This window comes from Cherax quadricarinatus, chromosome 29 (assembly GCF_038502225.1).
Source record: "Cherax quadricarinatus isolate ZL_2023a chromosome 29, ASM3850222v1, whole genome shotgun sequence".
Taxonomy (NCBI): domain Eukaryota; kingdom Metazoa; phylum Arthropoda; class Malacostraca; order Decapoda; family Parastacidae; genus Cherax; species Cherax quadricarinatus.
This window is the reverse complement of record NC_091320.1, coordinates 23,490,405-23,562,493: the sequence shown is the minus strand read 5'-3', so window position 1 is coordinate 23,562,493 and position 72,089 is coordinate 23,490,405. Positions and strand designations below refer to the sequence as shown.

The window sequence follows — 72,089 nt, the reverse complement described above, 5'->3', positions numbered from 1 at the left end:
CGGTCCCGCCTCTAGTGACGGCGGTCCCGCCTCTGGTGACGGTGGTCCCGCCTCTAGTGGCGGTCCCGCCTCTAGTGACGGCGGTCCCGCCTCTAGTGACGGTGGTCCCGCCTCTAGTGACGGCGGTCCCGCCTCTAGTGACGGTGGTCCCGCCTCTAGTGACGGTGGTCCCGCCTCTAGTGACGGTGGTTCCGCCTCTAGTGACGGTGGTTCCGCCTCTAGTGACGGCGGTCCCGCCTCTAGTGACGGTGGTCCCGCCTCTAGTGACGGCGGTCCTGTAGACAGCGAGGCGCGTCCACGAAACCAGCGAAAGACATAGTAACCCTGTCGGAGTCGCTGTATTCCGTCCCTGTCCGCAATGCATTCGCCGCCCTGGGCAGTGATACGCTTGCCGACAGTGAGGAAACAGAGTGTCTTGACGTTGTTGCTGAGACTCGTACCGTACCTTCCAGGTCGAGCCTCGTCAACAAGCGTCGAGCCTCAAGCAGCTGTGACTCCGGGGATTCCGTCGGCCTGTCATGCCTTCATGTTCGGTATGACAACCCATGTGGACCGCTCATCGAGTCCACTGTCCACCATAAGCCTGTTCAGCTTTTCCTAGATACAGGTTCGGTGGTTAACATTGTCCGCTCCACCTTTTTCCGAGACATTGGCCTTCACGCGGCCATGTTGACAGAGCCGTCTGCCATTCAGACCTTGAGAGGAGTCTCAGGTAATCCGCTGACGGTTCGCGGTCGCACAACGCTAGAATTTGCGGTCCAGGGTCACAAGCTGTCCACAAAATTCTTAGTCGTAGATGGTATTGTTTTCCATGGTGACCTGCTCATAGGGTTCAAAACCATGGCAGATCTTAGGATCCGCTTAGATCCAGCTGAGTGGAAAGCGGAATTCAACGGAGTGGATGTGCCCTTCTGGGGTGTGCGCTTAGGATCCACTACGTGCTACTCTGTCTCAGAGTATGCACAGTGCCTGGAATCGTTGGAAACCGGTGGTTTCCATAGCACATTCTCCCCGGGGTCGGTCTCTTGTCCTGATCGTCCTCGTAGTAGAGCTCGTTGCCCGTCACCTCCTGGCCATCAGCGCTTAGTTACCAGTGAAACCCAGTCTGGGGACGCCCAGTCTAACCTTCACTCTAACTCTGACGCTGTTGTAGAGGACAGCAGTTGTCAAGCCGCAGTATCCCTGTCGGCAGGCGACTGTCTGACTCGTGTCATGGCATCAGCGAGCAGAGTTACTGCTTGTACAAAGTATGACGTCACTTTGTCAGCTAACTCGCTCACTCCTGTTACGGTGTACATGAACAGAGTTTTTGAAGGAGACCATGTGCTGGTTGACAACGACACGTGCCGAGTCAAGGGCCTCTCCCTTGAACCATCCTTGCACACAGTGCAACGTGGTAAGTTGCAAGTCCTTGTTGTCAACATGCACAGTCGAGAATTTCCCCTGCGGAAGAATACCTCGCTTGTCGACCTTGTCAGATTCCCTCTCCCGGTGAGAGTGGAGGGTGAAGCCCCAGCTGACTTCCTCGTGAGTGCAGTTCTCCCAGGCGAGTCTGCTGCTGACTCTTCCAACACCCGGCCAGTGCAGGAAGATGATCTAGCTTTGACAGACTATCCTGAAGAGGTCCCAAAACTTCTCCAGGTTCTCAATCGTGCACGTTCTGCAGTTGCACTAGATGGTGAGTCGATGGGTTTGACCCCACTGATCTCTCACCGTATTCCACTTGACAAAGGTACTAAACCCATTTATGTACCTGCCACATGCGCAAAGAGTCTTCGCCGAAGAACTCATTACACGGATGCTCCGTGATGGAGTTATTGAGGAGTCCACTTCCCCGTGGAATGCTCCCCTTATTCTGGTTCCCAAGAAAGACGGAACCTGGCGCCCTGTTATCGATTACAGGAAACTGAATGCATGTACCATCCCAGACCGCTTCCCGTTGCCAGTTCTGAACGACCTGTTGCAGAACATCAGTGATAATAAGGTCTTTTCAACTCTTGATCTTCTTCAAGGGTTCTGGCAGATCCCCCTCGATGACGAGAGCAAAGAGTTGAAGCTTTCTCTACGCCAACTGGTCATTACCAGTTCAGGAGGATGCCTTTCGGCTTGTGCGGAAGCCCAATCACATTTAGTCGTTTGATGACGACAATTTTCCGTACCCTCCAAGGTGGCACGCTCATGGTCTACCTAGATGATCTCATAGTCATGTCGCAAGATGTCCCGACACATCTCGAGAAACTTGACAGGGTATTGGACAGGTTAGCTCAGGCAAACCTTAAGGTAAAGCTCGCCAAATGTCATTTCCTCCGGAAGGAAATAAAATTTCTGGGTCACGTAGTGACTCAGAATGGCATAAAGATGGACGAGTCTAAAATCTCGGCAGTGCAGAAATTCCCCAGACCCATGACGGCGGATGCAGTCCGGTCCTTCATAGGCCTGGCGGGTTTCTACCGCACCTTTATCGCAGGTTTCTCCACCATTGCTGCACCCCTGACACGCTTACTCAAGAAGGATGCCCCTTTTGAGTGGATGTGTGATCAGGAACGAGCTTTTGTCATTCTTAAGAACAAGTTAACATCAGCCCCAACCCTTAGATTCCCTGATTTCACCAAGGCATTTACCTTGACGACTGATGCCAGCAAAGTTGGCATCGGTGCAGTCTTGTCACAGGAATCTAATGGTAAGCAACAGCCTATTGCCTACGCTAGCCGTGTTCTTATTAAAGCGGAAGTCAATTATTCAGTGACAGAGCTAGAAGCTTTAGCCATTGTGTGGGCCTTGAGTCATTTCCGGGATATCAAGATTTACACAGATAATCTACCCTTATTGGCTCTTTTTGCGAATAAGAACCTCTCGGGAAAGCATGCTCGCTGGTCGCTAACGTTCAATGACTACAACCCTGAAATTCGCTATGTCCCAGGTAAGCAAAATGTTGTAGCTGATGCCCTGTCGAGGCATATAGCATTCGTGAATGTCGGCAATTCGTTCTCTGTTGAGGATCTCGAGAGAGCCCAACGACAGGACCCTGTGTGGTCTCCAGTCCTTCGTTTCCTGACCAAGGAGGACGTTGACTTACAGGTCAAGTCTCCCGTTCCACTGAAGGATTTGGTGGTCAACCAAGGAGTACTGTGCCGTGTTGCACAGCTGGTGGACCCCGGCAGAACCATATACCAACTGGTGATACCAGAGTCCATGATACCAGCTACTCTTAGGTTGATCCACGATGTCCCAGGTGTAGCGCACCCCGGAAAGGACCGCAGTATCAAACAGGCACGAATGAAATATTTCTGGCCTAAGATGGCAGCGGACATTGCCAAGCATGTGCACCAGTGTGTTGTTTGCCTACAGCACAAGGGTACCATTACAGGTCCTAACCCCATTCTAAAGTATCCCATTACAAAGGAGCCCTGGGAGAGAACTTCTGTCGACCTGTTGACGAACTTCTCGACCTCGGAGAAGGGAAATAAGCACCTGCTTGTAATGGTAGATAACTTGACGCGGTACAGTGAATTAGTACCCATTCCTGATAAAACCGCCAAAACGGTCGCTAGTGCTTTCCGTGAGCATGTTGTTCTTCGTCATACTTGCCCACGTGTCCTTCTGTCAGACAATGGGTCTGAGTTTATAAATGGCATAATGCAGGATCTTTGCTCCAGATTTAATATTCACCAAGCGCCAGTAGCTCCACGCCACCCTGCGAGTAATGGTTTGCTGAACGTACAAGTCGCAAAGTCCTGGAGGTGCTCAGGGTAACCGTTAACCCAAGTTGTACTACATGGGATGAGGCTATCCCAGATGTTCAGTGTACATTAAATTCCTCTCTCAACAGCTCGATCGATGAGACACCTCATTTTGCTTTGTATGGCTATTACTGATAACCCCAGTGTAGTAAAGATGCGGACAACACAGCTTGTCTTCCAGTGGGTATGAGAGAACCTTATGAAAGCTACTGATAGGTTCACGTCTGAGCGCAATGCCCGTGCCAAGGAAAGCAAAGTGGAACCAGGTTGCAAAGTTATGTTGCTCAACCCAGCGCAGACCCCAGGTATGCACAAACTTGTCCCAAAATTCGTGGGTCCTTACCGTGTCCTACGACAGCTCCGTGGCAATAAGTTCGAGGTGAGGGAGATTGCTACGGGAACCATTAAGGAAGCCCACCTTGATCACATGAAGTATGTGGACCATGTGCAGGCCGAAGCAGAGCTGGAGTCGCGTGCGTCGCAACGCCACAATCAGACCAATGCTAGGGACAACCCGTCTATCCCTTCTCCCACTACTACTGTTACGGAAGACGGCCCAGTAAGGCTCCATACCTATGGCCTGCGACCCAGGACAACAGTACATTTCTGTGACATTGACGTACCTACTGACTTGTCTGACTCCTACGCTAGTTATGCTAATTGTTTGCTTGCAGAAATGGGTATAAATGCACACACATTGTATAGCTAGACGATAATGGAGTCAGGGTGGACAACATCATGTAATTATGTAAATACTTTTAGAAGAGTACCCAGAGCGTAATGAATTCCATGGATATAGTATTATTGTAGTTATGTGCACCCAGTGTTTTTATACAAAAAAAAAAAAGCCGTATTACGGTCAGGGCAGTGCTGCCCTCTGAGTTACATGTCACACCTTAGGAAATGCTACTGTCAGTCATTGTTTGCAGATGTGAGGGTGCAACAACGTTAGTAGATGAGTGGTCAACTGATGTTCAGCCCTGCGGACAACCTGTATATAGAAGATTTTAGTTCCAGTGCAGACGTCTCCGGGCTCTCTACTCGATGAAACAGCGCGGGCAAACCAGTTTTCTCTTCCCCTGGATGGGAGAGTTTTTTTTTTGCCTGTTGCATTTTTATGTCCATTTTTGATTTACTAGTGAGCGAAAGCCAGTCCCTCTCTGGGGTAGCTAGTGTAATTCCTTTATACCTATGGGCCCACCAGTATTGTCGCGTCGGGACGACGCGAGGTGCGTGGCCGAGCAAATGTAGACAGCCTGTACTGTCAGAGAACACAGCCTAGCCGTCTGCTCTGACTAGTTCATATTTCGCGGCATTCAGGTGCTGCCCTCTGTAGGCTCACCTAGGTCAGTGGGAGGCACAGCCCACCCTCTCTCACTCCTAGGCCAACCGACTTGATAGACACAAGTGCCCCTCCACGGACTGGCTAACGGTCACTCCCTCACACTGCCCGTTGTGTACTCACTCCTATCCAATTAAAGCCAAACTAGTCCACGGCTGTATCATTGCTACCTACGCTACCTTCATCGGCACTAAACCGTTGTTCAGCAGTAAGAACAGTTATAACAGTCCCGCCTCTAGTGACGGCGGTCCCGCCTCTAGTGACGGTGGTCCTGCCTCTAGTGATGGTGGTCCCGCCTCTAGTGACGGTGGTCCCACCTCTAGTGACGGTGGTCCCGCCTCTAGTGGAGGCGGTCCCGCCTCTAGTGACGGCAGTCCCGCCTCTAGTGACGGTGGTCCCGCCTCTAGTGATGGTGGTCCCGCCTCAAGTGACGGCAGTCCCGCCTCTAGTGACGGCGGTCCCGCCTCTAGTGACGGTGGTCCAGCCTCTAGTGACGGCGGGGCGCCTGTAGTGACGGTGGTCCCGCCTCTAGTGACGGCGGTCCCGCCTCTAGTGACGGCGGTCCCGCCTCTAGTGACGGTGGTCCCGCCTCTAGCGGCGGTCCCGCCTCTAGTGACGGCGGTCCCGTCTCTAGTGACGGTGGTCCCGCCTCTAGTGACGGCGGTCCCGCCTCTAGTGACGGTGGTTCCGCCTCTAGTGACGGTGGTCCCGCCTCTAGTGACGGCGGTCCCGCCTCTAGTGACGGCGGTCCCGCCTCTAGTGACGGTGGTCCCGCCTCTAGTGGCGGTCCCGCCTCTAGTGACGGCGGTCCCGCCTCTATTGACGGTGGTCCCGCCTCTAGTGACGGCGGTCCCGCCTCTAGTGACGGTGGTCCCGCCTCTAGTGGAGGCGGTCCCGCCTCTAGTGACGGCAGTCCCGCCTCTAGTGACGGTGGTCCCGCCTCTAGTGATGGTGGTCCCGCCTCTAGTGACGGTGGTCCCGCCTCTAGTGACGGCGGGGCGCCTGTAGTGACGGTGGTCCCGCCTCTAGTGACGGCGGTCCCGCCTCTAGTGACGGCGGTCCCGCCTCTAGTGACGGTGGTCCCGCCTCTAGCGGCGGTCCCGCCTCTAGTGACGGCGGTCCCGCCTCTAGTGACGGCGGTCCCGCCTCTATTGACGGTGATCCCGCCTCTAGTGACGGCGGTCCCGCCTCTAGTGACGGTGGTTCCGCCTCTAGTGACGGTGGTCCCGCCTCTAGTGACGGCGGTCCCGCCTCTAGTGACGGCGGTCCCGACTCTAGTGACGGTGGTCCCGCCTCTAGTGGCGGTCCCGCCTCTAGTGACGGCGATCCCGCCTCTAGTGACGGTGGTCCCGCCTCTGGTGACGGTGGTCCCGCCTCTAGTGACAGTGGTCCCGCCTCTAGTGACGGCGGTCCCGCCTCTATTGACGGTGGTCCCGCCTCTAGTGACGGCGGTCCCGCCTCTAGTGACGGTGGTCCCGCCTCAAGTGACGGCGGTCCCGCCTCTAGTGACGGCGGTCCCGCCTCTAGTGACGGTGGTCCAGCCTCTAGTGACGGCGGTCCCGCCTGTAGTGACGGTGGTCCCGCCTCTAGTGACGGTGGTCCCGCCTCTAGTGACGGCGGTCCCGTCTCTAGTGACGGTGGTCCCGCCTCTAGTGACGGCGGTCCCGCCTCTAGCGGCGGTGCCGCCTCTAGTGACGGCGGTCCCGCCTCTAGTGACGTTGGTCCCGCCTCTAGTGACGGTGGTCCCGCCTCTAGTGACGGTGGTCCCGCCTCTAGTGACGGTGGTCCCACCTCTAGTGACGGTTGTCCCGTCTCTAGTGACGGTGGTCCCACCTCTAGTGACGATGGTCCCGCCTCTAGTGACAATGGTCCCACTTCTAGTGACGGTGGTCCCGCCTCTAGTGACGGTGGTCCCACCTCTACTGACGGTAGTCCCGCCTCTAGTGACGGTGGTCCCGCCTCTAGTGACAGTAGTTTTGCCTCTAGTGACGGTGGTCCCGCCTCTATTGACGGTGGTCCGGCCTTTAGTGACGGTGGTCCCGCCTCTAGTGACGGTGGTCCCGCCTCCAGTGACGGTGGTCCCACCTCTAGTGACGGTGGTCCCGCCTCTAGTGACAGTGATCCCGCCTCTAGTGACGGTGGTCCCGCCTCTAGTGACGGTGGTCCCGCCTCTAGTGACGGTGGTCCACCTCTAGTGACGGTTGTCCCGTCTCTAGTGACGGTGGTCCCGCCTCTAGTGACAGTGGTCCCACTTCTAGTGACGGTGGTCCCGCCTCTAGTGACGGTGGTCCCACCTCTAGTGACGGTGGTCCCGCCTCTAGTGACGGTGGTCCCGCCTCTAGTGACAGTAGTCTTGCCTCTAGTGACGGTGGTCCCGCCTGTAGTGACGGTGGTCCCGCCTCTAGTGACGGTGGTCCCACCTCTTGTGACGGTGGTCCCGCCTCTAGTGACGGTGGTCCCGCCTCCAGTGACGGTGGTCCCACCTCTAGTGACGGTGGTCCCGCCTCTAGTGACAGTGGTCCCGCCTCTAGTGACGGTGGTCCCGCCTCTAGTGACGGTGGTCTCGCCTCTAGTGACGGTGGTCCCGCCTCTAGTGACGGTTTTCCCGCCACTAGTGACGGTGGTCCTGCCTCTAGTGACGGTGGTCCCGCCTCTAGTGACGGTGGTCCCGCCTCTAGTGACGGTGGTCCCACCTCTAGTGACGGTGGTCCCACCTCTAGTGACGGTGGTCCCGCCTCTAGTGACGGCGGTCCCGCCTCTAGTGACGGTGGTCCCACCTCTAGTGACGGCGGTCCCGCCTCTAGTGACGGTGGTCCCATCTCTAGTGAGGGCAGCAGTAAGTTCATACTCGGTACATAGCTTATCACAGTCATCATAATATTTGTCTAACATAGCTTGGACAAGATTACAGCTGTCAGTGGCATTTTTTAAGTTTTCCCAGATATCAGGTAGCAACTTAGCTGGAGACTTCTAATTTGTTCATGGAGACAGCACGGGTGTGCAGCCTATCTACTCTTCCTTCCAGTTATTTTGTTAATACCCTCCCATGCCGTATGACCCTTACTGATTTAGCGCTTAGTTATGATTATAATAATAATAATATCCTCCCATGTCTTGTATATAACTCATGGTAATCCAGGAGAGTATGTAACTGTTGCTGAAGAATTGATAGTGCCTCTGGTGGACGGTACGTTTTTAAAATGCCACACCATAACCCGCATTGCCGTTATTTACATAGACATACCCAGCCTGGGTGATGGAATATGTCAGGGGAAACACATCTGTAATACTTCGTAAAAAGAAAAGAAAGGTCATATAAGAACAGGAATGTTACATAATGTGTTACATCTATCGTCAATGATAACGAAATGATACGAAACACTTAGAGCAATGGAACATTAGACTGCACTGACAACACAGATGACGACCATGAGAAATCATGTTGACAAAGAAAATACAAACACAGAGATGTTTACAAGTTGACCAACGACCAGCGTCAGGAAACACTTATTCTGTTTCCTAACAAACCTCTTTTAACCTAACTAACCTACACTTGTTCACCACCACTCAACAATATTTTAGTCCTTCAAATGAAGATTAAAGCAAACTCTCTCCTTATATTTGCTAAGAGAAATATATCTCTGAGTGTATATATCCCGTACACCAAGAGATGGACAGGAATGTACGTACACGGTATATATATGTATATACATTATATATATATATATATATATATATATATATATATATATATATATATATATATATATATATATATATATATATATATATATATATATATATATATATATATATATATATACCGTATACATGGTATGCTGAGAGTTTAATCCCTATTTAAAGAATTAAATTATTCTTGAGGGATGACCAGGTGACATGCAGCCTTAATGACCCTCATGTATTATTATTATTATTATTATTATTATTATTATTATTATTATTATTATTATTATTATTATTATTATTATTATTATTATTATTATTATTAGACTCACAAGAGGAGTGTATATCAGTAACGGCCATAAAGAGCCATGGGAATGGGAGGCAATCAGGTTTCATCAAAGGAAGAGGAGCAAGGTTTAATTTCTTGGATATAGAGCTCCTCAACAGCGTCAATAAATCTCTTACCAGGAAGATATAGACTAAATAAATATTAATAACAATCAACATAAGTAAGGAGAAGAAGAAAATGGAAGAAGAAATGTCCAGGCTTGAATGTGGAGTGTTGAGGTCGTGGTGTAAACCCTCACTTCCTCATGGATAAAATAAACATCACCTGGTTGTGATTGCTGGAGTCGAGTCTCAGCTCCTGGCCCTGCTTCTCACCAGCCCAGGAAGGTCATGCTAATGCCTGCTGAGCTGGGAATATACAGAGAACCTTCATTGCTGGAATAATATTAGTCAAGTACCTAAACTACTGGGAGCGCTTAAGTCACTAGAACTGTACTCCTTAGAACGTAGGCGAGAAAGATACATCATAATCTATACCTGGAAAATACTGGAGGGATTGGTCCCTAACCTGCACACGGAAATTATTACTTATGAACACAAGAGGCTTGGCAGATGGTGCAGGATACCTCCAATGAAAACAGAAGAGCGATGAGTATACTGAGAGAAAACTCGTTCAGGGACCACGACACTTTAACATCCTGCCTTCTAGATAAGGTGGGGGGGGGTTACCAACAAACCCTTAGCTGTCTTCAAGAGGGAACTAGACAGATTCCTCAGCCGGGTTGTGGTGAGCACGTTGGACAGCGGACGGCGTGAACTAACAACTTGATTTATCAGACCAACAACCAAGAGACCAGAACTAAGACCGGGCCCTGGGGGCGGTGACCTACTGAAGCGATTCCAGGTAATCTCCGGGTAAACTTTCGCGTCCCAGTCGCTCCACTTTCTAACTACACTGAGGGTAAAGAACTATTCCGTGACGTGACGTCACAGTAGTGCTGCTGTTTCATTTGGTGAAGTTTCTCCCTGGAGGTCGTTGCTCTGACCATCTGCACGAGCCCCGTGTCGAAACCTTAAGCTTCTCCCTGGAGGTCGTTGCTCTTACCATTTGCACGAGCCCCGTGTCGAAACCTTAAGCTTCTCCCTGGAGGTCGTTGTTCTTACCATTTGCACGAGCCCCGTGTCGAAACCTTAAGCTTCTCCCTGGAGGTCGTTGTTCTTACCATTTGCACGAGCCCCGTGTCGAAACCTTAAGTTTCTCCCTGGAGGTCGTTGTTCTTACCATTTGCACGAGTCACGTGTCGAAACCTTAAGTTTCTCCCTGGAGGTCGTTGCTCTGACCATCTGCACGAGTCCCGTGTCGAAACCTTAAGTTTCTCCCTGGAGGTCGTTGTTCTTACCATTTGCACGAGTCACGTGTCGAAACCTCAAGTTTTTCCCTGGAGGTCGTTGCTCTGACCATCAGCGCTGGTCCCGTGACGAAACCTCAAGAATCCCAAGCTCGTGGACGTGTTGGATCTACTTGAGACACCACGATGGTGTGTACACAAGGCACTGGCAATGGATACTTTTCCGTAGTGCAGTTTTTTTTTTTTTTAACAAAATTGTCGGATTACGAAAAGTGTTTTATATAACTGAGGAGGGGTTGTGCAGGTGGTTTTGACATTTAGAAAGAGAATGGATCACAGTAGGATGATTAGGAGGGTGTATAAGTCAGAGATGGAAGGAAGGAGGCAGAGGGATTGTGCAAGAGGAGACTAGAGAGGGTAAAGATTTTTAGTGCTAGAGGCTTTGACATCCAGCAATCTTGTAAGACTACATTAGACAAGAGGAGCAGCAAGTGTTTTTTATGACGTGAAGTGTTGTTGAAGTTTGAGCAAAATAACATTTATGAAGGGATTCGGGAAAATCGGGACTTGAGTCCAGGATATAGAAAGTATTATGTCTGCACACTGAAGAAAGAATGGGGAAGATGGAGATCAGAGGTTCATCTAAACTGTGTTGTCAGCACGCCTCTGGCAAGACAATGATGATTAAATGATTGTAAAAGTGTTTCTTGTTTTCGAGTCACCTTACCTCGGTGGGAGACTACTGGTGCTATATATATATATATATATATATATATATATATATATATATATATATATATATATATATATATATATATATATATATATATATATATATATATTTATATATATATATATATTTTGTGTGTGTAATAAAAACACAGTAAACAGGTGATATCACAATATGCAATGTGAGAAATCACTAAAGCGATTGGAATTTCCCTATTTTTTCACAGAGGTTATTCTGTACACACACACACACACACACACACACACACACACACACACACACACACATATATATATATATATATATATATATATATATATATATATATATATATATATATATATATATATATATATATATATATATATAAATATATATATATATATATATATATATATATATATATATATATATATATATATATTGTAACCACGAACAAGTGGTACTGATCAATAACAACACTGCACTAGCCAAGGACTCGAATTCAACCCATGTTGTACTGGCCCGCCTCATGGTGAGCTAGAACCACATGACGCCTTAATCAACAGGACCCCCAATCCTACAAAGATGATACAGCCAGCAGAGCTAGCTGTTTAACAGCCATCCGAAGCTCCCACGACACCCAAGGTCCTCGGATAGCGGTAAAACAGCTAGCTCTTCTGGCTGCGCTATCTTTGTAGGATTGGGTGGTCCTCTGGGTTAAAGCATCATGTGGTTCTAGCTCACCATGAGGCGGGCCAGTACAACATGGGTTCGAACCCTTGGCCAGTGCAGTGTTGATATATATATATATATATATATATATATATATATATATATATATATATATATATATATATATATATATATATATATATATGCAATAAGATCACAGTAAACAGGTAATTTCAGAATATGCAAAACACCCACTCTGAAAGAATAGAGAAATTCCAAGCGCTTTCGTGACTACTCACATTATCAAGGAACTATGTCCTTGATAACTATGTTCCTTGATATTGTGAGTAGTCACGAAAGCGCTTGGAATTTCTCTATTCTTTCAGAGTGGTTGTTTTGCATATTCTGAAATTACCTGTTTACTGTGATCTTATTGCATATATATATATATATATATATATATATATATATATATATATATATATATATATATATATATATATATATATATATATATTATTGTAACTATGAACGAGTGGTATTTAATCAGTAACACTGCGACTAGCTATGGGGTCGAACCTGTGTTGCTTTAGCCCGCCTCATGGTGAGCGAAAATTCACGACGCTCTAACCTACTGGACCATACAATCCTACAAGAATCACGCACCCAGCAGAGCTAGGTGTTGTACCGTGATCCGAGGACATACGATGGTGTGGGTGCCTCAGAGCTAATTTCATTTCATTAGAGCGTCGTGAATTTTCGCTTACCATGAGGCGGGCTAAAACAACACGGGTTCGACCCCCCGGTCGCAGTGTTGTTATTGATAGATTGACGGATCTCCCAATTATATTTTATTAAGAGTCCCTGTTTTCTTTTATTTAAAAAATGGGATAAGATTATACGATATATGCATATATACAAACATTATCTCTCAGTCCACAGCAGAATTCGAACCCACACACTCTGCATCGAAGTATGCGCAGTGCTTTGACGCAGTGTGCAGGTTCGAATCCTGCTGTGGGGTGAGAGATAATGTTTGTAAATAATTTCGCCCGTTTGCGAATTGTTAAGCACGTATATAAACACGTAAATTAATTTATTAGAGGGGTACAGTTCCCATACAACTGGGTGTTACTGGCCTGCTGCCTCCCACTGGCGAATGGCTGGACAATGAGGATATCCTCAAACTGCCCACGGTGGACGAGGTTTTTACCCAAGTCCAAGTATCCCATTACACAGGAGCACCAAATCACTGATAATTGGGTATTAGGTTACGTGATGTTGAAGCTCCTGTGCTCTTGCTCCTTTCACCAGGGATCACACTTACAATAGTCAGGGCTCGTCTGTTGCATCTACCAGTAATCTGCCACTGTCCTAAAACTGATTCTGTCAGTCACCGTGATTCACGGTCCAAGCGGAATTCTTGAAACTGTGTTCCGGGATCCGGGGAAACCTGATAGGGTGTGGTGGGGTAAGTGAGGAGAGACAGAAGTAGCAACAAGCGGTGTTTAATTACAGCCACAGCAGGAGCCCCTTCATTGTAAACATCGACTGGTCTGATTCATATAGGAAATTTCTGTCTTATAGGTTTAGTTTAAATACGTTTGTTGTTTTTACTGAAGTATTATTACTTTCAGATAATGAAATTATTATTAATATTAATTAAAACAGTAATAATAATTGTTGTTGTCGTTATATCAGACAGCAAGGTAGTCTTGGCTGTCTGTCTGTTCTGGGGCGTTGACCCCAGAAACCTTCTCCGGGTAAGTGGTGAACTTACAGCGACGACTGACAACGCTGAGAACAATAAAAGCGAAACATAGTCTAGCGTTGATGATTAAGACATGTACAACAGTTGGGTGTATTTACTGATGAAACTTTTCGCCTACACAGTAGACTTCTTCAGTCAGATACAGAGGCAGCAGGTGTAGTAGTGAAATGAAGATGATGTAATCAGTCCACCAATCTTGGAGAAATAGTATTTGAGGTGGTCAGTCCCTCAGCCTGGAGAAGAGTTCTGCTCCATTTAGTTGAATAAGTGTTAAATAAGTAAATTCCTACATGTTAAATATGTTAACACAGGTGTTAAATTAGTTAATACCTAGTTTTTCAATAAGTTTATCCCTAGGTGCTAAATAAGAAATACCTACGTGTTAATTAAGTTAACACATACTACATAAGTTAACACAGAGGTGTCTAAATAATTAAATACCTAATTGTTAAATAAACTATCACATAAACGTTAAAGAAGCTAACCCCTTGGTGTTAAATAAGTTAACACCTAGGTGCTACCACAAGTGTTAAAGTTAATACTTAGGTGTTAAATAAGTTTACACTTAGGTGTTAAATAAATTACCACCAGGGTGTTAAATGTTAATATTTTTATTTATTTATTATTATCACACCGGCCGACTCCCACCAAGGCAGGGTGGCCCGAAAAAGAAAAACTTTCACCATCATTCACTCCATCACTGTCTTGCCAGAAGGGTGCTTTACACTACAGTTTTTAAACTGCAACATTAACACCCCTCCTTCAGAGTGCAGGCACTGTACTTCCCATCTCCAGGACTCAAGTCCGGCCTGCCGGTTTCCCTGAATCCCTTCATAAATGTTACTTTGCTCACACTCCAACAGCACGTCAAGTATTAAAAACCATTTGTCTCCATTCACTCCTATCAAACACGCTCACGCATGCCTGCTGGAAGTCCAAGCCCCTCGCACACAAAACCTCCTTTACCCCCTCCCTCCAACCCTTCCTAGGCCGACCCCTACCCCGCCTTCCTTCCACTACAGACTGATACACTCTTGAAGTCATTCTGTTTCGCTCCATTCTCTCTACATGTCCGAACCACCTCAACAACCCTTCCTCAGCCCTCTGGACAACAGTTTTGGTAATCCCGCACCTCCTCCTAACTTCCAAACTACGAATTCTCTGCATTATATTCACACCACACATTGCCCTCAGACATGACATCTCCACTGCCTCCAGCCTTCTCCTCGCTGCAACATTCATCACCCACGCTTCACACCCATATAAGAGCGTTGGTAAAACTATACTCTCATACATTCCCCTCTTTGCCTCCAAGGACAAAGTTCTTTGTCTCCACAGACTCCTAAGTGCACCACTCACTCTTTTTCCCTCATCAATTCTATGATTCACCTCATCTTTCATAGACCCATCCGCTGACACGTCCACTCCTAAATATCTGAATACGTTCACCTCCTCCATACTCTCTCCCTCCAATCTGATATTCAATCTTTCATCACCTAATCTTTTTGTTATCCTCATAACCTTACTCTTTCCTGTATTCACCTTTAATTTTCTTCTTTTGCACACCCTACCAAATTCATCCACCAATCTCTGCAACTTCTCTTCAGAATCTCCCAAGAGCACAGTGTCATCAGCAAAGAGCAGCTGTGACAACTCCCACTTTGTGTGTGATTCTTTATCTTTTAACTCCACGCCTCTTGCCAAGACCCTCGCATTTACTTCTCTTACAACCCCATCTATAAATATATTAAACAACCACGGTGACATCACACATCCTTGTCTAAGGCCTACTTTTACTGGGAAAAAATTTCCTTCTTTCCTACATACTCTAACTTGAGCCTCACTATCCTCGTAAAAACTCTTCACTGCTTTCAGTAACCTACCTCCTACACCATACACTTGCAACATCTGCCACATTGCCCCCCTATCCACCCTGTCATACGCCTTTTCCAAATCCATAAATGCCACAAAGACCTCTTTAGCCTTATCTAAATACTGTTCACTTATATGTTTCACTGTAAACACCTGGTCCACACACCCCCTACCTTTCCTAAAGCCTCCTTGTTCATCTGCTATCCTATTCTCCGTCTTACTCTTAATTCTTTCAATTATAACTCTACCATACACTTTACCAGGTACACTCAACAGACTTATCCCCCTATAATTTTTGCACTCTCTTTTATCCCCTTTGCCTTTATACAAAGGAACTATGCATGCTCTCTGCCAATCCCTAGGTACCTTACCCTCTTCCATACATTTATTAAATAATTGCACCAACCACTCCAAAACTATATCCCCACCTGCTTTTAACATTTCTATCTTTATCCCATCAATCCCGGCTGCCTTACCCCCTTTCATTTTACCTACTGCCTCACGAACTTCCCCCACACTCACAACTGGCTCTTCCTCACTCCTACAAGATGTTATTCCTCCTTGCCCTATACACGAAATCACAGCTTCCCTATCTTCATCAACATTTAACAATTCCTCAAAATATTCCTTCCATCTTCCCAATACCTCTAACTCTCCATTTAATAACTCTCCTCTCCTATTTTTAACTGACAAATCCATTTGTTCTCTAGGCTTTCTTAACTTGTTAATCTCACTCCAAAACTTTTTCTTATTTTCAACGAAATTTGTTGATAACATCTCACCCACTCTCTCATTTGCTCTCTTTTTACATTGCTTCACCACTCTCTTAACTTCTCTCTTTTTCTCCATATACTCTTCCCTCCTTGCATCACTTCTACTTTGTAAAAACTTCTCATATGCTAACTTTTTCTCCCTTACTACTCTCTTTACATCATCATTCCACCAATCGCTCCTCTTCCCTCCTGCACCCACTTTCCTGTAACCACAAACTTCTGCTGAACACTCTAACACTACATTTTTAAACCTACCCCATACCTCTTCGACCCCATTGCCTATGCTCTCATTAGCCCATCTATCCTCCAATAGCTGTTTATATCTTACCCTAACTGCCTCCTCTTTTAGTTTATAAACCTTCACCTCTCTCTTCCCTGATGCTTCTATTCTCCTTGTATCCCATCTACCTTTTACTCTCAGTGTAGCTACAACTAGAAAGTGATCTGATATATCTGTGGCCCCTCTATAAACATGTACATCCTGAAGTCTACTCAACAGTCTTTTATCTACCAATACATAATCCAACAAACTACTGTCATTTCGCCCTACATCATATCGTGTATACTTATTTATCCTCTTTTTCTTAAAATATGTATTACCTATAACTAAACCCCTTTCTATACAAAGTTCAATCAAAGGGCTCCCATTATCATTTACACCTGGCACCCCAAACTTACCTACCACACCCTCTCTAAAAGTTTCTCCTACTTTAGCATTCAAGTCCCCTACCACAATTACTCTCTCACTTGGTTCAAAGGCTCCTATACATTCACTTAACATCTCCCAAAATCTCTCTCTCTCCTCTGCATTCCTCTCTTCTCCAGGTGCATACACGCTTATTATGACCCACTTCTCGCATCCAACCTTTACTTTAATCCACATAATTCTTGAATTTACACATTCATATTCTCTTTTCTCCTTCCATAACTGATCATTTAACATTACTGCTACCCCTTCCTTTGCTCTAACTCTCTCAGATACTCCAGATTTAATCCCATTTATTTCCCCCCACTGAAACTCTCCTACCCCCTTCAGCTTTGTTTCGCTTAGGGCCAGGACATCCAACTTCTTTTCATTCATAACATCAGCAATCATCTGTTTCTTGTCATCCGCACTACATCCACGCACATTTAAGCAACCCAGTTTTATAAAGTTTTTCTTCTTCTCTTTTTTAGTAATTGTATACAGGAGAAGGGGTTACTAGCCCATTGCTCCCGGCATTTTAGTCGCCTCATACGACACGCATGGCTTACGGAGGAAAGATTCTTTTCCACTTCCCCATGGACAATAGAAGAAATAAAAAAGAACAAGAGCTATTTAGAAAAAGGAGAAAAACCTAGATGTATGTATATATATATATGCATGTGCGTGTCTGTGAAGTGTGACCAAAGTGTAAGTAGGAGTAGCAAGATATCCCTGTTATCTTAGCGTGTTTATGAGACAGAAAAAGAAACCAGCAATCCTACCATCATGCAAAACAGTTACAGGTTTTTGTTTCACAGTCATCTGGCAGGACGGTAGTACTTCCCTGGGTGGTTGCTGTCTACCAACCTACTACCTAGAAATGTTAATATATAGGTGTCAAACTTGTTGGCACCTAGGTGATAAATAAGCTAGCCTCTAAGTGTCAAATAAGTTAACACCTAGGTGTTAAGTTAATATTTAGGATTTAAAATAAGTTAACACACATGTGATAAATAATTTAACACATATATATTAAATAATTTAACCTCAAGGATGAATGGTTTTGAAAACCGACAAGTTGAAGACTGAGACACTTATGCAACATATGGGAATCTTTATTTAGGAAACGTTTCGCCACACAGTAGCTTCATCAGTCCAATGCAAAGCAGAAAGGTATAAGGAGAGGAGGAGTTTGAGGTAGTCAATCCCTCAGCCTGGAGTCGATGTGTTCAGTCCATCAATCTTGTAGAATGTACAGCATACTGTAGTCAGTTGAGGCCAAGCAGGAGGCAGCGGGGTCGGTTTTCAAAACCATTCATCACATCTGTCAGACACTGCAACATCATGGGATCTTGTTACAAAGAATTCTTCAACCTCGTCCAACCTTTGGACGATGACCTACTTCGACTAGTGGATGGTACCACTATGACCCCGCCTCCTCCTGCTTCGCCTCACCTGACTACAGTATGTGCAAGAATGGTATGTAATACCGACAAGATGAAATTAAGACACATGTGCAACATCTGGGTATCTTTATTGTAGACTTTGCCTTCGTCTGCTACACCTGACGTTACTATATAAGCGCCAGGTTCCTCGCTTCTGCTTCAGAATCTCCACGACTATGGTGCTCTTCGCACCTACTCCAAGGTTGAGGGACTAATTACCTCATCTTCTGTACATAGTCCTACTGTCTTTAAGTTATGTCCTGGAATTTGTATTGATAAAGCCACTGGATGGCGAACCGTCTACAATAAAGATACCCAGATGTTGCACATGTGTCTTAATTTCATCTGACTACAGTATATAAGCCACGTCTACGGCCCTATGCTGTACATTCTACAAGATTGATGGACTGAACACATCGACTCCAGGCTGAGGGACTGATTACCTCAAACTCCTCCTCTTCTTACACCTTCTGCTTTGCATTGGACTGATGAAGCCACTATGTGGCGAAACGTTTCCTAAATAAAGATTCCCATATGTTGCATAAGTGTCTCAATCTTCAACCTCAAGGAGTTATGAGTTAATACGTCACTTGTTCTCTCTGGGCTGGAATATTGCTGTACATTAACATCTCCGTTCAAAGCAGGTGAAATCGCAGATCTAGAGAGTGTACAGAGAACCTTTACTGCACGTATAAGTTCCATCAAAAACCTTAACTACAGGAAACTCTTGAATGCACTTGACTTGTACTCACTGGAACGCAGACTAGAGAGATACTTCATAATCTACACTTGAAAAATCCTAGAAGGAATGGTCCCGAATCTGCACACAGAAATTACTCCCTACGAAAGTAAAAGACTGGGCAGGCGATGCAAAATCTCCCCAATGAAAAGTAGGGGCGCCATTGGTACACTAAGAGAAAACACCATACGTGTCCGGGGCCCAAGACTGTTCAAGAGCCTCCCACTAGGCATAAGGGAAATTACTAATAGGACCCTGGCTGCCTTCAAGAGGGAGCTGAACAGATACTTAAAGTCGGTGCCGGATCAGCCGGGCTGTGGTTCGTACACTGGACTACGTGCGGCCAGCAGTAACAGCCTGGTTGATCAGGCCCTGATCCACCGGGAGGCCTGGTCGTGGACCGGGCCGCGGGGGCGTTGATCCCCAGAATACCCTCCAAGTAGGTGTTAACTCCTAGGTGGTTAACACCTAGGTGAAGCACGTCAAGAAATTAGAGAAAGTTCAAAGGTTTGCAACAAGACTAGTCCTGGAACAAAGGGGTATGTTCAATGAGGAGAGGTTAAGGGAACTCAACCTGACGACATTGGAGGACAGGAGGGATAGGGGGGACATGATAATGGTGTAAAAATTACTAAGAAGAATTGACAAGGTGGATAGGGCCAGAATGTTTCAGAGATAGAACACAGCAACAAGGTTTCACAACTGGCAGTTGAAGACACAGATGAATCACAGGGATGTTAGAAAGCATTTCTTTAACTTTAGAGCTGTCAGGAAGTATAGCAATCTGGAGAGTAAAATAATGGAGGCAGTATCTGTACATAGCTTTAAGAAGAGGTATGATAAGGCTCTTGGAGCTGGAAGAGAGTGGACCTAGTAGCGACAAGCGAAGAGGCTGGGGCCAGGAGCTAAGACTCGACCCATACAACTACAAATAGGTGAGTACATACAGGTAAGTACACACACGACCCCTGCAACCACAATTAGGTGAATTACGTGAGTACACAGAATGACATAGCCTTGAAAACCAGATCTGACCTAAAGCTGTTGTACAGCCACATCAGGAAGAAAACAAAGGTCAAGGACCAGGTAATCAGGCTGAGGAAGGAAGAAGTGAGATCACAAGAAACGGCAAAGAAGTATGTGAAAGCTAAATAGGAGATTTAGTGGAGACAGACTAGACTACAGTAAACCGAAATGGTAGGGTGCACCAACAGGTGCTGGATACACTACATACAACTTAGAAAGAAGTAAAGAGGCGGCTAAGTGAGCTAGATACCTGGTGGGACCGGACAACATCTCTCTATGGGTCCTGAGAGAGAGAGCAGAAGTGCTGTGTGTACCATTAACAACAATGTTCAACACATCTATCGAAACAGGGCGACTACCTGAGGTATGGAAGACAGCAAATGCAGTCCTAATTTTTAAGAAAGGAGACAGGCAGGCAATATTAAACTACAGACCAGTGTTCCTGACATGTACAGTATGCAAAGTCATGGAGAAGATTAACAGGAAAAGAGTGGTGGATCACCTAGAAAGGAATGAGCTTATACACGATAACCTGCACGGTTTCAGAGAGGAGAAATCCTGTGTCACAAACCTACTGCAGTTTTACAAGGTGACATAAGGCAAGAGAGAGAGAGAGGGGTGGGTAGACTGTATTATTTTGGACTGTAAGAAGGCTTTCGATACAGTTCCTCACAAAAGATTAGTGCACAACGCTAGACGAGCAGGCAGGAATGACAGGAAAGGCACTGCAATGGATCAGAGAATATCTGTCAGGAAGGAAACGAGTGTGTTAGGTAAGACACATATGCAACAGTTAGGTATCTTTATTATGAAACGTTTCGCCTACACTGTTGCATATGTGTCTTACCTAACAACCTGTCGGTATTTTATACCATTTTAATGTTCAAGGAAACGAGTGATGGTACGTGACGAAGTGTCAGAGTGGGCACCTGTGACGAGCGGGGTTCCACAAAGGTCATCCTAGGGCCTGTGCTGTTTCTGGTATACGTGAATGACATGACGGAAGGGATAGAGGTATCCCTGTTTGGAGACGACGTGAAGCTAATGCGGAGAATTCAAGTGGATGAGGATCAGGTAGAACTACAAAGGGATTTGGACAGGCTGGAAGCTTGGTCCAACAACTGGCTCCTGGAGTTTAGCCCCACCAAGTACAAAGTCATGAAGATTGGGGAAGGTTAAAGAAGACCGCAGACAATACAGGCTAGGGGGCCAAAGACTGTAAACCTCCCTGAAGGAAAAGGATCTTAGGGTGAGTATAATACCAAGCACATCTCATGAGGCGCACATCAACCAAATAACTGCTGCAGCAGTTTCGACACCTTAGCAAGGAATTGTTCAAGACTCTGTATACTTTGTACGTCAGGCCCATATTATAATAATATCTTTATTTCTACAAGCACATGTACAAGATATACATGCCTAGCTGACATCAGTGATATACTACTATATAGAAAGCCGCTTGTTATGCAGAGCATTTCTAGCAAATGAGGTCAGTTTAGTCCCAGGATGCTACCCACACCAGTTGACTAACACCCAGGTACCCATTTTACTGATGGGGAACATAGACAACCGGTGTAAGGAAACACGCCCAATGTTTCTACACTCGCCGGGAATCTAACCCGTCCCCATCACCGTGTGATGCGAGGCTGTAGCCGCCAGGCCACGGGGCACCGTGGAGTATGTAGCACTAGTATGGAACCCACACCTAGTCAAGCACGTCAAGAAATTAGAGAAAATGCAAAGGTTTGCAATAAGGCTAGTCCTGGAGCTAAGGGGTATGACCTACGGGGAGAGGTTAAAGAAAATTGATCTGACGACACAGGAAAACGGGAGAGATAGGGGGGACATGATAACGACATATAAAATACTGAAAGGAACTGAGAAGATAGATAAGGACAGGATGTTTCAAAGATGGGGCACAACAACAAAGGGTCACAACTGTAAGCTAAAGACTCAGATGAGTCACAGGGAAATAAGGAAGTATTTCTTCAGCCAAAGAGTTGTCAGGAAGTGGAAAAATCTGGAGAGTGGTGTAGTGGAGGCAAGATCCATATATAGTTTTAAAAAGAGATACGATAAAGCTCATGGAGCAGGGAGTGGACCTCGTGGCGACTAGCGATGAGGCGGGGCCAGGAGCTATGAGTCGACCCCTGCAACCACAAATAGGTGAGTACACACACACACATGTACACAGTGACAAGCGCCTTGGACAAATGGTGACTAACAGCTCCAGGAAAATTCAGAGTGGAGGTGAACACTCAGCCAGATCATCAGTGTACAGCTGTACTGAAACACAGTCATCCTCGGCGAGGTGAGGGAGGAAGAGTTAAGGCAGGGAGGAAAAATATAGGGAGGAAAGGAGAGAGGAAGAGCTTGGGGAGGGAGAAAAAGAGGGGGGAAGGAGGAAAGTGAAGGGGAAAGAGGAGAGAGGAAGGAAAAGAGAAGGGAAGGAAAGCGGAAGGGGGGAGTAATAATGGGGAAAGAAAAACAACGGGGGGAAGAATGGGGGATAGGGAGGGAGTAAAGGTGAGTGACTCAGTGACAGTACCGGTTTGGTTACTGACAGTAGTATAGACGGGGGGAAGAGCGTTAGTGTGACTAAAGGGGATGGGGGAAGGCAGGGAGTAGGACTGATGGAAACGGGAACAGGACTGGAGTGGGACTGATGGAGAAGGAAGAAGGAGGGAGTGGGACTGAGGGAGAGGAGCAAGACAAGAGTGGGACAGAGGAGAGGATGGACAGGGTAGAGGAGAGAAGGGAAGGATGAGGGGGAGGTTAAGAAAGGAAGGGGAGGTACTGGGGTTTCCCAGGTTGAAAGTTAATGCCACTGTCTCATCACATTGTCTTATGTTGCTTCTCGTAATCCTTTGGTATCTCTTATTCTTAACATATATTATTAAACCCTTTTCCATCTTTTTCCCAACACATTGTGTACCGGCGTCTATACGGAACCTGACATCAAGGTTACAGCAAAAACTTTGTTTACCAAACATACCTATCACGGAGGATGATCTTCATATCAGTACCCTGATTCACACAACATTTTACATAGTTAGAATAGGAGAAAGTAATTGTAGTTAACTGCATAAGAAATCCTACATAATAGTCTATGTTTAATTCTTGAGTAGTCTTGAAGAAGTAAGATGATTTGCATATTAGAAGCTTTCTTTTGTGTTTAACACTCTTTTATTACAGCATAAGAGATATAAAAATTTTGAATTTTGAATTTGAGGTGTGTACATGTTTATCATTGCCAAGGGTTTGCTGGGCGAGACACGTACACAAAACACTCCATACAAACATTACACCAGAGTTTGAACAATTCCTGGAGAGTTGCAACACATCACACACAACCATCACACCTGAAATATCTCGATAATAATGCAGGAACACGACTTAACTTGAATAAGTTAAGTCGTACTTATGCATAAGTTGTTCCAAAAATTTGGAACAACTTACGTGAGAAGTCTAAAATCTCCTTATTCAGATTAATTATTTCAGCATAATACAGTGTACAGACAAGGGTGAGTTATGCGTGCATGATGAAGATCCATTTGTATATTGACTCTGACTTCAGTAACATTGTCAAAAATCATCTCTTGAACTTGATGCGATAAATATCTGAAGCAACGACAAAATATAACTTTCATGAAAATATTATTTTATGTTGGCAGCGTATTCATTATTTAACTCACAGTGTAATCCATTGTAACCCCCGTCTTAATGTACAAAAATATTCTATGTTATGTGCTAATTAATGCTAATACTCACTAGTTTAGAAGAAATTAATTCTAACATGTTCAAAATGCTTCGCCCACAAAAGGCTTTCCATGGAACACGTAATTATTATATTATGTTAGCCACCCAGGATAACCCAAGAAAGTCTGCGTCATACTGTCTATTATTTCCATTGGGGTAATCTTGAGGGGGGGGGGCTAGGTGAACAGGACAACAGGTAGCGGGGGCAGGAGGCATGGTACCAACACTATTGCATGTTGCACCCATTGTACTAGTTCCTGATGTATTTGTTGGTGGGTTGTTTGTTAGGTAAACTTTGTGTTATGCATGGTGTCTTGTCTTTATGACCTGGTGCAGTGTCCGGCTGAGTCAATGTTTACACTGCACACATTTTATCTTATCTCTGTGTACCTAGCCATATGTACATGTGTGCGGGTTCTAATAAGTATAAATAATATGCTGTACATTATGTATGTTTAGGTAGGGGTATGTCTTATAATGTAATGTTTATGGTATAGGGTATTATCCATATTATAGTTAATGTTCTGTTGTTTATATGCGATATGTTTAGCGTGCGTGTAATGTTTATCCTTTGTGTTATAATTTATATACATTTCGGCGTTGGTCACAAGGTATCATATTCTTGTTATGTAGTGTATTTAAATAAAATATAAAAAAAAATTATTATATACTAAACCTGTTGAATTTCCTGTAATATTCAGGAATGTTGTGAAGAAATAAAACATTGTGTTTGAGTTTGGAGTTTCTTAAACATGAACCTCAGGACGGTCTATCAAGGTTATGTTAAGTTAGGTAAGATTGGTTTGGAAACAGGACAAGTGTTTCCTGACGCTAGTCTCAGTCATGTCATGACCCGCCACTAGCTTTCAGTCAGCTGACCGAAACCTTCCACTGGCTTACCAATACACCTCTTTAAAAATTAAAATAACTTGCAGTTAACTATCTATTTGCAAATAATTCATATATAGCCTAGTAGCACTAGCTAGCCACCACGTGTCTATAAGCTAATGTTAGAAGATAATAATTATAGATACATAAACGTTTATGAATAAACTAAGTAAGTTTATTCAAGTATACACAGATACAGTTACATAGAATTATCATACATAGCAGCATATGTGTAGAGAACCTGGGATAACCCAAAAAAGTCAGACAAAATGACTTATTTCCACTGGGGTCCTTGTGACATGTAGTATTTACATTAAAAAGTTAAAAAACAGTTATCTTAACTATGTAAAAGCAGTTACAACAAAATAAGATATACCAGGGGAGAGGTCAAATTAGTTATTTTCATTGACAGTAAAGAAAGGACTAGATTATTATTATTGTTATTATTATTATCATTATTATTATTGTTATTATTATTATTATTATTATTATTATTATTATTATTATTATTATATATATATATATATATATATATATATATATATATATATATATATATATATATATATATATCAGATTATATATATATATGTCGTGCCGAATATGTAAAACTGGTCAATTAGCAAGAACTCATTTAAAATTAAGTCCTTTCTATAAATTTCTCTTATACGTTTAAAGATATATTTTTTTCATTAACGTTAATGTAAAAATTTATAATTTTGCACTAAAAGGAACTTAGAAAACTTACCTAACCTTATTATAACAAGAACAATTTATTTTAGCCTAACCCAACTAAATATATTTTAGATTTGTTTGCAATAATTTAATACTAAACAAACACAGTGAAAAATATTTTTTTCGTTAGGTTCAGAATTATTTTGGCGAAATTATTGCATATACAAATTTTCACTTGTCCTATATGGCAAGATGAGCGTTGCTATTTAAGCCAAGATCGCAAGTTCTGCCTATTCGGCACGACATATATATATATATATATATATATATATATATATATATATATATATATATATATATATATATATATATATATATATATATATATATATATATATATATATATATATATATATATATATATATATATATATTTCAACAAGTTGGTCGTCTCCCACCGAGGCAGGGTGACCCAAAAAAGAAAGAAAATCCCCAAAAAGAAAATACTTTCATCATCATTCAACACTTTCACCACACTCACACATTATCACTGCTTTTGCAGAGGTGCTCAGAATACAACAGTTTAGAAGCATATACGTATAAAGATACACAACATATCCCTCCAAACTGCCAATATCCCAAACCCCTTCTTTAAAGTGCAGGCATTGTACTTCCCATTTCCAGGACTCAAGTCCGACTATAAGAAAATAACCGGTTTCCCTGAATATATATATATATATATATATATATATATATATATATATATATATATATATATATATATATATATATATATATATATATATATATATATATATATATATATATATATATATATATATATATATATATATATATATATATATATATATATATATATATATATATATATATATATGTTAGGTATAGAAGGAATCACTCTCCTCCCTTTCTTTAGCTTTATTTATAAGGTACATTTTAGCTTTTCTTGAACTGGCTCATGTTATAACAGGTTTTGACATGTGCAGTAGTCTATTCCACTCTTTTATTGCTGTACAGAAAGATATATTTGAGGCCTGACCACTGCAAAGTTGTTCTCCCTCCCCCTAGTTCTATAATCGCTTTGGTTTCCAGCTTTAACAAAATTGGCAGTAAGATATTGGGGACACTGGTTGTGAGAAATTTTAATTAGGTAATTTACTGTCTTCAACATTCAGCATATCCAGTTGTTGTAGTTCATCCTGGCCTACATGTTCTCTTGGACCAGGTCCACCATGAATCTCACCATTTTATTCTGGGTGATTTTTAGCTTATCTTTCAGTTTTTTTTTTTTTTTTTTTTTTTTTTTTTTCAAGGCAGAATACCATGAAGAGCAAGAGTAGTCTATAATACACTGTATGAGAGCTGGACATAGGGTCCTGCGAGCTACAGTAGGTACACACTATGTCTGTAGAAGAACTTTCGTCTGGTACTCGCTTTCTTTACTTCATTGTTCCCTTATTAGTTCTCTTGACATGCTTGGATCAATGGGGATTCCCAGATATTTCGCTGAATTTACTGTAATAATAGGTTCCCCATTACATTGGACATTAAAATTATTTACCCTTTTCAATTATGTTTCGTGCCAAAGAGTATGGCTTCCGTTTTCCCGAGGTGTAGTGATAGCTTGTTGTCTACCAACTATTTGCTACAGAACTCTAGTTCTAGTGACAGTACCCTAGCAATGTCTTATGGATCTTTACCTGACACTAACAGAGCTCTATCATCTGCATACAGTAACAGCTTACATTCGACACTGATAGGCATGTCATTTACCTAACACAGGAATAGTAAAGGACCCTGAATACTACCTTGAGGAACCCCACAAGTTATCGGCATGCGTTCTAATTTTGTGTTGTTAATTTTGACTATTTGTTTCCTTTTGTTCCGGTAGGACTTACCAGTCTACAGAACTCATGCCGATAGCTTGTAGTTTCTTACATAATATATTGTGGTTGACCGTGCCGAAGACGTTTTGCAAGTCTTAGGTTACCATACCTATGACATTCCCTAGCGACATGTGAATTCTCAAGTAGTCCATCAAATTAGATCTAAAACCTGACGGTATACTTGACAGTATACCGCCTTCTCCTGAATTTTGGATATCACACTGAGTATATTAACAGGCTTATAGTTGCTGACATCAGACTTCCTACTATTTTTCTTGGAGATAAGAGTAACTCTGGCCTCCTTGAATCCCTCCGGGACAGTATTTATGGCAATGGACAAATTATGTGCGCAGTGAGAATTGGCAATCCAGAGGCGCCATCTTTTAGGAACTTAGGCGGGATGTTATCGGGTCCGGTGCTTTTAGATGGATTTACTTTATTTTGTTCTTTTCGTACAAAGTCATAAGATACACCTGCTAGTTGACAACTGTTCGGGGTGACGCCCTTATTAGTGTAATATATTTTAAAATTATCAGACTCTGTGTTAAAGGTATTTGATGCAACTGGCAGTTTACTTACTAGTGTTGATGCGACAGAAGTGTAGTATGAATTAAAACAATTACTTTAGTTGTCTCGTGGCATACCTTGTTATCAATATTTAGCACTATGTTAGATCTAAATGTGGATTTATGGCTATACCCCAACTGTTCTAGTTGTTGCCAGAGCTTTCTAGGGTTATTCTTGTACTCTTCGATTTTTTATCAATAGTGCCTTGCCTTTGCTCCTTTTATGAGTCTCTGTACTCTGTCCCTCTCTGGAATTCATTTAGTGCTGCAATATCCTGTCTGTTTATCTTAAATCATTTTAGCAGCTGGTCTCTGAATTTCATATTATCTAATATCTCAGTAGTCATCCAGGGTTCAGTTCTTCGTTTATCCTAACCTCTTTAACTGGTACAATATTATCAAGGATGGTAGTGAACATTGTTTTGAATTTTTCCCAGGCATCGTTTACGTCCATGCAACTTGTTATCACTGTCCAGTCACAATTGTGTAGCCTATTTACCAGTGTTTCTTTACTGTAGTTTCTAGATGACCTCATTGTAATTGTCCTGTGTAGGCCTGTCCGATCCCTAATGATTTTCCTGGTACAATAAATGATGAAATGATCGCTGTGGTAATGACGCCTGACTGACTATTTGTGTCAGAGCAATTACAAAGGATGTGGTCTAATATGGTGGCTGAGAACTGTGTGATCCGGGATGGTGCATTAATTAGTTGAGTGTAACTGTTTAATCTCAGAATTTGCTTATACCTGTTACATAGCACATCATTTTGCTGTGAAAACAGATATTGAAGTCTCCCAATATCATTGTCTCAGAACTGCTATCAATTCCTGACAAGATTCGAAAAATTCTTTACGAGTTGATCATGGGTGGAGGGTTGGTAACTAGTTCCTACTAGGATTGGTTTAGTCTTAGGCAGCAACACTTCAAACCATACAATCTCCCGTTTATTATCATTCAAATCAGGTCTTAGGTTATAGGCTAAGTAATTTCTTACATAGATACATACCCCACTGCCTTTTTTATTCCTATCTAAGTGCTGTATATTATAACCTATTTTAACCTCCGTCGGTCACCGTGTCAACCAACCAGGATTCAGAGGTGGATAAAACTACCGCCCTGGATCTTTTAGCTAGTATCCTAATTTCTGATAATTTGGATAAAGGTGACCTCGCGTTGACATGAATTAAGTGAAGTCATGTTTTCTTGAAACAATCATAATCATCAATATATGTGGCAGGGGGTCATTTGTATGAAAAGGGTTAGGTAGATCAATATCAGCATTACTAAATGGCAATTTACTTAATGTACATTTGTTACAAACGAACTGTTTTTTTCACCATTAACATAACCAAACACACATCCATAGTGCACACACCCCTTGCACATTTTACATTCAGTGAGAAATTACCTGCAAGTTTTACATGGTATTTCCTGAATTGTTACATATAAGTAATTTGGGTGAGGTAAGTGGGACTGAGTCACAGTAGGTCACAGGACTGTCACTTCTTCGATGCCCACTCCACTACTCTCACAAAAAAGCTTAACCTATTAAATTAATAATTACAATATTAAACATTAATACCAGTATTGGTAAATTATAAAATAGTGTGGACAGTATGAAAATTAAAAGAAACGATCTCCAGAAAGGATTAATGGGAACACTAATACACAGTGACAGGGTAAGAATTTTCTGATACCAGGTACATAAGTACCAAAAGCTAGATAATTACGAAATTTATATTACTACTTATCATTTATATTGTAGTTGGATCACCCCACAACCCCTACCTAACAAATAGAATCCTACTGACCAGCGAGAAATCTAAATGAAAGGACTAATAGCGTACATACTGGATGTGCTGAATGGCGACGCCTCATTATTTCCACTATCACCACTTAATTCTGGAGGCCCCGCAATTCTCTGTCCCTATTCTTCAACAGGGGACATTTCAGTACTTATTAATTATAGTTTGAGGCCGATCCATTCAATTAAGGCCTTGATGACACCGGATTACTTTACGATTTCACCACAACCAGTGCTCACACTATGGGGTCCTCTCCCCCTGCTAGATGAATAGGGACAGCAGGTGTGAGGAACATGCCCGGCGTTTCCACTCGTGCCGGGGATTGAACCACAACCCTTTATACCAAATTCTGAAATTGGAAAGGTTCTGAAAACCGAAGGTTTTTCGTGGCGTGTGGAGCGTCAGTCATCTCGGTGCTGGCGCACGCCGCCACGTGGCGGCGGTGAGAATCATTCTGAACTTCGAAAAACTCGGAAATTCGAAACAATACTCCCCCCAAGGGTTTCGGATAAAGGGATGTAGACTTGTGTAATTTGCTAGTCAGTTTTCGTTATATAAGAATTTTATTGACATACAAACATTCCTGCTATGTAACCTGCAATAAAGATAATGCCACACATGCTCCAATGTAATTTTTGGGCAAATATGGTGGGATAATATTCAGCTTTCTGACTTCTGTTGACGGTAGTACTATAGCTGCCAGGGTTATTAGCACCCTAAAGTTTGCAACATTATTCTGATTTGGTCACCTAGATTATAGGACTGTCTCCTCTACCCACTATAGTACTAGCACCCACCACCTTGACCTGGTCACCCAGGGGTGTGGCTCCTACCCACAACTGACCTGGTCACCGAGAGCTGTGGCTCCTACCCATTACAGAACTATCCACTACAGAACCACCTTTGGGTAAGTCAGAAAACTAGATGCACATAAACATGTTCTATAGAATCAAAGGTGGTAATCAATGAAGAAAAATTTAATCCGTCGGAGTACGTCCCAAATTCCATTAAATTTAAGAGAGCGTTTAGACCAGTCCCGTTGGTAATGTTGGACTAGATAGTCCTGTCCATAGTAAAATTGTGAATTGTGTTATAGTGCTGGAAGACTATTTTAAATCGATCATACTTGAGCCAATGAAGTAACAGATGCAGATGTAAGTACCACATCTTAGATCTCACACGCCGTCGAGTTGTACCCATAAATCAATGCTAAATGACAGTACTTGTGCACCCTACCCGTAAGCTACTCGATACTTTCCCTTCCTACCGGGATGTGATAGCATTACCCCAGCTAGAGTGCACGGTAACCTTTAGTTGAATATCGATTAGGTGTCAGCTGTCTCATCCCTTACTAATTTATAGACTTAAACTCAAAACTACATATAATTCATCCGATTTTCCTCCATTTTATAAGCGGGCATACAAAATACTCTATATTACTTGAGTGATTTGAAACCCATTGTTATTAATATTGATATTACACTACCGCTTTCTGGTGTACAAGGGCTAAACAAAGTCAACAGGTTGGTGAATTTTTAATGTGCAAAGTTTATGCTTATACTTTTGAGTGGTAGTCAAAATACAGATAACGTACATTCTGCCTTCACTGTACTTTAATACTAAAGTATTTTATTGACGACAACCGAGCATAAAAAAAATGTCCACAGTATGGCACAGTAGTTTTGTTCAGTGACTCTTTTGGTATCAAATATTTCTATAGTGAAGGTTGCCAGTGAAGGAACAGGAACACGGGCAGTCACTGCATATATCAGTCACCAGGGAAAGACGGAACCTAGTTCTAGTAAACCATGTATCCTGAAGAAGGTTCATTGTGAACTCTGGCATAACGGAATAAGTAAATTTGTTCGATTTTTTTCCCTGGGGGGTGGGGTGCTTATCCTAGATAATTTACACTATGTATGATCATTGTACTTATGTGTAATTGTGCTTAAATAAACTAACTTACTAGCTCATAATAGTGAGAGTCGCAGTGAATTTACTATTACGTGGAAGATAACCTGCATTGTTCATTATTGTGAACAGGATTGTTGTAGTTATTATTATTACAGTTATGGGAAGCGCTAGCCCTTTAGGGGTTACACATTGCCACGAGTATGGGAAGCAATCAGATTCGTTCCAGGGAAAGGGAGGGTAGCTCCAACTCCTTGCATCAAGAGTCCCTCACCGAGGATATACCAGAAGAAAATGTTGCTACCCTCCAAGTTTATCGAATTTATCTTATCTATACAAGAGATAATAGTCACGTATACATTATATAACCCTATACACTCTCATATACATTAGGTAAGCATTATATATATGTATGTATATATATATATATATATATATATATATATATATATATATATATATATATATATATATATATATATATATATATATATATATAATACTGTGACCATTCAGGGATCGAACCCCGAGTCAATTAGCCAGCCTCCTGGGAAGCTCAGGACATTAGGTGTCCAGTAGGTAGACTAGACATGTCACTACTAACGCCGAGCACATTAGTGGCCGTGTATAACTACAGGAACTAATTTCATTCTTCTCCCGTTTGGATACCAGTCTCACAAGCAGTGCATATATTAATGCATCCTCGGAAACAAGTGGTTTGAGAGTAAATAACCTACTGCGACCAGTCAGGGAGGCATTAATATGTGCACTGTTTGTGAGACTGGTATCCAAACGAGAGGAGAATGCAATTAGTTCCCGCAGCTTTCCACGGCCACGAATATGCTCGGTATTAGTAGTGGTATGTTTAGTGAACCTATTAAACATTTAACGTTTTATAGCATGGTGGCCTAGTTGACTAAGGCGTCGGGAGTTCAGCAATTAGTTTCCCAGGAGGTTGGCTAATGACTGGGGTTCGATCCCCAGTTGATAGGTATGTTTTATATGTGCAGCACTGGCTCACAAACAGTCAAGCTGGGATGGCTCAATTGCTGAAAAGGTGCTTGCCAACATGCTCAGGGCTGCAACAACAGATAGGGAGATTGCCCGTCTCCAGGCTGTGAGCACACCTCACTCCGGGGACTTCCTCCAAACAGTTCCCATATCGGCAATGGGAACGCGACTCGACCCTAAGACCCTCTGTATTGCAGTGGCTCTGTGCCTTGCTACCCCAATTCACACAGAATATACGTGTATTTGCGGCGAAGTGCAAGCAGACCAATACGGTCTACATGGTCTTAACTGTTCCAAAACCAAGGGCTGGCATGCAAGACACAATGAGGTCAACGACATCATTAAGAGAACCCTTGCTACAGCTGGATGCCCTGCCGAGAGGGAGCCCCAATCACTAGCAGCCAACAATACCCACAACCCAGCAAACCGCCCTGACGGGATCACCATCTATCCTTGGAAGAATGGCAAGCTCTTAGCATGGGACTATACCTGTGTGTCCACACTGACTGACACCTACATCCATCACAGTGTGGGGCGACAGGGAAGAGCTGCTGACCACAGGGAGGAGTACAAGATCAGCAAGTACAGGGATATTAGCCAACAGTATCAATTTGTCCCAGTGGGATCAGAGACCTTGGGATCATGGGGAAAAAATGCCACACGTTTCCTTAAAGAATTGGGTTCCAGACTCATCGACACCACCAGGGACCCAAGGGCAGCCACTTTCATGTTCCAGCACCTCAGTGTAGCCATCCAGAGGGGAAATGCTTGCTGCATACTTGGCTCACGTCCAGCCTCGGAGGAGCTGGAGGAAATTCATGATCTTTGATACATTGTGCCATTGTATTCATGTTTATGTTTTTTTCTGTAAATGTATTTTGTTTATTAATAAATGTTCACATAGAATAAAAAATATATAGGGGTGGTAGGAGAAGAAAATATTCAAACAGCTCCGGGGAGAACCTTAAGTTTTCCCTGAGGTACGTTTATTGTCTTCTCTGAGGATGAGGGTCCCCAGTCCAGCTATAGAGGTGATACTTCCCTATATATTTTTGATAAAAAATGTATATATATATATATATATATATATATATATATATATATATATATATATATATATATATATATATATATATATATATATATATATATATATATCTTTAGCTCAAGTACTTTCACACTTCTCACTGCGTCATCAGGAGCTGTGCAATGTTGCAAGGGCACCAACAGGAGAAAGAGGGTAAGTTTTTTTTCAGTGTTGTAGTGCAGTGGCACCAGTCAATATGACTGAGAGGGAAGGGCCCAGCGGAAGGATCATTCCTATTTCTCCTGTTGCTGCCCATGCAACATTACACAGCTCCTGATGAGACACTGAGAGGTGTGAAAGTACTTGAGCTAAATACTTTCACCTCCCATGACTTGTCTTGCATTGTTAAGATCGCCAGTCTGCGATTGTTTTAGCAAGAACTCGTTTAAAATAAGTCCTTTCTAAAATTTTCTCTTATACGTTTCAAGATATTTTTTTTTTCATTTATGTAAAAATTAATAATTTTGTACCAAAAGAACCTTAGAAAACTTACCTAACCACAGGTATGATTAAATACCCGAGTGGTATTTAATGAATAACAACACTGTGATTAGCTGGGGGATCTAACTCATGTTGTTTTAGCCCGCCTTATGGTAAGCGACAATTCACGATGCTCTAACCCAATAAATACCACTAAATACCATTCATTCGTGGTTACAATACTATATACACTGCTTGTAGAGGCTAGTACACCAAACGGGGAGTAGAATGAAATTAGCTCTGAGGCACCCACACCATCGTATGGTATGTCATCAGATCACGGTACAACACCTAGCTCTGCTGGGTACGTGATCTTTGTAGGATTGGATGGTCCAGTGGGTTAGAGCGTCGTGAATTCTCGCTCACCGTGAGGCAGGCTAAAAAAAACAACACGGGTTCGATCCCCCGGCTAGTCGTAGTGTTATATATATATATATATATATATATATATATATATATATATATATATATATAATGTATATATATATATATACATAATGTATACATATATAATATATATATACATATATATATATGTATGTATGTCGTGCCGAATAGGTAAAACTGGTCAATTAGCAAGAACTCATTTAAAAAAAAAATTTATATTTTATTGAAAAACGCAATACATAGTTATACATGTAGACAATGTAAGCAATGAAACGTATCCATTATATATAACAAAAGAAAACTCCACATTCCCCACCGTAGCACTAAACTTATACATAAGAACTAAACTAAAGACAGCCCACAGCTTCATATACAGGTGGGTTTATTACATCCAAAATTGCAGCCATAAACACAATATGCAATATAACCCAAAGAATGTCACAGGTATTGACATTTTACATAAAACTGTATGTACGAAGACATTCTCAATTATCCAAAAATTCTTTACACACTTACTATTGTTGTATATTAAACTTCATATCAAATACATAATACGTAACACCTCAATAATTACGAAACAAATAAAGGTTAGAAAATAACAATCTCCACACCTCACCACAGAAAAACTAAACACAGTATAATATAACAAATGATTCGTCCCACCTCACTTCCATACACTACATTCATCCCACCTCACTTCCATACACTACATTCGTCCCACCTCACTTCCATACACTACATTCGTCCCACCTCACTTCCATACACTACATTCGTCCCACCTCACTTCCATACACTACATTCATCCCACCTCACTTCCATACACTACATTCGTCCCACCTCACTTCCATACACTACATTCGTCCCACCTCACTTCCATACACTACATTCGTCCCACCTCACTTCCATACACTACATTCATCCCACCTCACTTCCATACACTACATTCGTCCCACCTCACTTCCATACACTACATTCGTCCCACCTCACTTCCATACACTACATTCGTCCCACCTCACTTCCATACACTACATTCGTCCCACCTCACTTCCATACACTACATTCATCCCACCTCACTTCCATACACTACATTCGTCCCACCTCACTTCCATACACTACATTCATCCCACCTCACTTCCATACACTACATTCATCCCACCTCACTTCCATACACTACATTCGTCCCACCTCACTTCCATACACTACATTCATCCCACCTCACTTCCATACACTACATTCGTCCCACCTCACTTCCATACACTACATTCATCCCACCTCACTTCCATACACTACATTCATCCCACCTCACTTCCATACACTACATTCATCCCACCTCACGTCCATACACTACATTCATCCCACCTCACTTCCATACACTACATTCATCCCACCTCACTTCCATACACTACATTCGTCCCACCTCACTTCCATACACTACATTCATCCCACCTCACTTCCATACACTACATTCATCCCACCTCACTTCCATACACTACATTCATCCCACCTCACTTCCATACACTACATTCGTCCCACCTCACTTCCATACACTACATTCATCCCACCTCACTTCCATACACTACATTCGTCCCACCTCACTTCCATACACTACATTCATCCCACCTCACTTCCATACACTACATTCGTCCCACCTCACTTCCATACACTACATTCATCCCACCTCACTTCCATACACTACATTCGTCCCACCTCACTTCCATACACTACATTCATCCCACCTCACTTCCATACACTACATTCGTCCCACATCACTTCCATACACTACATTCGTCCCACATCACTTCCATACACTACATTCGTCCCACATCACTTCCATACACTACATTCGTCCCACCTCACTTCCATACACTACATTCATCCCACCTCACTTCCATACACTACATTCGTCCCACCTCACTTCCATACACTACATTCGTCCCACCTCACTTCCATACACTACATTCGTCCCACATCACTTCCATACACTACATTCATCCCACCTCACTTCCATACACTACATTCATCCCACCTCACTTCCATACACTACATTCGTCCCACCTCACTTCCATACACTACATTCGTCCCACCTCACTTCCATACACTACATTCGTCCCACATCACTTCCATACACTACATTCGTCCCACCTCACTTCCATACACTACATTCGTCCCACATCACTTCCATACACTACATTCGTCCCACCTCACTTCCATACACTACATTCGTCCCACATCACTTCCATACACTACATTCGTCCCACCTCACTTCCATACACTACATTCATCCCACCTCACTTCCATACACTACATTCGTCCCACCTCACTTCCATACACTACATTCGTCCCACCTCACTTCCATACACTACATTCGTCCCACCTCACTTCCATACACTACATTCATCCCACCTCACTTCCATACACTACATTCGTCCCACCTCACTTCCATACACTACATTCGTCCCACCTCACTTCCATACACTACATTCATCCCACCTCACTTCCATACACTACATTCGTCCCACCTCACTTCCATACACTACATTCGTCCCACCTCACTTCCATACACTACATTCGTCCCACCTCACTTCCATACACTACATTCATCCCACCTCACTTCCATACACTACATTCATCCCACCTCACTTCCATACACTACATTCATCCCACCTCACTTCCATACACTACATTCATCCCACCTCACTTCCATACACTACATTCGTCCCACCTCACTTCCATACACTACATTCGTCCCACCTCACTTCCATACACTACATTCATCCCACCTCACTTCCATACACTACATTCATCCCACCTCACTTCCATACACTACATTCATCCCACCTCACTTCCATACACTACATTCATCCCACCTCACTTCCATACACTACATTCGTCCCACCTCACTTCCATACACTACATTCGTCCCACCTCACTTCCATACACTACATTCATCCCACCTCACTTCCATACACTACATTCGTCCCACCTCACTTCCATACACTACATTCATCCCACCTCACTTCCATACACTACATTCGTCCCACCTCACTTCCATACACTACATTCATCCCACCTCACTTCCATACACTACATTCATCCCACCTCACTTCCATACACTACATTCGTCCCACCTCACTTCCATACACTACATTCGTCCCACCTCACTTCCATACACTACATTCATCCCACCTCACTTCCATACACTACATTCGTCCCACCTCACTTCCATACACTACATTCGTCCCACCTCACTTCCATACACTACATTCGTCCCACCTCACTTCCATACACTACATTCGTCCCACCTCACTTCCATACACTACATTCGTCCCACCTCACTTCCATACACTACATTCGTCCCACCTCACTTCCATACACTACATTCGTCCCACCTCACTTCCATACACTACATTCATCCCACCTCACTTCCATACACTACATTCGTCCCACCTCACTTCCATACACTACATTCGTCCCACCTCACTTCCATACACTACATTCATCCCACCTCACTTCCATACACTACATTCATCCCACCTCACTTCCATACACTACATTCGTCCCACCTCACTTCCATACACTACATTCGTCCCACCTCACTTCCATACACTACATTCGTCCCACCTCACTTCCATACACTACATTCGTCCCACCTCACTTCCATACACTACATTCGTCCCACCTCACTTCCATACACTACATTCATCCCACCTCACTTCCATACACTACATTCGTCCCACCTCACTTCCATACACTACATTCGTCCCACCTCACTTCCATACACTACATTCGTCCCACCTCACTTCCATACACTACATTCATCCCACCTCACTTCCATACACTACATTCATCCCACCTCACTTCCATACACTACATTCGTCCCACCTCACTTCCATACACTACATTCGTCCCACCTCACTTCCATACACTACATTCGTCCCACCTCACTTCCATACACTACATTCATCCCACCTCACTTCCATACACTACATTCGTCCCACCTCACTTCCATACACTACATTCGTCCCACCTCACTTCCATACACTACATTCGTCCCACCTCACTTCCATACACTACATTCATCCCACCTCACTTCCATACACTACATTCGTCCCACCTCACTTCCATACACTACATTCGTCCCACCTCACTTCCATACACTACATTCGTCCCACCTCACTTCCATACACTACATTCGTCCCACCTCACTTCCATACACTACATTCGTCCCACCTCACTTCCATACACTACATTCGTCCCACCTCACTTCCATACACTACATTCGTCCCACCTCACTTCCATACACTACATTCGTCCCACCTCACTTCCACACACTACATTCGTCCCACCTCACTTCCATACACTACATTCGTCCCACCTCACTTCCATACACTACATTCGTCCCACCTCACTTCCATACACTACATTCATCCCACCTCACTTCCATACACTACATTCGTCCCACCTCACTTCCATACACTACATTCATCCCACCTCACTTCCATACACTACATTCGTCCCACCTCACTTCCATACACTACATTCGTCCCACCTCACTTCCATACACTACATTCGTCCCACCTCACTTCCATACACTACATTCGTCCCACCTCACTTCCATACACTACATTCGTCCCACCTCACTTCCATACACTACATTCGTCCCACCTCACTTCCATACACTACATTCGTCCCACCTCACGTCCATACACTACATTCGTCCCACCTCACTTCCATACACTACATTCGTCCCACCTCACTTCCATACACTACATTCGTCCCACCTCACTTCCATACACTACATTCATCCCACAACGAACTTACACAATCACGTATATTTAGTAATATTTTTCAAATATAATTTCCAGTGTTGAGTAACAAACTTCTTCTACCATATAATGAAATATACATAGTCATTACTATTAAACATTAACTTAAACAAGACTATATTCTTATTCTACAGACCGCAGCAGTTCTTGCCTCACCATCCTAACCCTACTTAACACATTGTACATGAACACGTCCTTATATACCCATCACTCGACAATAATATTCATTGAACTTCACCGAATACTAATATACAACCCATACTGAGTACATGAAATTCTCTCTTACATACTGCTATATACACTTGATGTATGATAAAAATCACACACATTGTATTATCTTATTATTAGCAGTACATTTGGTACACAGAATATTTATCACGCCCTCATGTCCTTTGCTTTAATACAACCACCAGTCCTGATAATACATTATATATTCCAAATTTAACTTATCCATAACAAACATCAGTAAACCATCCTGAGTATGACCGTATACTTTACACATGCACACAAATATTGCTCATTTCCATGTCCATAAAAATCTTAACAACTTTTCCCTTACGCACCACCACAAACTTACTTAAAACACACTCCACAACTACGCTGCCATTTCACACCATATCACGGAACTCCTCATACATTCCCAAATTCTGAGACGAGCCCGGTGCAACCCCTGAAAATCCAAACACATCCCCCCCCCCCCTTTTTTTTTTTTTTTTTTTTTTTTTTTTTTTTTTTTTTTTTTCCCTCACTCCGCCAACAAACCTCTGACATTCATACTTCGATATCCTTCAGGAAAAACCCTTTCCCATCTACTTCCATATATCCCCCTATTACGACTAAGTGTTTTGTACATTGTTGCAGCCAATACCTTCTTTCGCACCATCCAATCCCCATTACCCCTCATGGCCCATGATACGAAAACAAAATCCGCTATGATGTACACCAAAGCACGCTGCACAGACTCTTCCACACCTCCCACATCTAAACTCAATGCCCTTAATACCGATATCCCTCCCCCACCCACCCTCCTCAAAATCCCACCCATCCACTCCCGTATACACTCCAAATTTTTACAAAAATATACTACATGAAAAGCTGTCTCCCTATCCCCACACACCCTACATACGTCCTCCACCATCAACCCTCTCTCCCGAAGCACCACACCAGACGGCAATATTCCATGAAGGAAACGAAACATTACCTCTCTCACTCTTGGTCTGATGCGCACCAACTGCAACCTTACCCAAATATCTCCCCATGCATACATTGGGTATATGCCCTCAACATTTGCAATCACCCTCACCCCTACAGCACGCTCCAGAACACCTACCCGTATCCTAGACGGATCTCTAACATACAATAAAGCTCGCAGCACATCCTCACACTCTCTCATCTCTGATCCTACCCACCACCTTCGTGCCTCCTCATATAATGCTTGCACACCCTTCCCCACACGACCTTCCACTCGGAGAAACCCCCTCTTCAAATATATACACTTAACCCTTAATCTTATATCTATTAAACCCAATCCACCTTTGTCGACCGGTAGCATAACAACACTTCTACCCAACCAATCACACCCAGAACCCCACATATATCGAAAAACCTTTTTTAGCATTCTATTAATGTCCGGTCCTGCCAACGGATATACTGCTGCCACATGCCAGACCATACTATATAACATCACATTCACCACTATTACACGTTGATGTATCGTCAAATGCAAGGGTCTCAAAGCATTTAACCTACCCACCAACCTATCCACTGCCCTCCCAGAATTAAGCATCCGTGCCTCCCCGGCTTTCCCCATATAAATTATCCCACACACCTTTAGTCTATCCACCACACACCAACGCACAGCTTGTTAGGTAAGACACATATGCAACAGTTAGACAACTTTATTCCGAAACGTTTCGCCTACACAGTAGGCTTCCTCAGTCGAATACAGAAAGTAGGCAGGAACAGTAGAGATGTGAAGACGATGTAATCAGTCCATCACCCTTAAAGTCGTAGAATTTGAGGTTGTCAGTCCCTCGGCCTGGAGAAGTTCAGTTCCATAGTCAGGAACTATCTGAAGATCAAGCGACAGTGCGGAGACTTAAATACTGTCGGAAGGAGAGGTGCAGGGTAGTAGTAGTAGTAGTAGTAGTAGTAGTAGTAGTAGTAGTAGTAGTAGTAGTGAGAGGCAACTGAGAGGTCATGTCCCTCTCAGATCCAACCCTTCTCACTTGAAAAGCTTGTCCAAGGTGTTTTCAGTACCAAGATGCCACGTGTTGCAGTGTCTGACAAGATGAACATCAAAATGGTATACAATACCGACAGGTTGTTAGGTAAGACACATATGCAACAGTTAGACAACTTTATTCCGAAACGTTTCGCCTACACAGTAGGCTTCCTCAGTCGAATACAGAAAGTAGGCAGGAACAGTAGAGATGTGAAGACGATGTAATCAGTCCATCACCCTTAAAGTCGTAGAATTTGAGGTTGTCAGTCCCTCGGCCTGGAGAAGTTCAGTTCCATAGTCAGGAACTATCTGAAGATCAAGCGACAGTGCGGAGACTTAAATACTGCACCTCTCCTTCCGACAGTATTTAAGTCTCCGCACTGTCGCTTGATCTTCAGATAGTTCCTGACTATGGAACTGAACTTCTCCAGGCCGAGGGACTGACAACCTCAAATTCTACGACTTTAAGGGTGATGGACTGATTACATCGTCTTCACATCTCTACTGTTCCTGCCTACTTTCTGTATTCGACTGAGGAAGCCTACTGTGTAGGCGAAACGTTTCGGAATAAAGTTGTCTAACTGTTGCATATGTGTCTTACCTAACAACCTGTTGGTATTGTATACCATTTTGATGTTCAACGCACAGCTGTTTCCCATCGTGCCCTCCCTACCCAATTCCCTAAGACCAATAATTTCGATTTCTCCACATTCACTTTTAAACCTGTAACACCTTCAAAACCACCAATTACATCCTCCACCTCATGTAAACTTTCCTCCCTGCTCATTAGAATTGTTGTATCATCCACATACCCTATTATTCCCATCCCACCATTCTCCACACCACGTACCACCCCTAAACATCGCCCCACTGCCCTATAAAAAGGGTCCTGTATACAAGCAAACAACAGTTGAGACAGAGGACAACCCTGCCTTATGCCTCTACCCATTGAAACCCACTCACCCAATTTTCCATTCACCTGCACACGTACACCTACCCTATTATATAAAGTCTTAATCCAACGTACCATCTCTTCCCCAAAACCCTGCCTCCGTAAGATATGCCACAGTGCCTTTCGTTCTACGCAATCATACGCAGCCTGCCAATCCAATGCTAAGACACCTCCCCCCCTTTCATTCTCCCCCTCCATACTTTCCACAAAATCTTTTATTATTCCATGTCCCTCATACATCGTCCTTCCAGGCACCCCATACTGACCTCTCGCAACAACTCTATCTATCACTCACTTCAGCCTGTTCCCCAAGATTTTTGCGAATATCTTATAATCAGCACATAACAACGACAACGCCCTGTAGTTCTGCACTGTAGTAGGGCCTTTCCCTTTTGGAATCAATACTACTACTGCAGTACGCTGCAACTCACCCATCCTCCCCTCACTTTTCATCACATTCATCAGGTTCACTAAAAAATCCTTCAACACACTCCAATGCTTCACATAGAATTCACAAGGTAACCCATCTATACCTGGCGCTTTACCTCTCGCCATATTCTCCAAAGCTCTCCATACCTCCCCCTCTTCAATATCACCTCCCAATGCCATACGATCACTTCCACTCAGCACACAAGATACATTCTCTCCCAATCTCTCTAAATCCTCACCGTTCACTCCTACACTCCGCAAATATTTTCCAAACCAACTATCCATAAAACCACTCATACCCTCAGTAGTTCTCAACTCCTGACCCTTCGTATACCCACCTAAGTTCTCGTGTACTACCAGCTTATCAATTTCCATTGCCAACCTGCATCTCCGCTGACCCCGTAACACACAGGCTGACGGCCTGTCACCCCAAATCGCCTCCTCTAACCCACCTTGCACCCTCGCCTCATCAAATCTCTCATTGTGCATATCCCTTATCTGCCACTTTAATGCTTCAATTTCCTCCATTGGATACACACATGTCACAGCACCCCTCTGATAACAACCCTGCAACCGCCCCTCTAAATACTGTTGAAGCCCATATGTCATCCATGCCTCATTCTTTCCCCTTCGCACATAGTATTGCCTGATCCTCGTCTTCGCAACCCCATCCCACCACCCCAATAAATCGCTTGCACTCTTACCCCCACCCCATAAGTCCTCCCACAAACTTTCAAAATCCCCTCCCTCCACCCCCTCACCCAGTAGTCGTACATTCAGCTTCCAGTACCCCAAATATCTCTTAGGCAAACCATCCCAATTTAAATCAACATAAACCGCCCTATGATCTGAATAAACGACATTCACCATCTGCACCCGCGTCACCCTCACTCCCCTTGTCACATACAACCTATCTAATCGTGCAGCATATCCCTTTCTATGAAATGTGTGCTCTATCTCGCAATCCCCTCCATCAACTATATCCCTCAATCCCACACCTCTCAATAGATCCCCTAAACCTGCCAAAAAACACCCTGCCCCTCTCGGTTCCACATCCTTCCTGCGCACCACACAGTTCCAGTTGCCACCAACTATTGTCACTGACGGTAATGACCGCAAATAATATACCAATACGTTATTCACAAATTCATTCTTTACCCTTACATCATTCTCAGCCGGCACATACACACAAACGACTGCCATCCGCTCACCTCTCCACCACCCATCTATTCTTAACACACGACCCCCCCCTTCACTCCTAAGAACAACAAACGGGCTCGTCTCTCAGATCAGGATTCCCAGCCCTCCCTTCATTCGCTCCGAATACATCACAAACACTCTGTACCCATCCACCTCCAATTCCTTTCCCAGCTTGAAATTATGTTCCTGCACAAAAACAATGTCTATAGCATAACGTCTTAAAAATCCCTTTACCCACAGACGCTTCTCACTCGCACACAATCCATTAATATTCACTGTCATGCACCGGAAACCTACTTATGTGATTTCACCCTCTGCCCCTTTTCACCTTTCACTGACACGCTTTCAGTGTGTCTGCTTCGTCCACTTTTCTCTCCACTGCCCACTGGTGGCTTCCCCTGATCCAACACCTGACCAGGCATACTTTTAGTGCTCCCACGCACCACATCAACCCACGGCTTTTTCCCCAGTCTCTGTGCCGGGGTCAAAACATCATCCGAGTCAGAATATGTCGCCGCCCTCTTATGGTTGACACACTCTGCATCCATTTCTAACTCACTGGATGCCTCCCTGTGAATCTCAGCAGTCACCTCAATCACTTCCACCACTCCTGGGGAGTCATCTGCCATGTTCGCCAATCTTCCAAGTTGCTCATCTTCAATCTGAACGGTACTCCTCACCATACTCAAGTTATCCTCAGAAACCTGCTTCTCAAAGGATTTTTCCTGCACGTTCACCAGTAGGCCTCCCTCTACCCGCACGTCACCAATCTGCACAGTCTTCCCGTTCTCCAAGGCAGATGCCTCACTTCCCACTAACTGTGACAGTGATGGGCTGGTACCCACCAGTGGCAGCTCACGCTCCACTTCCTCACTCCAGGAAGTGCCACTTCTATGTACAGGTGACTCATCAGCATGACCCACCTCTGGTTCTGGCTCTTTCACCATCTCACTACCTAGGTCCTTTCTCCGCTGCCATCTCCCACACTGGGCCGCCATATGGTCATAGGCACCACATAACCTACACGTCTTCTGCTGCCCAGCGTAGTACATCATTACCTGTTCCAGTATGACGTAAGACGGGATGGCATGCCTCAACGCCATCTTGATCGTGAACGTACCATCCGGCAAGCCGGCATACCCCCCATCCGTCCATTTACCAGCCATAGCCAGGTGTACAGGTCCATACTGTTCAAATACATACCGCAGATCAGTCTCGTCCGCCTCAAATGGCACATTTCGGACTTTCACCCATGTGTAATGCTTAGACACGTCGATTAGTCGAACACGTATCGCTGAATTAACATCCACGCTCCTGTCCTGGTACTTGTCAACCAGCCGTTCATACAGTCCAGCTGATCTCAGCTTGACGAAAATACGATAGGCACCATTTAGTGCCACACCATACAGTTCTTGATCCGAAACACCATAGGTGTCACGGATAATTTGCGGTAAAAGCACTTGTGCAGACTGAGGCGTTATCGCACCACACAACAATTCAATGCACACCGTGTGCAAACGCCTTCTCACAGACTGCGCCATGTTGTGAAAATATAAGTCTCCTCCAATGGCCAGCAGAGGGCAGTAGTCACACGTCCGCACTCTGCTCAGGTCAAGCCAAGCGGCGAATGATTTAAAATTAAGACCTTTCTAAAATTTTCTCTTATACGTTTAAAGATATATTTTTTTCGTTAATGTTGACGTAAAAATTTATAATTTTGCACCAAAAGGAACTTAGAAAACTTACCTAACCTTATTATAACAAGTGCAATTTATTTTAGCCTAACCCAACTAAATATATTTTAGACTTGGTTACAATAATTTAATACTAAACAAACACAGTGAAATATATTTTTTTCGTTAGGTTCGGAATGATTTTGGTGAAATTATTACATACACAAATTTTCATTTGCCCTATATGGCAAGATCAGCGTTGCTATTTAAGCCAAGATCGCAAGTTCTGCCTATTCGGCACGACATATATATATATATATATATATATATATATATATATATATATATATATATATATATATATATATATATATATATGTCGTGCCGAATATGTAAAACTGGTCAATTAGCAAGAACTCACTTAAAATTAAATCCTTTCTAAAAGTGTCTCTTATACGTTTAAAGATATATTTTTTTCATTAATGTTGGTGTAAAAAATTTTAATTTTGCACCAAAAGAATCTTAGAAAACTTACCTAACCTCATTATAACAAGAACAATTTATTTTAGCCTAACCCAACCAAATATATTTTAGATTTGTTTACAATAATTTAATACTAAACAAACACAGTGAAATGTATTTTTTTCGTTAGGTTCAGAATGATTTTGGCGAAATTATTGAATACACAAATTTTCGCTTGTCCTATATGGCAAGATGAGCGTTGCTATTTAAGCCAAGATCGCAAGTTCTGCCTATTCGGCACGACATATATATATACATACAAGGAATTCGCAAGAGCAGGCGAAATATACACAAACACTGATCTCTGGCTGAAGGAGACTCGAACCTACGAACCTTGGAACAAGGTATGCAATGCCTTACCAATCTCACCACACTGGACCAATACCTTGGAGTCCAGCTTGCGCTAGACTTTGATCCAAGGCAGCCAGCTTTCAGGGAGAAGGCTTACAGCTTTTCATTTCATTCCCTGCATGCATCAGACCTTACTAGAGATTTTAACAATGCAAGGAATTTGCAAGAGCAGGCGAAATATAAACAAACACTGATCTCTGGTGTGGTGAGAATGGTATAGCACTGCGTACCTTGTTCCAAGGTTCGTAGGTTCGAGTCTCCTTCAGCCAGACATCAGTGTGTGTGTGTATATATATATAACGTTTATACCACACATGAGTGTAATTATCATACATATTATAAATTACCTAGGATAACCAAAAAAAAAAAAGTCAAAATGACATTTCCACTGGGGTCCTTGTAATATCTTATTATTTAAACCTTTAAAGGTAAAACAGCTAAATACGTAGCTCAACTTACTCTATATATACTATTATTATTATAATCATGGAGGAGCGCTAAACCCGTAGGATTATGCAGCGCATGTGGGGAAGGGAGGGGAAGCATTCAGGCTCAATTCAAGGAACTGGAGCACAGATCCAATTCCCTAAATCAAGAGCCCCTCACCAGCGTCAAGGAACCTCCCTTGAGAGGCTTACACTATACAGAGGATCTTGACAAGAGAGATGGGATAGCTTGCTGTAAAACAGGGAAGTTATATGTTATTAAACAACGGGTGGATAAAGCGAGCATTCAGCTTAACCACTTGTTAGAATAAGCTATAAAGCAAAAAATTCAGAAGCCATTATAGATAAGAACACAGCTGTCTGGTGTTGAGTTTCACCATTGTCTAGTGCTGTCGAGAAAATTTTATTGATATTTTCATTTTCCATATGTTTTCACCTCTGGGTGAACAATCCGGGATATACCACTAAAGGTATTGGAGATTTATCCTATATTAGGATATACTGTTGTGTTTGAGGTGTATGTGTGTTTGTAGTTGAGTAAAGAGTGCATAACGTTATGAAGGTGAAACAGAGGGTAGCATGGGAGGAAATAGAGCGTTGAAGAAGAGAGAGTGGTGGTGTTGGTGGGAGGAAGTGCGAGTGGTGGTGTTGGAGGGTGGGGGTGTAAGTGGTGTTGGAGGGTAGGTGTGAGTGGTGGTGTTGGAGGGTGGGGTTGTGGGTGGTGGTGTTGGTGGGAGGAAGTGCGAGTGGTGGTGTTGGAGGGTGGGGGTGTGAGTGGTGGTGTTGGAGGGTGGGGGTGTAAGTGGTGTTGGAGGGTAGGTGTGAGTGGTGGTGTTGGAGGGTGGGGGTGTGAGTGGTGGTGTTGGAGGGTGGGGGTGTAAGTGGTGTTGGAGGGTAGGTGTGAGTGGTGGTGTTGGAGGGTGGGGGTGTGAGTGGTGGTGTTGGAGGGTGGGGGTGTGAGTGGTGGTGTTGGAGGGTGGGGGTGTAAGTGGTGTTGGAGGGTAGGTGTGAGTGGTGGTGTTGGAGGGTGGGGGTGTAAGTGGTGTTGGAGGGTAGGTGTGAGTGGTGGTGTTGGAGGGTGGGGTTGTGGGTGGTGGTGTTGGTGGGAGGAAGTGCGAGTGGTGGTGTTGGAGGGTGGGGGTGTGAGTGGTGGTGTTGGTGGGAGGAAGTGCGAGTGGTGGTGTTGGAGGGTGGGGGTGTGAGTGGTGGTGTTGGTGGGAGGAAGTGCGAGTGGTGGTGTTGGAGGGTGGGGGTGTGAGTGGTGGTGTTGGTGGGAGGAGGTGCGAGTGGTGGTGTTGGTGGGAGGAAGTGCGAGTGGTGGTGTTGGAGGGTGGGGGTGTTGGAGGGTAGAGGTGTGAGTGGTGGTGTTGGAGGGTGGGGGTGTTGGAGGGTAGAGGTGTGAGTGGTGGTGTTGGAGGGTGGGGGTGTGAGTGGTGGTGTTGGAGGGTAGGGGTGTGAGTGGTGGTGTTGGAGGGTGAGGGTGTGGGTGGTGGTGCTGGAGGGTGGGGGTGTGGGAGGTGTTGGAGGGTAGAGGTGTGAGTGGTGGTGTTGGAGGACGGGGTGTGGGTGGGGTTGGAGGGTGGGGGTGTGAGTGGTGGTGTTGGAGGGTGGGGATGTGAGTGGTGGTGTTGGAGGGTGGGGTGTGAGTGGTGGTGTTGGAGGGTGGGGGTGTGAGTGGTGGTGTTGGAGGGTGGGGGTGTAAGTGGTGTTGGAGGGTAGGTGTGAGTGGTGGTGTTGGAGGGTGGTGGTGTTGGAGGGTGGTGGTGTTGGAGGGTGGTGGTGTTGGAGGGTGGTGGTGTTGGAGGGTGGGAGGTGTTGGAGGGTAGAGGTGTGAGTGGTGGTGTTGGAGGACGGGGGTGTGGGTGGTGTTGGAGGGTGGGGGTGTGAGTGGTGGTGTTGGAGGGTGGGGATGTGAGTGGTGGTGCTGGAGGGTGGGGTGTGAGTGGTGGTGTTGGTGGGTGGGGTTGTGGGTGGTGGTTTTGGTGGGTGGGGGTGTGGGTGGTGGTGTTGGAGGGTGGGAGGTGTTGGAGGTGTTGGAGGGTAGAGGTGTGAGTGGTGGTGTTGGAGGACGGGGGTGTGGGTGGGGGTGGAGGGTGGGGGTGTGAGTGGTGGTGTTGGAGGGTGGGGCTGTGAGTGGTGGTGTTGGAGGGTGGGGTGTGTGTGGTGGTGTTGGAGGGTGGGGGTGTGAGTGGTGGTGTTGGAGGGTGGGGGTGTATGTGGTGGTGTTGGAGGGTAGGGGTGTGAGTGGTGGTTTTGGAGAGTAGGGGTGTGAGTGGTGGTTTTGGAGGGTGAGGGTGTGGGTGATGTTGGAGGGTGGGGGTGTGAGTGGTGGTGTTGGAGGGTGGGGGTGTGAGTGGTGGTGTTGGAGGGTAGGGGTGTGGGTGGTGTTGGAAGGTGGGGTGTGAGTGGTGGTGTTGGAGGGTGGGGGTGTATGTGGTGGTGTTGGAGGGTAGGGGTGTGAGTGGTGTTGGAGGGTGGGGGTGTGAGTGGTGGTTTTGGAGAGTAGGGGTGTGAGTGGTGGTTTTGGAGGGTCAGGGTGTGGGTGGTGTTGGAGGGTGGGGGTGTGAGTGGTGGTGTTGGAGGGTGGGGGTGTGAGTGGTGGTGTTGGAGGGTGGGGGTGTGAGTGGTGGTGTTGGAGGGTAGGGGTGTGAGTGGTGGTTTTGGAGGGTAGGGGTGTGGGTGGTGTTGGTGGTTCCGTGGTTGGGATAGTAGTTGGAGAGGTGGGAGTGATTGTGACGAGGGTGGGGAAGTAGGGGCTGGTGGTGGTAGGGGTTGTGGTGGTGATAGCTGGAGTGGGGAACGAGGTGGGGGGTTGTGGTGGTGATAGCTGGAGGCTCCTGGTGGCCGGGGTGGAGGCGTCTCGCTCATTCCTGCAGCAGCAGCCACGTCGATAGTTTCTACGCTCCTTGCTCCATCAACATCTACAAAAATGGTGAACCTGGGTGATGTATTTCCTAATTTCACTGCTGAGTCTACCATTGGCACCATCAAGCTCTATGATTACCTTGGCGACTCGTAAGTATTACCGAGATATATCTAGTTGCTTGATAATTATGCCGCATCCCTCGCTTGTACTACCTCATGTCACATTGGAATGCATTGTTTCTTGTATGGTATTGTTTTTTCTGTTTTTGTTCAATATTTATCACTAATTGTTAGAACCTTTCGAGGGAGGTTCCTTGATGTTGGTAAGGGGCTCTTGATCCAAGGAATTGGGCATGGCCTTCCCTTCTGTGGATATAGAATCTGCATTCCATAACCTCCCTACGAGTTTAGCACTTTTTCCCTCCCCTAACTACAGTAATTGTTATAGAATTTATTCATAACACTGGGATTTTTTCCTACATTGATTGTAACGCGTTTTCACCTGTCACTGTATATGGATTTTTGTTTGTATAATTGGTTTTAATTTCTTGTTCACTCCGTAGTATTAAGCAGGAAGATGCACACATGTTGTTTTATACATTCTTTTTGACCTTCCAGCAGGTGTCGGTCATACGAGACTGATTTATTATACAAATGCGCAGCTCTCGTCTTTCTCTTCATGGAGGGGGGAGGAGGAGGGGGGTCCCTCGGGGCCTGGTGGCTAAAGCTCCCGCTTCACACACGGAGGGCCCGGGTTCGATTCCCGGCGGGTGGAAACATGCGACACGTTTCCTTACACCTGTTGTCCTGTTCACCTAGCAGCAAATAGGTACCTGGGTGTTAGTCGACTGGTGTGGGTCGCATCCTGGGGGACAAGATTAAGGACCCCAATGAAAATAAGTTAGTCCTCGATGACGCACTGACTTTCTTGGGTTATCCTGGGTGGCTAACCCTCCGGGGTTAAAAATCCGAACGAAATCTTATCTTATCTCTTACCTCAGGGAAGGTTGATAAATTAGACACATGTGAACCATTCATCTCAGGGAAGGTTCTTGAGGAAGGTGGGGGGGGGGACTTGATCCATGTAATTGATCACCTCCCCTTCGTTGGATCGAGCCGGATTGTCTCTTATCCACAAGAATGAAGGAACGCTTCGATACTCCTATGCGCCCAGGCTAGGCAGGTCTAACTTGCGCCTACTCGTGTGCCCGTCCAATCTATATTAAAAGCTATGGCAAGTTCTTGCTTCAGTGACACTACCTGAAAGTGTTCCATTCATCTCCAACTTACTGACATACCAATACTTCACTTTTTTTTCCGCTTTTAAACTAAATTTCTCCAACTTGAATCAGTTTGAGAGCCTTGTCTGTATTAGATATTTTCAAAATGCTAATTATGTACCTTAATGGTGTTTGCCGTTTGAAAGTTTAAATATCCCCTGGAGGCTTAGTCAAGTCACTTCAGCTCGCACACTGAGGTTTTAATCCCAAGCATGAATGGAAATGGGCAAGTTTCCTTATCCATATTCCTGCTGCCTATACGTATTCTTTTGGCAATAAGTAGGTACATGGGTTTTGGGCGAGTGGTGGGGCGCATCCTGGGCAGAGAATTAAAGTACTGTACTCCAAATTAAAATAAAACAGGCTTGACTTTATTGGGTTATCCAGGATTGCTATTCTTGGCTAACCCAATAACTCGGAAATCTACCAATATGGATTTACTGATTCCCTCCATGAAGATAATTCAAGGAGGGTGCCTTGATGCTGTTAGGCTCTTGGGTTACTATTAGTTTACAGGCTCCATTAAGTTGTGTAAAAATTTATAATGGGAAGTATGTAATATTTTGTGCAATGGGATGACCCAAGCGAGTTTAGCACTTCTTTTTATTATAATTTGTGCAGTGGTGATATTTTGTGCAAATTGAGGAAGTGACTGTTGGCATTTTTTTTTTTTTTTTTTAAATATAGCCCAACCCAACTTGCCTAGTGTGCACTCGCATTGCTGTGGTGTTGGCAGTATAGTTGTGTGCATCACTGGGCCAGTAGGTCACACTTGTTGATTAACCTGGCATGTAATAGTCATTTTTACTAGCTGTATAGGAGGAATTTGCTGTTGTACTGCAAAACCCAAAAAAATGCTAACGAATACAAAACTTTTGTTCAAAACCCTTACAAAATTTAAGAGATTGGTCATTAGCAATTTTGTAAGCATTTAAAGTTTCATTCAAACATCTACTAACCATTTCTTTTTTTTTTTTTAAATTCACCCTGGTCTTTGTTCTCTTGCACCTTGGATAACTTTGATATATTAGAGCAGAGTACAGTACCATGATAAACAAGAGTAACTACCATACATGACTATACAAACATAAGGTCTTTCAATTTGTATTGGTAAGCACTGTTCCTACATATAGAGGAATTAAAACCTAGCATAAATCATTTTTAATGCATTATTAAAAAGTGACACTACATAATACCTTCGTTTTTCATTGATAATAACCACAGTAAACTACTTTGGGACGAAATTTGAAACACATGGACTATCTTAGGCTACTCTCAGAGGGAGATTTTATTTTGACTATGCTTTGGTTTTTTAAAGTAGTTTACAATTGATTGCTAAAAGTAGCAGAAACAAGACAGTAGCCTGCTTGACATGACCCTACTTTGCTAGGAAACCCAGAGGATTATTAATTAACTGCATACCATGGGCCAGTGGGCTTGTGGGGTGCTAGTGTAATTTCTAAAGGTGCTCTTAACTTTGTTTCATTATAAGGTTTGCAATTAGAATAATAGATGTGACTCAGTTCATTAATTTTTGGGTGCCTGTAGCCATTTGTGAAGTAGTTGTATTAATATAGCAAGTGAAGCCTGTGGATAGAACTGTTCATAATTTGATAATCATTCTCTCAAGTATCACCTGTATCATGCTCCCATTCTAAGTTCTATTCAGTTTTGTTTTTATTAACACATCGGCCGTTTCCCACCAAGGCAGGGTGGCCTGAAAGAGAAACTTCATTCACTCCATCACTGTTTTGCCAGAGGTGTGCTTACACTGCAGTTATAAAACTGCAACATTAACACCTTCAGAGTGCAGACACTACTTCCCATCTCCGGGACTCGAGTCCGGCCTGCCGGTTTCCCTGAATCCCTTCATAAGTGTTACCTTGCTCACACTCCAACAGCATGTCAAGTCCTAAAAACCATTACTCCATTCATTCTTATCAAATACTGTACACTCCTGCATGTTTGCTGCAAGTCCAAGCCCCTCGCACCCAACACCACCTTCACCCCCTCCCTCCAACCTTTCCTAGGCTGACCCCTACCCCACCTCCCCTCCACTGCAGATTTATACACTCGGTCATTCTGTTTTGTTCCACCCTCTCTACATGTCCAAACCACCTTAACAACCCTTCAGCCCTTTGGATAATAGTTTTGGTAGTCCCGGACCACCACCTAATTTCCAAACTACGAATTCTCTGCATTATATTCACACCATACATTGCCCTCAGACAAGACATCTCCACTGCCTGCAGCCTTCTCCTTGTTGCAACATTCACCACCCATGCTGCATACTCCTGTAAGAGTGTTGGTATAACTGTACTCTCATACATTCCTCTTTGCTTCCATGGACAAAGTTCTTTGTCTCCACTCCTCAGTGCACCACTCGCCCTTTTCCCCCCTCATCAGTTCTGTGATTCACCTCATCTTTCATAGACCCATCTGCCGACACGTCCACTCCTAAATATCTGAATACATTCGCCTTCTCCATACTCTCTCCCTCCAGTCCTTCGTTACCTAATTTTTTTATCCTCATCACCTTACTCTTTCCTTTTTCACATTTAATTTTCTTTTTACATACCCTATCCGACTCATCCACCAACCTCTGCAATTTCTCCTCAATCTCCCAAAAGCTGTGTCATTTATTTATTTAATAATTTGAACATACAGAGGTACAAAAAAATACAGGTAAGAGCAGTATGCCAAAGCAACTGTGACAACTCCCACTTTGTGTTATTCTTTATCTTTTGCCAACACCCGAGCATTCGCTTCTCTTACCTCATCTATAAATATATTGAACAACCACAGTGACATCACACATCCTTGTCACAGGCCTACTTTTACTGGGAAGTAATCTCCCTCTCCTACATCCTCTAACCTGAGCCTCACTATCCGTGTACAATCTTTTCAATGCTTTCAGTAACCTACCTCATATTCCATACATTGCAACATCTGCCACAGGAAAATTTCATAAATTTGATAATTGACAGTTAAGTACAAATGATGCTGGTATTGCACCCACAGATTTGTTCATTTGTGCCTAGTTTATTATCATGAGGTATGATTAATTTAGTTATGGCATTTTTTATAAAATGTAGAAAAATGTGTTAACACTGAATTGGTACTGCCACATTCATTATTAGGCTGATTTTAAAAATAAATCTTAAGACTGAGGCTATCCCATTTTTTTTTATTCTATCTAGAATTTCTTTTTGGTATCATGCAACAAGTTTTAGGTGTTCAGGAGTAGTTAAAATTGGTAAATTATTGTTTATTACTAATTAAGATTTGTATTGAAAAATGTTTTTTTTTTTTTTTTTTTTTTTTTTTACAAATAGCTGGGGCATTGTCTTCTCTCACCCTGCGGACTACACTCCAGTGTGTACCACAGAGTTGGGCAGTATGGCAAAAATGATCCCAGAGTTTGAAAAGAGAAATGTCAAGGTAATGGCAATTTCCTGTGATGGTGTCGATGACCATCTTGGCTGGATCAAGGTAAGTGTTGGACCAGTTTTTCCTTTCCCTTGCAAGATAAATGTGTAGGTAGTAGGTTGGTAGACAGCAACCACCCAGGGAAGTACTACCGTCCTGCCAGATGACTGTGAAGCAAAAGCCTGTAACTGTTTTGCATGATGGTGGGATTGCTGGTTTCTTTTTCTGTCTCATAAGCATGCTAAGATAACAGGGATATCTTGCTACTCCTACTTACACTTTGGTCACACTTCACAGACACGCACATGCATATATATATATACATACATCTAGGTTTTTCTCCTTTTTCTAAATGGCTCTTGTTCTTTTTTATTTCTTCTATTGTCCATGGGGAAGTGGAAAAGAATCTTTCCTCCGTAAGCCATGCGTGTCGTATGAGGCGACTAAAATGCCGGGAGCAATGGGCTAGTAACCCCTTCTCCTGTATACAATTACTAAAAAAGAGAAGAAGAAAAACTTTATAAAACTGGGTTGCTTAAATGTGCGTGGATGTAGTGCGGATGACAAGAAACAGATGATTGCTGATGTTATGAATGAAAAGAAGTTGGATGTCCTGGCCCTAAGCGAAACAAAGCTGAAGGGGGTAGGAGAGTTTCAGTGGGGGGAAATAAATGGGATTAAATCTGGAGTATCTGAGAGAGTTAGAGCAAAGGAAGGGGTAGCAGTAATGTTAAATGATCAGTTATGGAAGGAGAAAAGAGAATATGAATGTGTAAATTCAAGAATTATGTGGATTAAAGTAAAGGTTGGATGCGAGAAGTGGGTCATAATAAGCGTGTATGCACCTGGAGAAGAGAGGAATGCAGAGGAGAGAGAGAGATTTTGGGAGATGTTAAGTGAATGTATAGGAGCCTTTGAACCAAGTGAGAGAGTAATTGTGGTAGGGGACTTGAATGCTAAAGTAGGAGAAACTTTTAGAGGGTGTGGTAGGTAAGTTTGGGGTGCCAGGTGTAAATGATAATGGGAGCCCTTTGATTGAACTTTGTATAGAAAGGGGTTTAGTTATAGGTAATACATATTTTAAGAAAAAGAGGATAAATAAGTATACACGATATGATGTAGGGCGAAATGACAGTAGTTTGTTGGATTATGTATTGGTAGATAAAAGACTGTTGAGTAGACTTCAGGATGTACATGTTTATAGAGGGGCCACAGATACATCAGATCACTTTCTAGTTGTAGCTACACTGAGAGTAAAAGGTAGATGGGATACAAGGAGAATAGAAGCATCAGGGAAGAGAGAGGTGAAGGTTTATAAACTAAAAGAGGAGGCAGTTAGGGTAAGATATAAACAGCTATTGGAGGATAGATGGGCTAATGAGAGCATAGGCAATGGGGTCGAAGAGGTATGGGGTAGGTTTAAAAATGTAGTGTTAGTGTTCAGCAGAAGTTTGTGGTTACAGGAAAGTGGGTGCAGGAGGGAAGAGGAGCGATTGGTGGAATGATGATGTAAAGAGTAGTAAGGGAGAAAAAGTTAGCATATGAGAAGTTTTTACAAAGTAGAACTGATGCAAGGAGGGAGGAGTATATGGAGAAAAAGAGAGAAGTTAAGAGTGGTGAAGCAATGTAAAAAGAGAGCAAATGAGAGAGTGGGTGAGATGTTATCAACAAATTTTGTTGAAAATAAGAAAAAGTTTTGGAGTGAGATTAACAAGTTAAGAAAGCCTAGAGAACAAATGGATTTGTCAGTTAAAAATAGGAGAGGAGAGTTATTAAATGGAGAGTTAGAGGTATTGGGAAGATGGAAGGAATATTTTGAGGAATTGTTAAATGTTGATGAAGATAGGGAAGCTGTGATTTCGTGTATAGGGCAAGGAGGAATAACATCTTGTAGGAGTGAGGAAGAGCCAGTTGTGAGTGTGGGGGAAGTTCGTGAGGCAGTAGGTAAAAATGAAAGGGGGTAAGGCAGCCGGGATTGATGGGATAAAGATAGAAATGTTAAAAGCAGGTGGGGATATAGTTTTGGAGTGGTTGGTGCAATTATTTAATAAATGTATGGAAGAGGGTAAGGTACCTAGGGATTGGCAGAGAGCATGCATAGTTCCTTTGTATAAAGGCAAAGGGGATAAAAGAGAGTGCAAAAATTATAGGGGGATAAGTCTGTTGAGTGTACCTGGTAAAGTGTATGGTAGTTATAATTGAAAGAATTAAGAGTAAGATGGAGAATAGGATAGCAGATAAACAAGGAGGCTTTAGGAAAGGTAGGGGGTGTGTGGACCAGGTGTTTACAGTGAAACATATAAGTGAACAGTATTTAGATAAGGCTAAAGAGGTCTTTGTGGCATTTATGGATTTGGAAAAGGCGTATGACAGGGTGGATAGGGGGGCAATGTGGCAGATGTTGCAAGTGTATGGTGTAGGAGGTAGGTTACTGAAAGCAGTGAAGAGTTTTTACGAGGATAGTGAGGCTCAAGTTAGAGTATGTAGGAAAGAGGGAAATTTTTTCCCAGTAAAAGTAGGCCTTAGACAAGGATGTGTGATGTCACCGTGGTTGTTTAATATATTTATAGATGGGGTTGTAAGAGAAGTAAATGCGAGGGTCTTGGCAAGAGGCGTGGAGTTAAAAGATAAAGAATCACACACAAAGTGGGAGTTGTCACAGCTGCTCTTTGCTGATGACACTGTGCTCTTGGGAGATTCTGAAGAGAAGTTGCAGAGATTGGTGGATGAATTTGGTAGGGTGTGCAAAAGAAGAAAATTAAAGGTGAATACAGGAAAGAGTAAGGTTATGAGGATAACAAAAAGATTAGGTGATGAAAGATTGAATATCAGATTGGAGGGAGAGAGTATGGAGGAGGTGAACGTATTCAGATATTTGGGAGTGGACGTGTCAGCGGATGGGTCTATGAAAGATGAGGTGAATCATAGAATTGATGAGGGAAAGAGTGAGTGGTGCACTTAGGAGTCTGTGGAGACAAAGAACTTTGTCCTTGGAGGCAAAGAGGGGAATGTATGAGAGTATAGTTTTACCAACGCTCTTATATGGGTGTGAAGCGTGGGTGATGAATGTTGCAGCGAGGAGAAGGCTGGAGGCAGTGGAGATGTCATGTCTGAGGGCAATGTGTGGTGTGAATATAATGCAGAGAATTCGTAGTTTGGAAGTTAGGAGGAGGTGCGGGATTACCAAAACTGTTGTCCAGAGGGCTGAGGAAGGGTTGTTGAGGTGGTTCGGACATGTAGAGAGAATGGAGCGAAACAGAATGACTTCAAGAGTGTATCAGTCTGTAGTGGAAGGAAGGCGGGGTAGGGGTCGGCCTAGGAAGGGTTGGAGGGAGGGGGTAAAGGAGGTTTTGTGTGCGAGGGGCTTGGACTTCCAGCAGGCATGCGTGAGCGTGTTTGATAGGAGTGAATGGAGACAAATGGTTTTTAATACTTGACGTGCTGTTGGAGTGTGAGCAAAGTAACATTTATGAAGGGATTCAGGGAAACCGGCAGGCCGGACTTGAGTCCTGGAGATGGGAAGTACAGTGCCTGCACTCTGAAGGAGGGGTGTTAATGTTGCAGTTTAAAAACTGTAGTGTAAAGCACCCTTCTGGCAAGACAGTGATGGAGTGAATGATGGTGAAAGTTTTTCTTTTTCGGGCCACCCTGCCTTGGTGGGAATCGGCCGGTGTGATAATAAAAAAATAAATATGTGATTTTTATATTTTTTATTTATTTATTTATTTTTATTTATTTATTTCCAATTTGTGCACACATACAGAGGTACAAAAAAATACAGATAAGAGCAGTATGCCAAAGCCACTTATACTATGCATAGCATTACGGGCTGGCTTAAAATTAACTTAAGATTAACTAAGCAATGATTATTATTATTATTATAATCAAAAAGAAGCGCTAAGCCACAAGGACTATACAGCGCTGCTACTAAGCACATGATGAAATCAGTGATAAAACATTAATGTAAACAGATAACTATAAAGCACAAGTGAGTATTACAAAGACAGGTCATATGGTTGCATTCAGTTAGGTAGTGATTCTGTTAGGTAGTGTATTTAAAAAATAATAAAGTTAGATTGGGTTTTAGGTTTAACATTTATGTGATATAATTGTGAGAAACATTTAAGATATACAATTTATAATGTTCAGTTATTCAGTATTTATTTGGTTTTGGGTGAGTAAGTAATCTTTGAGAAGAGACTTGAATTTATAAACAGGTTGTGTTTTTTTTATATTTACAGGTAATGAATTCCAGATTTTAGGGCCTTTTATGTGCATTGAGTTTTTGCATAGCGTGAGATGGACACGAGGAACATCAAAGAGTGATCTGTGCCTTGTGTTATGGTCATGTGTTCTGTTGAGGTTGGCAAGGAGATGTTTGAGGGGAGGGTTAATATCAGAGTTAAGTGTTTTATGTATGTAATAGGTGCAGTAATAAGTATGGATGTTTTGTATGGTGAGTAGGTTTAGTGTATTGAATATTGGTGGAGTGTGCTGCCTGTAGTGAGAATTTGTTATCATTCTAACTGCAGCCTTTTGTTGGGTAATTAGTGGTCTGAGATGGTTAATTGTTGTTGAGCCCCATGCACAAATTCCATAGGTGAGATAGGGGTAAATAAGAGAGTGATATAGGGCCAGGAGGGCTGACTGTGGAACATAGTACCGTATCTTCGATAGTATGCCTACAGTCTTGGAAATTTTCTTAGAAATTTGATGTATATGTGTATATATTGCTTTGGTATTGTCATTTAATGTTAGGTCATACTTGGTAATTCATGTTTGTGACTTACATTATGCAAGAAAGACATGTATACGAGGCACAGCAATTGGGAAGGGGGTAAGTGGTTAAACGGATTGTGCTTGGATGATTTCTTGTGACATAATGGATTTCATGGACTCTTTAGTCCTCAAAGCCCAGCCTGAAGTCATGCTTTTGTTAACTAGCCTGGACAGCTAGGGTATTGGTGCTAGTTTTGTTTTGGCTCCCATTGTCAACAACCCAGAACAGTTTGTTCCTGCAAAAAATAGTTGTCCAGTTTCCACTTTTGCTTGCATTCTAGCATTATTTCTAAATGCTGGCAATAGATTGAAGTCTTGGATCAGATATTAATAGTATTCTCCAATTGTGCCCATGGCACCCCTTTTCCTCACTGAATTTATTCTACACTTCCTCCATTTCTTGCTCCAGTAAGTTGTCTAAAATGAATAGCCATAAGCCCAACATTTCTTTTGATTTAAATAGTGAGAATGTTTCTTTTTGGAATTTGCTTCAGGGAGGACCAGTAAAGCTAGAAGTCTCATTGAAGCAAATAGCAGTACTGTACTGTACAGTTTAGTACTGTACTACCGCACCACTCGAGGAAAATGGAATTTGTACAGTAATTTGCTCAAAGGGAAAATGTTTAGCAGTTGCCTCTTGATTCAGGAATGGCAGCTAAGGGTATAAAATTATTGCTATTATTTTTGGCTTGCCCACTTCTGGAATTAGCTGAACATTTGCTTTGTCTAAATAGTAAATTTCAAGCCTTTCTTGTTGCAAGATTAATAATGGAAAAGGTATCCCAGTGGTTCAGCACTAAATAGGCTATTGCAGCCCATTCTCCTGTTGTACTATATCACTGTTGCCTAGACAGTCAGACGAGGACTTAAGAATGGAGCAGTGATTATAACTATTTTAGTGTACTCTGTGGAAGTTCATCTTTTACAGACAGCAGAGAATGTGTTTCTAGAAAAAGTGCCTTATTGAGATTAGCAATGTTAAGAACATGACTGGGAAAATTGGTTACATTCTAACATTTGACAAACGACTGTACTTATTTTTAAATATTTTACTAGGTACAAATTACTATTTTCTTCCTATGTGTCCTAGTTTTCATTGCTTATTTATATGGACATGTGTGGAAAAGGTTGATGTAGCTCAGCTTGGCTCGAGTGGATGGCTGTGGTTCTTTTTGAATGCAGAATTGTCAGTTTTGCTAGTGCTCAAGTAGTCTGTAATGCATCATTGATCACTTGTAACATTGACGACTTGGACAATCTTTTCACCAGGTCTCAGCCTGCACTACTCATTTTACCTCTTATTTCTTTGTCATTCTCTAATTGTATGGATGGTTCTGATTTTGAGGACAGGTTAGGATTTGTTCAGATTTTTAAAAGCAGATGACACTAATGTCTTCTCACCCAAACCCAACTAAAGGACCCCTGCCTGCAAATCACTTTAAGGCCTTGCATAAAAATCACCTCATCACCCAAAATTAACCAGACAAACTGTACTTCATACCTACCAGTTACTCAAGCTGCTCAAAAAAAAAAAAAAAAAAAAAAAAAAAAAAAAATCTAAATTTAAGACTGCTCAACTTAAATTGTTTCAGTTTCATTCATGTTTAAATTTCATTGTTTTAAATACTACAAAATTGTAATACATCATATTGTAAATTTGTTTTAAATTGTTCTAATACTGTAATTTTTATAAACTAATTCAATAGCGTAATTATTCTCTACTGAACTTCTCGACTAGACTTATTAACCCTTTGAGGGTTTCGGCCGTACTAGTACGGCTTACGACCCAGGGTTTTTGACGTACTAGTACGCCTAAATTCTAGTGCCCTCAAATCTAGTGGGAGAAAGCTGGTAGGCCTACATATGAAAGAATGGGCGTGGTCAGTGTGTGCAGTATAAAAAAATCCTGCAGCACACAGTGCATAATGAGAAAAAAAAAACTGAGTGAGTGTTGATAAAAGTTCTGCTAGAGTGAAATATTCATAAACTAGAAGAGTTTGTCGCTGTGCTATCAGAGAAAGGCCATCCTCTACTACGAAGCATGCAAAAGGAACAGTGGAGGGAAGTCAGACTTCTAATGCAGTAAAATATAAAAGTTTGTGTATATGAATTTCTATAAATGTGTACACTTCTGTATGTATACATGTATTTGTGCATGTATACACCTGTGTAAATTTTTGGTATGTATGCATGTGCATATGTACACAAAAAAATTCATACATGCATGTTCACATGTATACATACATTATATCCATGCATGTGTGTTCGTAGATGTATGCAGTTCATATTTATGCATGTTTCTACGTTTGCACATGAAAATGTGCCTGTGTGAAAGTGTGTGTATATTTACATTTATGCATGTAAAATTTTGCATATATGTATGTATGACTGTATTTCTGCATTTATACATCCATACTTGTGTATGTATTCATGTGCATATTTCCATCCTCACTATCACTACCATGTATGTATATATACATGAATCTGTAATCAGTAACAAGATATAGTAAATTAATTGCTTGGCAACACGTGACATTGTGATGCTGATCAAAAGAGGAACTTGAAAGTAATCTCGTGGATGTCAATTACAGGGTTTGTCTAAAATTGAGCTGAGATCAATGCACATATCAGTTGCTCTGTGAGCATTCACTTAGTAATAGTTGACTTGGATTTGAAATTTGAAGCATAAGCCTGAGCATTCAATATTATTTAAAATTTTATTTTTTGCAGTTTTATTAGTTTTAAAATTCTCCATGATGTTTCAAGAATTTTATTTCAAAATTGTCAGGTTTAATGAAAGTTCAGAAAATTCCAGGTTTTAAAAATATTTATTGCATTGACAAGTTTGCACATGTAAATTATATTAATTAGGTACTATCCTGGCCCTAAGATGTTGAAGCAGTCAAAGAGGAAGATGCATACTTTGATCATGATTAAACCATTTTGCACATAAACACTGGTCAAATCTGCACTTAACCACTTGAATTTTGCTTTCTTCCATCGCTGAATTAAGACTCCTTATTTTGAATGTTTGAAGCTATACCACAGAGGTTTTTGTTAGTTATCTGAACTATTCCAGGATAGTAGGAATAGGCTCAGCAACTGTGGTCATTTGACAAAAGAAAAAATTCAGGCAACCACTTGGTTTCCCTTTGGGGATGCCTAATAAGTGTTTTGTCTATTTGTATACCATTCAGTTGATGTCTAGCCCTCTTTTAACTCTTTGTGCTTTGAGATATCACTGAAGTCTTGACTAGTGGATTTAATGAGTGTTGAAATAAACATTTTGACATAGATGAAATGATACTTATTATGAGTGTGGGCTTTCAATTTCTTTGTCGTCATGCACAATCTTCAGGTCTTCGTTGTTTTTTTTTTTCTTAAAAAAAACAGAATTTGCTTGTACAGCGTTACCAACATTGAGTAAATTTTAGTGCAGAAGTGCAAGATTTTAGATGGGAAAACCTTAGATTAAAGGCAAAAAATACAGTAAGTCTTTGACTTGCACATTGGGGACCTTCTGTATTGTATATAATATACACTAATATTATACACAACATACACAATGCAAGAGGTTCTCAACGTGTTTAAGTAGAGAACTTTATGTATTAGATTTGGTGTGCATCACAGTTAAAAGTTGCTGATATAATACTGTACATGTTTTGCAGGACATTAAATCCTACTGCCCTGATATCAAAGGAGAATTTCCTTACCCAATCATTGCTGATCAAGACAGGGACCTGGCTGTTACCCTTGGCATGTTAGACCCAGATGAGAAGACGTCTGAAGGCCTGCCTCTTTCATGTCGTGCTGTTTTTCTCATTGGCCCAGATAAGAGACTTAAGCTCTCTATTCTTTACCCAGCAACTACTGGGCGCAACTTTGAGTTAGTGTCAATTTTTCGTGTTTTACCATACATATAAACATGGGTACCTAAGAATGATTTGCTCAGGTAATTTCGTATTTAAGAGCTATTAACAATAAAACTTCAAAAGTTGCTTGACTATCTTCATCTATCTTTAGTATATTAATAAGCTTCTTGCCTCGTAGGTAAAATAAAGTAGTAAAATTTCATGCAAAAATAAAATGAAAAAGATCTGTTACATATTAGCATTGCAGTACTTTATGCTTGTTAAAATTTATGAATAGCTGTAGACTTTTTATATGCTGGCCGTCTCCCAGTGAGGCAGGGAGACCCAAAAAAGAAACATTCGCCATCTTTCACACAATCAGTTTTGCCAGAAGTGTGTAGATAACAGTTTCGATGTCCCTGTAAATGGTAAATATCCCAAACCCCCTCAGTGCAGGCACTGTACTTCCCACCTTCAGGACTCTAGTCTGGCTAACTGGTTTTCCTGAGTCCCTTTGCAGAATATTGCCTTGCTCACAATCCAGCAGCAGTCAAAAAACATTTGCTTCCACTCGCTCCTCTCTGACATGCTAACATGTGCTTGCTGGAAGTCTCAGCCCCTCACACAACCCTCACCCCTTCCCTCCAACTTTTCTAAGGATGACCCCTACCCTGTCTTCCTTCCTCCAAGTCGCACTGTGTCATTCCAGCTTTTCTAAATGTCCAAACGACCTCAACCCCTCCTTTGCCCGCTGGATGAAGGATGAGGTTAATCATAGAATTGATGAGGGGAAAAAAGGCGAGTGGTGCATCGAGGTATATGTGGAGACAAAAAACGTTATCTATGGAGGCAAAGAAGGGAATGTATGAAAGTATAGTAGTACCAACACACTTATATGGGTGTGAAGCTTGGGTTGTAAATGCAGCAGCGAGGAGGCAGTTGGACGCAGTGGAGATGTCCTGTCTAAGGGCAATGTATGGTGTAAATATTATGCAGAAAATTCGGAGTGTGGAAATTAGAAGGTGTGTAGTTAAAAGTATTAGTCAAAGGGTTGAAGAGGGGTTGTTGAGGTGGTTTGGTCATTTAGAGAGAATGCATCAAAGTAGAATGACATGGAGAGTGTATAAATCTGTAGGGGAAGGAAGGCGGGCTAGGGGTCGTCCTCGAAAAGGTTGGAGGGAGGCGGTAAAGGAGGTTTTATGGGCGAGGGGCTTGGACTTCAGCAAGCGTGCATGAGCGCGTTAGATAGGAATGAATGGAGACGAATGGTATTTGGGACCTGACGAGCTGTTGGTGTGTGAGCAGGGTAATATTTAGTGAAGGGATTCAGGGAAACCGGTTATTTTATATAGCCAGACTCGAGTCCTGAAAATGGGAAGTAAAATGCCTGGGTTTAGGATATTGGCAGTTTGGAGGGATATGTTTTGTATCATTATACGTATACAGTGGTCCCTTGTTTTTCGTAGTTAATCCGTTCCTGGAGTTGCTACTATTATCGAAATCTACGATTTTCGAATCAATTTTCCCCATAAGAAATAATGTAAATACAATTCGTTCCTGACACCCAGAAGTATTAAAACAAAAATTTTTTACATGAAATATAGATGTAGTACATAAACAATACAATGGGAAATGATGAATTATTATTATTATAATCAAAAAGAAGCGCTAAGCCACAAGGACTATACAGCGCTGCGATGAATGAAACATTAACAGCATAACACTTTCCTTTATTGGAGATTCTTCTTAGTGTATCGGAGACTGGAGGAGGAGAGAGATTGGATTGTTTACAGTTTGGCAGGGGAATCCCCTTCCAGCAACACCTCAGGTACCAATTGCTTTTCTGGGGTTGCTTCTTTGTTTCTTAATGCTAATTGTTTCTCGTTTATCCACACCAATAATAACTTCTCAACATCTTCGAGTACTGGTGATCTCATTTTTTCAGCATATTTACCCCCTTTGCAACAACAGCATCCTTGATTTCCTCTTTCTTCGCCACGATGGAACATATGGTTGTGTAGGGTTTCTTATACATCCTGGCTAGTTCGGCCGCACTTGTGCCACTTTCATATTGTTCAGTGATGTTTTACTTTAATTCAGTCGTATTTCTCACCTTTACCACAGGCTTGGCACTAGGAGCTTTCTTTGGAGCCATGGTAGCTTATTTAGTATACTTGCAAGCACTAAACTGAGTGGAATCCAGTGGTCCCTCAATAATCGTCCGGCCTGAAAGTCGTCCATTTCGGAAATGTTCCTGTTTTTTCGTCAAAATATTGGCTCGCAAATGGTCCGGTAACTCGCTAATAGTCCTTCGTCCCGGACGCGTACTCACGCTCTGAGCCGCCTCGGCCTTTCCTTCCCAGCCAGTGTGCCATTGTTTACCAGTGAATGACGGTCCCCTCACATGCTCCTACGAAATTTCATAATATTCCATTGATTTTAGTGCTTGCAAGTGCTAAATAAGCTACCATGGCTCCAAATAAAGCTTCTAGTGCCAGCCCTTTGGTAAAGAATGTGAGAAACACAATTTATGAAAAAGTTTGTAGAAAAATCTGAAGATGGTAGTGGTTGAGTGGAAGCAGTTGTGATAGTGGTTGATGAACATAGGAAAGGAGGATCACTGCAGCATTGAGGACTGGGCTGGGAAAATGTTTCGTTAGTGGGATGAATTGTAAAGGACCTGCCGAGCATGGGCCAACAGGCCTGCTGCAGTGATCCTCCTTTCTTGTGTTCATCAACCACTATCACAACTGCTTCCACTCAACCACCACCATCTTTGTATTTTTCTACAAACTTTTTCATAAATAATGTGTTTCTCACATTCTTTACCAAAGAGCTGGCACTAGAAGCTTTCTTTGGTGGTAGAAGGTAGTAGTGATGGTGGTAACAGTTGTAATAGTGGTAGAAGGTCGTAGTGATGGTGGTAGTGGGTTCCTTCTTTAGTGATTCAACCAACTCCTCCAATGTTGGAGTTATATAGGGCTACAAAAACCACCACCGACTCAGCTGCTGCTTCACCACCATTATGGACGGCTTACTCTGTGGCCCTTGTATACCCAACAACAACACAACACAACACAACACAACACAACACCTTTCGTGACATACGTAATGACTTATTTTATTCATTCTAGAGTATATTCCATGTTTCTATGTTATTAATATTGTTTATTATGTCATATTAGTTGAATTGTGATAGATAGATTAATATCAACTCTATGGCTTATTTGTGTCATATTCTCCAACAATAAACTTGAACATTAAAATGGTATATAATACCGACCACACAAACAAATAGCCAATAAGAACATAACAATGGAAGAACAGTGCAGGTCTACTGGCCCATACAAGGCAGGTCCTTATCAAAATGACCTCCACCCAAAGCTACCCAAGAATTTACTCCCGTACCCAATGACACAAATCAAACTCAGCTCCTCCAACTCGTATATTTGTCCAATCTCTTCTTAAAGCTACCCAAGGTCCTAGCCTCTATCACCCTACTGGTAAGTGTGATGTTAAATAAGAACTTAAGAAAGTAGGAACACTGGAACAGGCCTGCTGGCCCATACTAGGCCGTTCCTTCACAAATCCAACCCACTAACTGAACAAGTGCTACCCAAGCAATAAGCTCGGGTGCAAGTCCGACTCAAATCCAACCCTTCTCACTCTTGTATTTATCCAGCCTAAATTTGAAACTACCCAAGCCATAGCTTTTAGAACATTGGAAAGGAGGAACACTGCAATAAGCCTGTTGGCCCATACTAGGCCGGTCCTTCACAAATCCAACCCACTAATGGAACAAATGCTACCCAAGCAATAAGCTCGGGTGCAAGTCCGACTCAAATCCAACCCTTCTCACTCTTGTATTTATCCAACCTAAATTTGAAACTACCCAATGTTTTAGCTTCGATCACCCTTCTAGGCAGACCATTCCACTCGTCAACTACCCCTATTACCAATGTTCATTTATGCATTTTATTAGTGCCCTAGAGTCCTTATGGAGGGGGATTCCCCTTCCAAATAACCTCTTCCCCCTCTCCTCCTCCCTGTCTTCCATTCATCAACAACAGCCTTCAATAAAGGTAACTGTCATGTTGAATGTTCATTCTTTTGTGCATGTAAATCTATCTTTTAGGTAAAAAAAAATTTTTTGTTGATACTTCTAGGTGTCTGTAACGAATTAATTGGATTTACATTATTTCTTATGGGGAAAATTGATTCGAAAATCGTCCATTTCGATGATAGTCCCACTTCCAGGAACAGATTGTGGATGAGTATTGAGGGACCACTGTATTATGAAATATTTCGTAGGAGCACATGTGGGGACCTTCGCTCACTGGTAAACAATGCCACACTAGCTGGGTAGGGAGGCCGCCCCGGCTCACACCATGCGTACACGTCCCGGATGACCTACTATTCACGAGTTAACCTACGATTAGCGAGCCCATGTTTATACGAAAATATCCCTATGATTTCCGAAATCTACGATTCCCGAGAACTACGATTATCGAGGGACCACTGTATACTTCTAAACTGTTGTACTCTGAGCACCTCTGCAAAAAGTGATTGTGTGAGCGAGGTGAAAGTATTGAATGATAGTATTTTCTTTTTGGGTCACCCTGTGTGCGTGTGCATGCGTGCGTGTGTGCACGTGTGTATGCGTGTGCGCGTGCACGCACAGTGGTACCTCGGGATACGAACAGCTCAAAATGCAAACAGTTATGCAAGTGTATTTATGTAAGTGCTTTTGTAAGTGTGTTTTTAGGGGTCTGAAACGGATTAATCTAATTTACATTATTCCTTATGGGAACAAATTCGTTCCGTATCAGCACTCAAACAGCCTTCTGGAACAAAATGAGTTTACGTCCCAAGGTACCACTGTATATATATTTATTAACTTGGCACTGCCTACTTTCTAGAGAGGATTTTAAAAGCTCTTGTACTTGTTCTGTTTTCAGTGAAATTCTGAGAGTCATAGACTCGGTTCAGCTGACAGCAGTGAAGAAAGTAGCAACTCCTGCAAATTGGAAGCCAGGATGTGACTGTATGGTGTTGCCATCAATATCTCCTGAAGAGGCAAAGACACTTTTCCCAGAGCACAAAGTTCACAGTGTTCCTTCTGGCAAGACATACATCCGTACAACACCACAGCCACAGTAAAAGTTGTTTGCTTGAAGTGTGTTGGTATAGCTCAAGTTTTTTGTAAGTAATTCTATCCAGATTTGTATTACTAACTCAGAATTTCCCTTTAGACTTTGTTCACATGAAATGAACATCATTATTTTTTTTTTTTAAATAGCATAGAAGGTACAAGTTTATATAGGTTTCTCTAAATTGTTGTTCACACTACAGTGCCTGTATAAATTTTTTCTTACCAAATTCCTTTTTATATTGCCAAAAAAATGTGGAAAGTGCCTTTAAAAAGTGTTGTGCTCCACATTATAATTTACTTAAAATAAAACATTGAAAATGTATGTTGCATTAAATAACCTAACAATTAGTAACATAAATTCAAAGCAGTCTGCAATAATAGGCATGAGGAAGGAAGTGTAAATTATGAAAAGTAGTGAGAAAGCTCTAAAGATAGGTGCAGTTTGTAAAACTTTAAGATAGGGAGCTTGAAAATATGCAGCATGCTCTTGTGCTTTAGTGTTACCTGTGTGTGGGTCCATCACTGCAAAGCATGCAGAGATGCAGTTAATAACTAAATTGCCAAAGGCCAGTTCATCAGTTCTATCATGCATCTGAAGACCAGTGTGAGATATAATCCACAGCATGTGCATTCTGACTCCTGTCCACAATCTTACCATACCTGTGTCTGGACAGTGGAGTCAAGAGTGCTCATGCTGTAGATTCCATCTCACTGCTATGGACTCCATTCCCTACAGATTCTAGTATTTTGTTGTAAAATGGATAAACTTTAAAGAAAAGTTAGAGGGTTATTGTGCATAGATGGATGATCAGTGAAGTCATTATTTGGTAGCAGTGGAAAACTTGCTAGATACTTATGCAGGATGATAAAAGTGAGGGGAGGGGGGAGGGAAGCCTGAATGGGCACAAGACTTTAGCAGTGCTGTATGACAAGGGTCATACAGCAGTGCAGGGCAGAAAATAGTGTCGAGGCTATAAACAGCTAGGTAGAGAGGTGATCAGAGGCGAGGGGAGAAAAGGGGCTGAAAGGGATGCCAAGGACTGAGTCAAAGTTCGTAAAGCAAAGCAGCTGTTGACAGTCAGTGATTGTAAGTCAAAGGTAGGGCCATCTGCAAGAAGGGAAGATAAGGTAAGTGGTAGAGCAGCAGCATCATTGGAAGTAAATCCTGCGAGCTTGCTGGTAAACCAGGCAATTGACAAGAAAGTGAAGAACCGAAATAGGGACTCGACAAACCTCACATAGTGGAAGTGTTGTTCCATGAGGTACTCGTTTGTAAGGCGAGTATGGCCAATGCGGAGCCAGGAGAGAGCAGTCTTCCAAGTATGGCTACAGTGGTAAGATAGCCACAGACCTAAAAGCGGTTTAATAGAGTACAATTTATGGTGCATGCCTGACTGTTGTTGCCAACGGCCATGAAGACTGGTAGAGATGACTGAAAAATAATCCCTGAATGGAATACCTCTATAGGAAACTAGAAGCTTGTGTACTGCAGACCACGCAGCAGCATCCGCTTGTTCATTGCTCTGCACATCAATGTGTCCAGGGATCCAAGAGAAAACTGTCTTTGTTCTTGCTAGCCACACAGCGCAACCATAGTTGAATACGATGGACTAATGGATGAGGGGAATCAAATTGTTTGATGGCTTGTAAGGCACTGAGGGAATCCGAAATGATCACAAATGCCGAAGGAGACATATGTAATATGGAGGAGCACAATGAGGATGGCATACAACTCAGCAGTACAAATACTTGTCGAGTCTAACAAATGTCCTTGGACATCATCGTCAGGGAACACTGCCGCGAACCCAACACCATCAGAAGATTTGGAAACATCCATATAAACAGCAACTGCATGAGCATGTGATTGGAAGCGATCAAGAAAGAGCGAGAAGCAGTTGTAGGTAGGAGAGCTGTGGCGCAGGGCATAGGGGAGATCAGACACAAACTGTCGGAACCTCCCAAGGGAAAAGGCAGACGCTAAATGAACATACAAGGGAGACAAGTGGAGAGAAGACTGGAGTGAGTGAAGATGAAGAGAAGTGGTCGGAGTAAGCAGGGGCATCGAACAAAAAATGGGCTTCTACTATTGTCTGAGACCAACCTATACGTACAGAGAACACGAAGGCCATGAGAGCGTACAAAGTAACGAAGGCAATGAGAATCACGACGATCAGCTAAGGAAAGGACATTCACCTCAGCATGGAGGCTTCAACTGGGGATGAACAAAGGGCACTGGTATGCCTTGATGAAGGGGATCTAACCTGGTGGTAGGAGAAGCTGCAAAATAGACTTTGGTTTCCATAATCTAGCTTGGACAAGACTATGGTGGAATGCCAATGGAGGAGAGTTTGGTGATCTGCTCCCCATGAACGATGCGTGAGAATTTTAAGGAGATTCAGCCAACCATGGCAAGTTGCCTACAAGGAAGAAAAGTGAGGTTTCCATGTCAACTGGCGATCAAAGAGAAGGCCAAGAAACTTGACCGTATCACATTCTGGAATACGTGAGCCATGTAAATACAATGGAATATCTGGGATAAGAGGACGTCTAGTGAAGGTAAGGAGAGGAGGAGTTTTCGTACTAAATTTAAAGCAATGAGAAGTGGTCCAATGAGAAACTTAATCACCACCTGAAGGGAGGCTGCTACCAGGCAAGTGCCTGAAAAAACTATAGCAAAGTCATCCACATAGTGACTACCAAATATGTGATGGAAGAACAGAAGGTGAGTCATTTATAGCCAAGAGGAAAAGGGTAGTGCTAAGGACACAACCTTGTGGGACTTCCTTGGCTTGTACAAAGTCTCGGGAAAGAGGTGCCAACACGGACCCGAGAAAGTCTGAGAAAAATAAGTAGCAAGGAAGGTTGGTAGATTACCATGGAGGCCTAAGGAGTGGGCTTGGGCTAAAATGTTATACGTACCTCCCAGTGGTGTCATATGCATTGTCAAGATCAAAAAAGACTGCTAGGATGGAGTGTTTGCTAGCAAAGACATTTCACACACTCGTATCTTAAGTGGAGCAAGGGGGTCCAAAGTAGAGCGGCCCTTGTGAAAGCCATATTGGCGAGGGCAAAGATTATAGTCTCCAAGAATCATACCTCTTCAAGGGGGGGCTCCTTGGCATGGTGAAGAGGCTCTTGGTCTGAGGAATTAGACCTGCCGGTCTCCTTCCTCAGGCCGAACCTAATTACCCCCCAATCCCCCCTTCCCTCTCCCATCCTCCCCTTTTTCCTTTCCTCCTCCTCCTCCCCCCACCCCTCCCTTTTGCCCTTCTTTTATGGCCTTTGGGATTTTTTCTCACAGGCACACTAGTTCCTAGGTAGGGGAAAGGGTACCGGGGTCCATCCCATTCCGTTGAGGTTCTTGGCGGTGGCGTAGTTTGCCGTGGAATCTGGATTGCCTGGGGATGTCCCGATCCCTCTCCGGTATCCCGGAGGGTGGCTTCGAGTGTCTTTCGGGCAACGGGTGTATCTCTGGAAGCCACCTTTCGGATTCCGGTGGTGGTGGCCGAAGGAGGTATGCTTTGTGGCAGATAT

General features: G+C 43.0%; 1 protein-coding gene across 1 annotated transcript; it reads left to right on the top strand.

Moving 5' to 3' along the window:
• The first annotated feature begins 50,037 nt into the window (after positions 1–50,037).
• Positions 50,038–68,875, top strand: Prx6a (Peroxiredoxin 6a). The gene is made up of 4 exons (XM_070089650.1): positions 50,038–50,214; positions 54,680–54,836; positions 63,221–63,438; positions 68,362–68,875. Exons 1-4 carry the CDS (start codon positions 50,129–50,131, stop codon positions 68,561–68,563), a joined length of 663 nt encoding a protein of 220 aa, XP_069945751.1. The 5' UTR covers positions 50,038–50,128; the 3' UTR covers positions 68,564–68,875.
• Positions 68,876–72,089: the final 3,214 nt, after the last annotated feature.

What these genes read in the sequence shown, in the direction of transcription:
- Prx6a (XM_070089650.1), top strand. Translation starts at nt 50,129, where the DNA reads ATGGTGAACCTGGGTGATGTATTTCCTAATTTCACTGCTGAGTCTACC. An exon ending in TATGATTACCTTGGCGACTC is followed by an intron (nt 50,215 to 54,679) that starts GTAAGTATTACC and finishes TTTTACAAATAG; the next exon opens with CTGGGGCATTGTCTTCTCTC. An exon ending in ACTACTGGGCGCAACTTTGA is followed by an intron (nt 63,439 to 68,361) that starts GTTAGTGTCAAT and finishes TTCTGTTTTCAG; the next exon opens with TGAAATTCTGAGAGTCATAG.